This window comes from Hemiscyllium ocellatum, chromosome 30 (genome assembly GCF_020745735.1).
Source record: "Hemiscyllium ocellatum isolate sHemOce1 chromosome 30, sHemOce1.pat.X.cur, whole genome shotgun sequence".
NCBI classification, from domain to species: domain Eukaryota; kingdom Metazoa; phylum Chordata; class Chondrichthyes; order Orectolobiformes; family Hemiscylliidae; genus Hemiscyllium; species Hemiscyllium ocellatum.
Genome location: NC_083430.1, coordinates 20,787,863 through 20,859,951, shown reverse-complemented (window position 1 = coordinate 20,859,951; position 72,089 = coordinate 20,787,863). Strand labels below are relative to the sequence as shown.

Sequence of the window (72,089 nt, the reverse complement as noted above, 5' to 3'; positions counted from 1 at the left end):
ATCAGACTCAGAACATTGTGAAGGGAATGAAACCATGAGCAGTGTGAGGGGATTGAGATCCAGAGCAGTGTGAGAGGAATGAGACCCCGAGCAGTGTGAGGGGAATGGGATACGGATTAGTGTGAGGTGAATGAGACCCCGAGCAGTGTGAGGGGAATGGTATACGGAGTAGTATGAGGGGAATGAGACCCAGAGCAGTGTGAGGGGAATGAGACCCGTAGCTGTGTGAGGGGAATGAGACCCTGAGCAGTGTGAGGGTAATGAAACCTGGAGCAGTGTGAGGGGAATGAGACCTGAATCAGTTTCAGGGGAATGAGAGTTGGAACAGTGTGAGGGGAATGAGACTCAGAGCAGTGTGAGGGGAATGAGACCCTGAGCAGTGTGAGAGGAATGAGACCCAGAGCACTGTGAGGGGAATGAGTCTCCGAGCAGTGTGAGGGGAATGAGAGTTGGAACAGTGTGAGGGGAACACGACCCGGGGCAGTGTGAGGGGAATGAGACCCCGAGCAGTGTGAGGGGAATGAAACCTGGAGCAGTGTGAGGGGAATGAGAGTTGGAACAGTGTGAGGGGAATGAGAGTTGGAACAGTGTGAGGGGAATGCGACCCAGAGCAGTGTGAGGGGAATGAGACCCGGTGCAGTGTGAGGGGAATGGGATACGGAGCAGTGTGACAGAACTGAGACCCTGAGCAGTGTGAGGGGAATGAGACCCCAGCAGTGTGAGGGGAATGGTATACGGAGTAGTGTGAGAGGAATGAGACCCAGAGCAGTGTGAGGGGAATGAAACATGGAGCAGTGTGAGGGGAATGAGACCTGGTGCAGTGTGGCGGGAATGAAACCCAGAGCAGTGTGAGGGGAATGAGACTCCGAGCAGTGTGAGGGGAATGAGAGTTGGAACAGTGTGAGAAGAACGCGACCCGGGGCAGTGTGAGGGGAATGAGACCCCGAGCAGTGTGAGGGGAATGAAACCTGGAGCAGTGTGAGGGGAATGAGATTTGGAACAGTGTGAGGGGAATGAGTGTTGGAACAGTATGAGGGGAATGAGACCCAGAGAAGTCTGAGGGGAATGAGACCCCGAGCAGTGTGAGGGGAATGAGAGTTGGAACAGTGTGAGGGGAATGCGACCCAGAGCAGTGTGAGGGGAATGAGACCCCAGCAGTGTGAGGGGAATGGTATACGGAGTAGTGTGAGAGGAATGAGACCCAGAGCAGTGTGAGGGGAATGAAACATGGAGCAGTGTGAGGGGAATGAGACCTGGTGCAGTGTGGCGGGAATGAAACCCAGAGCAGTGTGAGGGGAATGAGACCCCGAGCAGTGTGAGGGGAATGAAACCTGGAGCAGTGTGAGGGGAATGAGATTTGGAACAGTGTGAGGGGAATGAGAGTTGGAACAGTGTGAGGGGAATGCGACCCAGAGCAGTGTGAGGGGAATGAGACCCGGTGCAGTTTGAGGGGAATGGGATACGGAGCAGTGTGACAGAACTGAGACCCTGAGCAGTGTGAGGGGAATGGTATACGGAGTAGTGTGAGAGGAATGAGACCCAGAGCAGTGTGAGGGGACTGAGACCCGGAGCAGTGTGAAGGGAATGAAACCAGGACCAGTGTGAGGGGAATGAAACCTGGAGCAGTGTGAGGGGAATGAGACCTGGAGCAGTGTGAGGGAAATGAGACCCCGAGCTTTGTGAGGGCAATGAAACCCGGAGCAGTATGAGGGGAATGAGACCCGAAGCAGATTCAGGGGAATGATTGTTGGAACAGTGTGAGGGGAATGAGACCCAGAGCAGTGTGAGGAGAATGAGAGTTGGAACAGTGTGAGGGGAATGAGACCCAGAGCAGTGTGAGGGGAATGAGACCCGGTGCAGTGTGAAAGGAATGAGAGTTGGAACGGTGTGAGGGGAATAAGACACAGTGCAGTGTGGCGGGAATGAGACGCAAAGCAGTGTGAGGGGAATGAGACCCGGAGCAGTGTGAGGGGAATGAGACCCGGAGCAGTGTGAGGGGAAAGAGACCGAGAGCAGTGTGAGGGTAAAGAGACCCGGTGCAGTGTGGGGAGAATGAGACCCGGTGCAGTGTGAGGGAAATGGTATACGGAGTAGTGTGAGGGGAATGAGACCCAGAGCAGAGTGAGGGGAAGGAGATCCCGAGCAGTGCGAGGGGAATGGAATACGGAGTAGTGTGAGGGAAATGAGATGCCGAGTAGTGAGAGGGGAATGAGACCCGGAGCAGTGTGAGGGGAATGAGACCCGGAGCAGGGTGAGGGGAATGAGACCCCGGGCAGTGTGAGGGGAATGAGAGTTGGAATAGTGTGAGGAGAATGAGACCCGGTGCAGTGTGAGGAGAATGCGACCCGGAGCAGTGTGAGGGGAATCAGACACAGAGCAGTGTGAGCAGAATGACACCCGAAGCAGTGTGAGGGGAATCAGACCCAGAGCAGTAGTGAGGGGAATGAGACCCCGAGCAGTGTGAGGGGAATGAGACCCGGAGCATGTGAGGGGAAAGAGACCGAGAGCAGTGTGAGGGTAAAGAGACCCGGTGCAGTGTGAGGAGAATGAGACCCGGTGCAGTGTGAGGGAAATGGTATACGGAGTAGTGTGAGGGGAATGAGACCCAGAGCAGAGTGAGGGGAAGGAGATCCCGAGCAGTGCGAGGGGAATGGGATACGGAGTAGTGTGAGGGAAATGAGATGCCGAGCATTGAGAGGGGAATGAGACCCGGAGCAGTGTGAGGGGAATGAGACCCCGAGCAGTGTGAGGGGAATGAGACCCAGAACATTGTGAAGGGAATGAAACCAGGAGCAGTGTGAGGGGAATGAGACCCAGAGCAGTGTGAGGGGAATGAGGCCCAGAGCAGTGTGAGGGGAAAGAGACCCAGGGAAGTGTGAGGGGAATGAGACCCGGTGCAGTGTGAGGAGAATGCGACCCGGAGCGATGTGAGGGGAATCAGACACAGAGCAGTAGTGAGGGGAATGAGACCCCGAGCAGTGTGAGGGGAATGAGACCCGAGCAGTGTGAGGGGAAAGAGACCCGAGCAGTGTGAGGGGAAAGAGACCGAGAGCAGTGTGAGGGTAAAGAGACCCGGTGCGGTGTGAGGAGAATGAGACCTGGTGCAGTGTGAGGGAAATGCGACCCAGAGCAGTGTGAGGGGAATCAGACACAGAACATTGTGAAGGGAATGAAACCATGAGCAGTGTGAGGGGAATGAGATCCAGAGCAGTGTGAGGGGAATGAGACCCCGAGCAGTGTGAGGGGAATGGTATACGGAGTAGTGTGAGGGGAATGAGACCCAGAGCAGTGTGAGGGCAATGAAACCCGGAGCAGTATGAGGGGAATGAGACCCGAAGCAGTTTCAGGGGAATGATAGTTGGAACAGTGTGAGGGGAATGAGACTCGGAGCAGTGTGAGGGGAATGAGACCCTGAGCACTGTGAGGGGAATGAGACCCCGAGCAGTGTGAGGGGAATGAGGGTTGGAACAGTGTGAGGGGAATGCGACCCAGAGCATTGTGAAGGGAATGAAACCAGGACCAGTGTGAGGGGAATGAGACCTGGAGCCGTGTGAGGGGAATGAGACCCGGGGCAGTGTGAGGGGAATGAAACCTGGAGCAGTGTGAGGGGAATGAGACCCCGAGCTTTGTGAGGGCAATGAAACCTGGAGCAGTATGAGGGGAATGAGACCCGAAGCAGATTCAGGGGAATGATTGTTGGAACAGTGTGAGGGGAATGAGACCCAGAGCAGTGTGAGGGGAATGAGAGTTGGAACAGTGTGAGGGGAATGAGACCCAGAGCAGTGTGATGGGGAATGAGACCCGGTGCAGTGTGAAAGGAATGAGAGTTGGAACAGTGTGAGGGGAATGAGACACAGTGCAGTGTGAGGGGAATGAGACGCAAAGCAGTGTGAGGGGAATCAGACCCGGAGCAGTGTGAGGGGAAGGACACCCCGAGCAGTGTGGGAGGAATGGGATACGGAGTAGTGTGAGGGAAATGAGATGCCGAGCAGTGAGAAGGGAATGAGACCCGGAGCAGTGTGAGGGGAATGAGAGTTGGAACAGTGTGAGGAGAATGAGACTCGGTGCAGTGTGAGGGAAATGCGACCCAGAGCAGTGTGAAGGGAATGAGACCCAGAGCAGTGTGAGGGGAATGAGAGTTGGAACAGTGTGAAGGGAATGAGACCCAGAGCAGTGTGAAGGGAATGAGACGCAAAGCAGTGTGAGGGGAATCAGACCCGGAGCAGTGTGAGGGGAAGGACACCCCGAGCAGTGTAGGAGGAATGGGATACGGAGTAGTGTGAGGGAAATGAGATGCCGAGCAGTGAGAAGGGAATGAGACCCGGAGCAGTGTGAGGGGAATGATACCCCGGGCAGTGTGAGGGGAATGAGAGTTGGAACAGTGTGAGGAGAATGAGACTCGGTGCAGTGTGAGGGAAATGCGACCCAGAGCAGTGTGAAGGGAATGAGACCCAGAGCATTGTGAAGGGAATGAAACCAGGAGCAGTGTGAGGGGAATGAGACCCAGAGCAGTGTGAGGGGAATGAAACTGGAACAGTGTGAAGGGAATGAGACCCCAAGCAGTGTGAGGGGAATAAGACCCCGAGCAGTGTGAGGGGAAAGCGACCCAGAGCAGTGTGAGGGGAAAGAGACCCGGTGCAGTGTGAGGAGAATGCGACCCGGAGCAGTGTGAGTGGAATGAGACCCCGAGCAGTAGTGAGGGGAATGAGACCCCGAGCAGTGTGAGGGGAATGGGATATGGAGTAGTGTGAGGGGAATGAGACCCCGAGCAGTGTGAGGGGAATGAGACCCGTAGCTGTGTGAGGGGAATGAGACCCTGAGCAGTGTGAGGGTAATGAAACCTGGAGCAGTGTGAGGGGAATGAGACCCGAAGCAGTGTGAGGGGAATGATAGTTGGAACAGTGTGACGGGAATGAGACCCTGAGCAGTGTGAGAGGAATGAGACCCAGAGCACTGTGAGGGGAATGAGACCCCGAGCAGTGTGAGGGGAATGAGAGTTGGAACAGTGTGAGGGGAATGCGACCCAGAGCAGTGTGAGGGGAATGAGACCCGGTGCAGTGTGAGGGGAATGAGACCCCGAGCAGTGTGAGGGGAATGGTATACGGAGTAGTGTGAGAGGAATGAGACCCAGAGCAGTGTGAGGGGAATGAGACTCCGAGCAGTGTGAGGGGAATGAGAGTTGGAACAGTGTGGCGGGAATGAAACCCAGAGCAGTGTGAGGGGAATGAGACTCCGAGCAGTGTGAGGGGAATGAGAGTTGGAACAGTGTGTGGAGAACGCGACCCGGGGTAGTGTGAGGGGAATGAGACCCAGAGCAGTGTGAGGGGACTGAGACCCAGGGCAGTGTGAGGGGAATCAGACCCAGAGCAGTGTGAGGGGAATGAAACCCGGAGCAGTGTGAGGGGAATGAGAGTTGGAACAGTGTGAGGGGAATGCGACCCAGAGCATTGTGAAGGGAATGAAACCAGGACCAGTGTGAGGGGAATGAGACCTGGAGCCGTGTGAGGGGAATGAAACCTGGAGCAGTGTGAGGGGAATGAGACCAAGAGCAGTGTGAGGGGAATGAAACTGGAACAGTGTGAAGGGAAAGAGACCCAAGCAGTGTGAGGGGAATAAGACCCCGAGCAGTGTGAGGGGAAAGCGACCCAGAGCAGTGTGAGGGGAAAGAGACCCGGTGCAGTGTGAGGAGAATGCGACCCGGAGCAGTGTGAGGGGAATCAGACACAGAGCAGTGTGAGCAGAATGAGACCCGGAGCAGTGTGAGGGGAATCAGACCCAGAGCAGTAGTGAGGGGAATGAGACCCCGAGCAGTGTGAGGGGAATGAGACCCGGAGCAGTGTGAGGGGAAAGAGACCGAGAGCAGTGTGAGGGTAAAGAGACCGAGAGCAGTGTGAGGGGAATGAGACCCAGAGCAGTGTGAGGGGAATGAGACCCAGAGCAGTGTGAGGGGAATGAGACTCCGAGCAGTGTGAGGGGACTGAGACCCGAGGCAGTGTGAGGGAATGAGAGTTGGAACAGTGTGTGGAGAATGCGACCCGGGGTAGTGTGGGGGGAATGAGACCCAGAGCAGTGTGAGGGGACTGAGACCCGAGGCAGTGTGAGGGGAATGAGAGTTGGAACAGTGTGAGGGGAATCAGACCCGGAGCAGTGTGAGGGGAATCAGACCCGGAGCAGTGTGAGGGGAATGAGACCTGGAGCCGTGTGAGGGGAATGAGACCCGGGGCAGTGTGAGGGGAATGAGACCGGGAGCTTTGTGAGGGCAATGAAACCCGGAGTAGTATGAGAGGAATGAGACCCGAAGCAGATTCAGGGGAATGATTGTTGGAACAGTGTGAGGGGAATGAGACCCGGTGCAGTGTGATGGGGAATGAGAGTTGGAACAGTGCGAGGGGAATGAGACGCAAAGCAGTGTGAGGGGAATGAGACGCAAAGCAGTGTGAGGGGAATCAGACCCGGAGCAGTGTGAGGGGAAGGACACCCCGAGCAGTGTAGGGGGAATGGGATACGGAGTAGTGTGAGGGAAATGAGATGCCGAGCAGTGAGAAGGGAATGAGACCCGGAGCAGTGTGAGGGGAATGAGACCCGGAGCAGTGTGAGGGGAATGAGAGTTGGAACAGTGTGAGGAGAATGAGACTCGGTGCAGTGTGAGGGAAATGCGACCCAGAGCAGTGTGAAGGGAATGAGACCCAGAGCATTGTGAAGGGAATGAAACCAGGAGCAGTGTGAGGGGAATGAGACCCAGAGCAGTGTGAGGGGAATGAAACTGGAACAGTGTGAAGGGAATGAGACCCCAAGCAGTGTGAGGGGAATAAGACCCCGAGCAGTGTGAGGGGAAAGCGACCCAGAGCAGTGTGAGGGGAAAGAGACCCAGTGCAGTGTGAGGAGAATGCGACCCGGAGCAGTGTGAGGGGAATGAGACCCAGAGCAGTGTGAGGGGAATGAGAGTTGGAACAGTGTGAGGGGAATGAGACCCAGAGCAGTGTGAGGGGACTGAGACCTGGTGCAATGTGAAAGGAATGAGAGTTGGAACAGTGTGAGGGGAATGAGACACAAAGCAGTGTGAGGGGAATGAGACGCAAAGCAGTGTGAGGGGAATCAGACCCGGAGCAGTGTGAGGGGAAGGACACCCCGAGCAGTGTAGGGGGAATGGGATACGGAGTAGTGTGAGGGAAATGAGATGCCGAGCAGTGAGAAGGGAATGAGACCCGGAGCAGTGTGAGGGGAATGAGACCCGGAGCAGTGTGAGGGGAATGAGACCCCGGGCAGTGTGAGGGGAATGAGAGTTGGAACAGTGTGAGGAGAATGAGACTCGGTGCAGTGTGAGGGAAATGCGACCCAGAGCAGTGTGAAGGGAATGAGACCCAGAGCAATGTGAAGGGAATGAAACCAGGAGCAGTGTGAGGGGAATGAGACCCAGAGCAGTGTGAGGGGAATGAAACTGGAACAGTGTGAAGGGAATGAGACCCCAAGCAGTGTGAGGGGAATAAGACCCCGAGCAGTGTGAGGGGAAAGCGACCCAGAGCAGTGTGAGGGGAAAGAGACCCGGTGCAGTGTGAGGAGAATGCGACCCGGAGCAGTGTGAGGGGAATCAGACACGGAGCAGTGTGAGCAGAATGAGACCCGGAGCAGTGTGAGGGGAATCAGACCCAGAGCAGTAGTGAGGGGAATGAGACCCCGAGCAGTGTGAGGGGAAAGAGACCGAGAGCAGTGTGAGGGTAAAGAGACCCGGTGCAGTGTGAGGAGAATGAGACCCGGTGCAGTGTGAGGGAAATGTGACCTAGAGCAGTGTGAGGGGAATCAGACTCAGAACATTGTGAAGGGAATGAAACCATGAGCAGTGTGAGGGGATTGAGATCCAGAGCAGTGTGAGAGGAATGAGACCCCGAGCAGTGTGAGGGGAATGGGATACGGATTAGTGTGAGGGGAATGAGACCCCGAGCAGTGTGAGGGGAATGGTATACGGAGTAGTATGAGGGGAATGAGACCCAGAGCAGTGTGAGGGGAATGAGACCCGTAGCTGTGTGAGGGGAATGAGACCCTGAGCAGTGTGAGGGTAATGAAACCTGGAGCAGTGTGAGGGGAATGAGACCTGAATCAGTTTCAGGGGAATGAGAGTTGGAACAGTGTGAGGTGAATGAGACTCAGAGCAGTGTGAGGGGAATGAGACCCTGAGCAGTGTGAGAGGAATGAGACCCAGAGCACTGTGAGGGGAATGAGTCTCCGAGCAGTGTGAGGGGAATGAGAGTTGGAACAGTGTGAGGGGAACGCGACCCGGGGCAGTGTGAGGGGAATGAGACCCCGAGCAGTGTGAGGGGAATGAAACCTGGAGCAGTGTGAGGGGAATGAGAGTTGGAACAGTGTGAGGGGAATGAGAGTTGGAACAGTGTGAGGGGAATGCGACCCAGAGCAGTGTGAGGGGAATGAGACCCGGTGCAGTGTGAGGGGAATGGGATACGGAGCAGTGTGACAGAACTGAGACCCTGAGCAGTGTGAGGGGAATGAGACCCCAGCAGTGTGAGGGGAATGGTATACGGAGTAGTGTGAGAGGAATGAGACCCAGAGCAGTGTGAGGGGAATGAAACATGGAGCAGTGTGAGGGGAATGAGACCTGGTGCAGTGTGGCGGGAATGAAACCCAGAGCAGTGTGAGGGGAATGAGACTCCGAGCAGTGTGAGGGGAATGAGAGTTGGAACAGTGTGAGAAAAACGCGACCCGGGGCAGTGTGAGGGGAATGAGACCCCGAGCAGTGTGAGGGGAATGAAACCTGGAGCAGTGTGAGGGGAATGAGATTTGGAACAGTGTGAGGGGAATGAGAGTTGGAACAGTATGAGGGGAATGAGACCCAGAGAAGTCTGAGGGGAATGAGACCCCGAGCAGTGTGAGGGGAATGAGAGTTGGAACAGTGTGAGGGGAATGCGACCCAGAGCAGTGTGAGGGGAATGAGACCCGGTGCAGTTTGAGGGGAATGGGATACGGAGCAGTGTGACAGAACTGAGACCCTGAGCAGCGTGAGGGGAATGGTATACGGAGTAGTGTGAGAGGAATGAGACCCAGAGCAGTGTGAGGGGACTGAGACCCGGGGCAGTGTGAGGGGAATCAGACCAGGACCAGTGTGAGGGGAATGAAACCTGGAGCAGTGTGAGGGGAATGAGACCTGGTCAGTGTGAGGGAAATGAGACCCGGATCTTTGTGAGGGCAATGAAACCCGGAGCAGTATGAGGGGAATGAGACCCGAAGCAGATTCAGGGGAATGATTGTTGGAACAGTGTGAGGGGAATGAGACCCAGAGCAGTGTGAGGAGAATGAGAGTTGGAACAGTGTGAGGGGAATGAGACGCAAAGCAGTGTGAGGGGAATGAGACTCAGAGCAGTGTGAGGGGAATGAGACCCTGAGCAGTGTGAGAGGAATGAGACCCAGAGCACTGTGAGGGGAATGAGACCCCGAGCAGTGTGAAGGGAATGAGAGTTGGAACAGTGTGAGAAGAACGCGACCCGGGGCAGTGTGAGGGGAATGAGACCCCGAGCAGTGTGAGGGGAATGAAACCTGGAGCAGTGTGAGGGGAATGAGAGTTGGAACAGTGTGAGGGGAATGAGAGTTGGAACAGTGTGAGGGGAATGCGACCCAGAGCAGTGTGAGGGGAATGAGACCCGGTGCAGTGTGAGGGGAATGGGATACGGAGCAGTGTGACAGAACTGAGACCCTGAGCAGTGTGAGGGGAATGAGACCCCAGCAGTGTGAGGGGAATGGTATACGGAGTAGTGTGAGAGGAATGAGACCCAGAGCAGTGTGAGGGGAATGAAACATGGAGCAGTGTGAGGGGAATGAGACCTGGTGCAGTGTGGCGGGAATGAAACCCAGAGCAGTGTGAGGGGAATGAGACTCCGAGCAGTGTGAGGGGAATGAGAGTTGGAACAGTGTGAGAAGAACGCGACCCGGGGCAGTGTGAGGGGAATGAGACCCCGAGCAGTGTGAGGGGAATGAAACCTGGAGCAGTGTGAGGGGAATGAGATTTGGAACAGTGTGAGGGGAATGAGTGTTGGAACAGTATGAGGGGAATGAGACCCAGAGAAGTCTGAGGGGAATGAGACGCCGAGCAGTGTGAGGGGAATGTGAGTTGGAACAGTGTGAGGGGAATGCGACCCAGAGCAGTGTGAGGGGAATGAGACCCGGTGCAGTTTGAGGGGAATGGGATACGGAGCAGTGTGACAGAACTGAGACCCTGAGCAGCGTGAGGGGAATGGTATACGGAGTAGTGTGAGAGGAATGAGACCCAGAGCAGTGTGAGGGGACTGAGACCCGGGGCAGTGTGAGGGGAATCAGACCAGGACCAGTGTGAGGGGAATGAAACCTGGAGCAGTGTGAGGGAAATGAGACCCCGAGCTTTGTGAGGGCAATGAAACGCGGAGCAGTATGAGGGGAATGAGACCCGAAGCAGATTCAGGGGAATGATTGTTGGAACAGTGTGAGGGGAATGAGACCCAGAGCAGTGTGAGGAGAATGAGAGTTGGAACAGTGTGAGGGGAATGAGACCCAGAGCAGTGTGATGGGGAATGAGACCCAGTGCAGTGTGAAAGGAATGAGAGTTGGAACAGTGTGAGGGGAATGAGACACAGTGCAGTGTGGCGGGAATGAGACGCAAAGCAGTGTGAGGGGAATGAGACCCGGAGCAGTGTGAGGGGAATGAGACCCGGAGCAGTGTGAGGGGAAAGAGACCGAGAGCAGTGTGAGGGTAAAGAGACCCGGTGCGGTGTGAGGGGAATGGGATACGGAGTAGTGTGAGGGAAATGCGACCCAGAGCAGTGTGAGGGGAATCAGACACAGAACATTGTGAAGGGAATGAAACCATGAGCAGTGTGAGGGGAATGAGATCCAGAGCAGTGTGAGGGGAATGAGACCCCGAGCAGTGTGAGGGGAATGGTATACGGAGTAGTGTGAGGGGAATGAGACCCAGAGCAGTGTGAGGGCAATGAAACCCGGAGCAGTATGAGGGGAATGAGACCCGAAGCAGTTTCAGGGGAATGATAGTTGGAACAGTGTGAGGGGAATGAGACTCGGAGCAGTGTGAGGGGAATGAGACCCTGAGCAGTGTGAGGGGAATGAGACCCAGAGCACTGTGAGGGGAATGAGACCCCGAGCAGTGTGAGGGGAATGAGGGTTGGAACAGTGTGAGGGGAATGAGACCCAGAGCAGTCTGAGGGGAATGAGACCCCGAGCACTGTGAGGGGAATGAGATGTGGAACAGTGTGAGGGGAATGAGACCCAGAGCAGTGTGAGGGGAATGCGACCCAGAGCAGTGTGAGGGGAATGAGACCCGGTGCAGTGTGAGGAGAATGCGACCCAGAGCAGTGTGGCGGGAATGAGACCTGGTGCAGTGTGAGGGGAATGAGACCCGGTGCAGTGTGGCGGGAATGAGACCCAGAGCCGTGTGAGGGGAATCAGACCCGGAGCAGTGTGAGGGGAGGGAGACCCCGAGCAGTGCGAGAGGAATGGGATACGGAGTAGTGTAAGGGCAATGAGATGCCGAGCATTGAGAGGGTCATGAGACCCGGAGCAGTGTGAGGGGAATGAGACCCCAAGCAGTGTGAGGGAAATGAGACCCAGAACATTGTGAAGGGAATGAAACCAGGAGCAGTGTGAGGGGAATGAGACCCAGAGCAGTGTGAGGGGAATGAGGCCCAGAGCAGTGTGAGGGGAAAGAGGCCCAGAACAGTGTGAGGGGAATGAGACCCAGAACAGTGTGAGGAGAACGAGACCCGGTGCAGTGTGAGGGAAATGCGACCCAGAGCAGTGTGAGGGGAATGAGAGTTGGAACAGTGTGAGGAGAATGAGACCCGGAGCAGTGTGAGGGGAATGAGACCCGGAGAAGTGTGAGGAGAATGAGACCCAGAGCAGTGTGAGGGGAATCACACCCGGAGCAGTGTGAGGGGAGGGAGACCCCGAGCAGTGCGAGGGGAATGGGATACGGAGTAGTGTAAGGGCAATGAGATGCCGAGCATTGAGAGGGTCATGAGACCCGGAGCAGTGTGAGGGGAATGAGACCCCAAGCAGTGTGAGGGAAATGAGACCCAGAACATTGTGAAGGGAATGAAACCAGGAGCAGTGTGAGGGGAATGAGACCCAGAGCAGTGTGAGGGGAATGAGGCCCAGAGCAGTGTGAGGGGAAAGAGACCCAGAACAGTGTGAGGAGAACGAGACCCTGTGCAGTGTGAGGGAAATGCGACCCAGAGCAGTGTGAGGGGAATGAGAGTTGGAACAGTGTGAGGAGAATGAGACCCGGAGCAGTGTGAGGGGAATGAGACCCGGAGAAGTGTGAGGAGAATGAGACCCAGAGCAGTGTGAGGGGAATCACACCCGGAGCAGTGTGAGGGGAGGGAGACACCGAGCAGTGCGAGGGGAAAGGGATACGGAGTAGTGTGACGGAAATGAGATGCTGAGCATTGAGAGGGGAATGAGACCCGGAGCAGTGTGAGGGGAATGAGACCCCAAGCAGTGTGAGGGGAATGAGACCCGGAGCAGTGTGAGGGGAATGAGACCCCAAGCAGTGTGAGGGAAATGAGACCCAGAACATTGTGAAGGGAATGAAACCAGGAGCAGTGTGAGGGGAATGAGACCCAGAGCAGTGTGAGGGGAATGAGACCCAAAGCAGTGTGAGGGGAATGAGGCCCAGAGCAGTGTGAGGGGAAAGAGACCCAGAGCAGTGTGAGGGGAATGAAACCCAGAGCAGTGTGAGGGGAATGAGACCCAGAGCACTGTGAGGGGAATGAGAGTTGGAACAGTGTGAGGGGAATGAGACCCAGAGCAGTGTGAGGAAAATGCGACCCAGAGCCGTGTGGCGGGAATGAGACCCGGTGCAGTGTGAGGGGAATGAGACCCGGTGCAGTGTGGCGGGAATGAGACCCAGAGCAGTGTGAGGGGAATCAGACCCGGAGCAGTGTGAGGAGAGGGAGACCCCGAGCAGTGCGAGGGGAATGGGATACGGAGTAGTGTGAGGGAAATGAGATGCCGAGCATTGAGAGGGGAATGAGACCCGGAGCAGTGTGAGGGGAATGAGACCCCAAGCAGTGTGAGGGAAATGAGACCCAGAACATTGTGAAGGGAATGAAACCAGGAGCAGTGTGAGGGGAATGAGGCCCAGAGCAGTGTGAGGGGAATGAGACCCAGAGCAGTGTGAGGGGAATGAGACCCAGAGCAGTGTGAGGGGAATGAGACCCAGAGCAGTGTGAGGGGAATGAGACCCAGAGCATTGTGAGGGGAATGAGAGTTGGAACAGTGTGAGGAGAACGAGACCCGGTGCAGTGTGAGGGAAATGCGACCCAGAGCAGTGTGAGGGGAATGAGAGTTGGAACAGTGTGAGGAGAATGAGACCCGGAGCAGTGTGAGGGGAATCACACCCGGAGCAGTGTGAGGGGAGGGAGACCCCGAGCAGTGCGAGGGGAATGGGATACGGAGTAGTGTGAGGGAAATGAGATGCCGAGCATTGAGAGGGTCATGAGACCCGGAGCAGTGTGAGGGGAATGAGACCCCGAGCAGTGTGAGGGAAATGAGACCCGGAACATTGTGAAGGGAATGAAACCAGGAGCAGTGTGAGGGGAATGAGACCCAGAGCAGTGTGAGGGGAAAGAGACCCAGAGCAGTGTGAGGGGAAAGAGGCCCAGAGCAGTGTGAGGGGAAAGAGACCCAGAGCAGTGTGAGGGGAAAGAGACCCAGAGCAGTGTGAGGGGAATGAAACCCAGAGCAGTGTGAGGGGAATGAGACCCAGAGCAGTGTGAGGGGAATGAGAGTTGGAACAGTGTGAGGAGAATGAGACCCGGTGCAGTGTGAGGGAAATGCGACCCAGAGCAGTGTGAGGGGAAAGAGACCCAGAACATTGTGAAGGGAATGAAACCATGAGCAGTGTGAGGGGAATGAGACCCAGAGCAGTGTGAGGGGAATGGGATACGGAGTAGTGTGACGGAACTGAGACCCTGAGCAGTGTGAGGGGAATGAGACCCGGAGCAGTGTGAGGGGAATGAGACCCCGAGCAGTGTGAGGGGAATGGGATACGGAGTAGTGTGAGGGGAATGAGACCCCGAGCAGTGTGAGGCGAATGGGATACGGAGTAGTGTGAGGGGAATGAGACCCGGAGCAGTGTGAGGGGAAAGAGACCCAGAGCAGTGTGAGGGGAATGAGACCCAGAGCAGTGTGAGGGGAATGAGACCCAGAGCATTGTGAGGGGAATGAGAGTTGGAACAGTGTGAGGAGAACGAGACCCGGTGCAGTGTGAGGGAAATGCGACCCAGAGCAGTGTAAGGGAAATGAGAGTTGGAACAGTGTGAGGAGAATGAGACCCGGAGCAGTGTGAGGGGAATCACACCCGGAGCAGTGTGAGGAGAATGAGACCCAGAGCAGTGTGAGGGGAATCACACCCGGAGCAGTGTGAGGGGAGGGAGACGCCGAGCAGTGCGAGGGGAATGGGATACGGAGTAGTGTGAGGGAAATGAGATGCCGAGCATTGAGAGGGTCATGAGACCCGGAGCAGTGTGAGGGGAATGAGACCCCGAGCAGTGTGAGGGAAATGAGACCCAGAACATTGTGAAGGGAATGAAACCAGGAGCAGTGTGAGGGGAATGAGACCCAGAGCAGTGTGAGGGGAATGAGACCCAGAGCAGTGTGAGGGGAATGAGGCCCAGAGCAGTGTGAGGGGAATGAAACCCAGAGCAGTGTGAGGGGAATGAGACCCAGAGCAGTGTGAGGGGAATGAGAGTTGGAACAGTGTGAGGAGAATGAGACCCGGTGCAGTGTGAGGGAAATGCGACCCAGAGCAGAGTGAGGGGAATGGGATACGGAGTAGTGTGAGGGGAATGAGAGTTGGAACAGTATGAGGAGAACGCAACTCTGGGCAGTGTGAGGGGAATGAGACCCGGAGCAGTGTGAGGGGAAGGAGACCTGGAGCAGTGTGAGGGGAATGAGACCCCGAGCAGTGTGAGGGGAATCACACCCGGAGCAGTGTGAGGGGAGGGAGACCCCGAGCAGTGCGAGGGGAATGGGATACGGAGTAGTGTGAGGGAAATGAGATGCCGAGCATTGAGAGGGTCATGAGACCCGGAGCAGTGTGAGGGGAATGAGACCCCGAGCAGTGTGAGGGAAATGAGACCCAGAACATTGTGAAGGGAATGAAACCAGGAGCAGTGTGAGGGGAATGAGACGCAGAGCAGTGTGAGGGGAATGAGACCCAGAGCAGTGTGAGGGGAATGAGGCCCAGAGCAGTGTGAGGGGAAAGAGACCCAGAGCAGTGTGAGGGGAATGAAACCCAGAGCAGTGTGAGGGGAATGAGGCCCAGAGCAGTGTGAGGGGAAAGAGACCCAGAGCAGTGTGAGGGGAATGAAACCCAGAGCAGTGTGAGGGGAATGAGACCCAGAGCAGTCTGAGGGGAATGGGATACGGAGTAGTGTGAGGGGAATGAGACCCGGAGCAGTGTGAGGGGAAAGAGACCCAGAGCAGTGTGAGGGGAATGAGACACAGAGCAGTGTGAAGGGAATGAAACCAGGAGCAGTGTGAGGGGAATGAGACCCAGAGCAGTGTGAGGGGAATGAGACCCGGAGCAGTGTGAGGGGAATGAGACCCGGAGCAGTGTGAGGGGAATGAGACCCGGAGCAGTGTGAGGGGAATGAGACCCCGAGCAGTGTGAGGGGAATGGGATACGGAGTAGTGTGAGGGGAATGAGACCCGGAGCAGTGTGAGGGGAAAGAGACCCAGAGCAGTGTGAGGGGAATGAGACCCGGAGCAGTGTGAGGGGAATGAGACCCGGAGCAGTGTGAGGGGAATGAGAGTTGGAGCAGTGTGAGGGGAATGAGACCCCGAGCAGTGTGAGGGGAATGAGACCCCGAGCAGTGTGAGGGGAATGGGATACGGAGTAGTGTGAGGGGAATGAGACCCCGAGCAGTGTGAGGGGAATGGGATACGGAGTAGTGTGAGGGGAATGAGACCCTGAGCAGTGTGAGGGGAATGAGACACAGAGCAGTGTGAAGGGAATGAAACCAGGAGCAGTGTGAGGGGAATGAGACTCGGAGCAGTGTGAGGGGAATGAGACCCAGAGCAGTGTGAGGGGAATGGGATACGGAGTAGTGTGAGGGGAATGAGACCCGGAGCAGTGTGAGGGGAAAGAGACCCAGAGCAGTGTGAGGGGAATGAGACCCGGAGCAGTGTGAGGGGAATGAGAGTTGGAGCAGTGTGAGGGAATTGAGACCCAGAGCAGTGTGAGGAGAATGAGACCCGGAGCAGTGTGAGGGTGATGAGACCTGGAGCAGTGTGAGGGGAATGAGACCCCGAGCAGTGTGAGGGAAATGAGACCCCGAGCAGTGTGAGGGGAATGAGAGTTGGAACAGTGTGAGGAGAACGCGACTCGGGGCAGTGTGAGGGGAAAGAGACCCAGAGCAGTGTGAGGGGAAAGGGACCCGGAGCAGTGTGAGGGGAATGAGACCCAGAGCAGTGTGAGGGGAAAGGGACCCGGAGCAGTGTGAGGGGAATGAGACCCGGTGCAGTGTGTGTGGAATGAGACCCCGAGCAGTGTGAGGGGAATGGGATACGGAGTAGTGTGAGGGGAATGAGACCCGAAGCAGTGTGAGGGGAATGGGATACGGAGTAGTGTGAGGGGAATGAGAGTTGGAACAGTATGAGGAGAACGCAACTCTGGGCAGTGTGAGGGGAATGAGACCCAGAGCAGTGTGAGGGGAAGGAGACCTGGAGCAGTGTGAGGTGAATGAGACTCAGAGCAATGTGAGGGGAATCACACCCGGAGCAGTGTGAGGGGAGGGAGACCCCGAGCAGTGCGAGGGGAATGGGATACAGAGTAGTGTGAGGGAAATGAGATGCCGAGCATTGAGAGGGTCATGAGACCCGGAGCAGTGTGAGGGGAATGAGACCCCGAGCAGTGTGAGGGAAATGAGACCCAGAACATTGTGAAGGGAATGAAACCAGGAGCAGTGTGAGGGGAATGAGACCCAGAGCAGTGTGAGGGGAATGAGACCCAGAGCAGTCTGAGAGGAATGAGAGTTGGAACAGTGTGAGGAGAATGAGACCCGGTGCAGTGTGAGGGAAATGCGACCCAGAGCAGTGTGAGGGGAAAGAGACCCAGAACATTGTGAAGGGAATGAAACCATGAGCAGTGTGAGGGGAATGAGAACCAGAGCAGTGTGAGGGGAATGGGATACGGAGTAGTGTGACGGAACTGAGACCCTGAGCAGTGAGAGGGGAATGAGACCCGGAGCAGTGTGAGAGGAATGAGAGTTGGAACAGTGTGAGGAGAATGAGACCCGGTGCAGTGTGAGGGAAATGCGACCCAGAGCAGTGTGAGGGGAAAGAGACCCAGAACATTGTGAAGGGAATGAAACCATGAGCAGTGTGAGGGGAATGAGAACCAGAGCAGTGTGAGGGGAATGAGACCCAGAGCATTGTGAGGGGAATGAGAGTTGGAACAGTGTGAGGAGAACGAGACCCGGTGCAGTGTGAGGGAAATGCGACCCAGAGCAGTGTAAGGGAAATGAGAGTTGGAACAGTGTGAGGAGAATGAGACCCGGAGCAGTGTGAGGGGAATCACACCCGGAGCAGTGTGAGGAGAATGAGACCCAGAGCAGTGTGAGGGGAATCACACCCGGAGCAGTGTGAGGGGAGGGAGACCCCGAGCAGTGCGAGGGGAATGGGATACGGAGTAGTGTGAGGGAAATGAGATGCCGAGCATTGAGAGGGTCATGAGACCCGGAGCAGTGTGAGGGGAATGAGACCCCGAGCAGTGTGAGGGAAATGAGACCCAGAACATTGTGAAGGGAATGAAACCAGGAGCAGTGTGAGGGGAATGAGACCCAGAGCAGTGTGAGGGGAATGAGACCCAGAGCAGTGTGAGGGGAATGAGGCCCAGAGCAGTGTGAGGGGAATGAAACCCAGAGCAGTGTGAGGGGAATGAGACCCAGAGCAGTGTGAGGGGAATGAGAGTTGGAACAGTGTGAGGAGAATGAGACCCGGTGCAGTGTGAGGGAAATGCGACCCAGAGCAGAGTGAGGGGAATGGGATACGGAGTAGTGTGAGGGGAATGAGAGTTGGAACAGTATGAGGAGAACGCAACTCTGGGCAGTGTGAGGGGAATGAGACCCGGAGCAGTGTGAGGGGAAGGAGACCTGGAGCAGTGTGAGGGGAATGAGACCCCGAGCAGTGTGAGGGGAATCACACCCGGAGCAGTGTGAGGGGAGGGAGACCCCGAGCAGTGCGAGGGGAATGGGATACGGAGTAGTGTGAGGGAAATGAGATGCCGAGCATTGAGAGGGTCATGAGACCCGGAGCAGTGTGAGGGGAATGAGACCCCGAGCAGTGTGAGGGAAATGAGACCCAGAACATTGTGAAGGGAATGAAACCAGGAGCAGTGTGAGGGGAATGAGACGCAGAGCAGTGTGAGGGGAATGAGACCCAGAGCAGTGTGAGGGGAATGAGGCCCAGAGCAGTGTGAGGGGAAAGAGACCCAGAGCAGTGTGAGGGGAATGAAACCCAGAGCAGTGTGAGGGGAATGAGGCCCAGAGCAGTGTGAGGGGAAAGAGACCCAGAGCAGTGTGAGGGGAATGAAACCCAGAGCAGTGTGAGGGGAATGAGACCCAGAGCAGTCTGAGGGGAATGGGATACGGAGTAGTGTGAGGGGAATGAGACCCGGAGCAGTGTGAGGGGAAAGAGACCCAGAGCAGTGTGAGGGGAATGAGACACAGAGCAGTGTGAGGGGAATGAAACCAGGAGCAGTGTGAGGGGAATGAGACCCAGAGCAGTGTGAGGGGAATGAGACCCGGAGCAGTGTGAGGGGAATGAGACCCGGAGCAGTGTGAGGGGAATGAGACCCGGAGCAGTGTGAGGGGAATGAGACCCCGAGCAGTGTGAGGGGAATGGGATACGGAGTAGTGTGAGGGGAATGAGACCCGGAGCAGTGTGAGGGGAAAGAGACCCAGAGCAGTGTGAGGGGAATGAGACCCGGAGCAGTGTGAGGGGAATGAGACCCGGAGCAGTGTGAGGGGAATGAGAGTTGGAGCAGTGTGAGGGGAATGAGACCCCGAGCAGTGTGAGGGGAATGAGACCCCGAGCAGTGTGAGGGGAATGGGATACGGAGTAGTGTGAGGGGAATGAGACCCCGAGCAGTGTGAGGGGAATGGGATACGGAGTAGTGTGAGGGGAATGAGACCCTGAGCAGTGTGAGGGGAATGAGACACAGAGCAGTGTGAAGGGAATGAAACCAGGAGCAGTGTGAGGGGAATGAGACTCGGAGCAGTGTGAGGGGAATGAGACCCAGAGCAGTGTGAGGGGAATGGGATACGGAGTAGTGTGAGGGGAATGAGACCCGGAGCAGTGTGAGGGGAAAGAGACCCAGAGCAGTGTGAGGGGAATGAGACCCGGAGCAGTGTGAGGGGAATGAGAGTTGGAGCAGTGTGAGGGAATTGAGACCCAGAGCAGTGTGAGGAGAATGAGACCCGGAGCAGTGTGAGGGTGATGAGACCTGGAGCAGTGTGAGGGGAATGAGACCCCGAGCAGTGTGAGGGAAATGAGACCCCGAGCAGTGTGAGGGGAATGAGAGTTGGAACAGTGTGAGGAGAACGCGACTCGGGGCAGTGTGAGGGGAAAGAGACCCAGAGCAGTGTGAGGGGAAAGGGACCCGGAGCAGTGTGAGGGGAATGAGACCCAGAGCAGTGTGAGGGGAAAGGGACCCGGAGCAGTGTGAGGGGAATGAGACCCGGTGCAGTGTGTGTGGAATGAGACCCCGAGCAGTGTGAGGGGAATGGGATACGGAGTAGTGTGAGGGGAATGAGACCCGAAGCAGTGTGAGGGGAATGGGATACGGAGTAGTGTGAGGGGAATGAGAGTTGGAACAGTATGAGGAGAACGCAACTCTGGGCAGTGTGAGGGGAATGAGACCCAGAGCAGTGTGAGGGGAAGGAGACCTGGAGCAGTGTGAGGTGAATGAGACTCAGAGCAATGTGAGGGGAATCACACCCGGAGCAGTGTGAGGGGAGGGAGACCCCGAGCAGTGCGAGGGGAATGGGATACAGAGTAGTGTGAGGGAAATGAGATGCCGAGCATTGAGAGGGTCATGAGACCCGGAGCAGTGTGAGGGGAATGAGACCCCGAGCAGTGTGAGGGAAATGAGACCCAGAACATTGTGAAGGGAATGAAACCAGGAGCAGTGTGAGGGGAATGAGACCCAGAGCAGTGTGAGGGGAATGAGACCCAGAGCAGTCTGAGAGGAATGAGAGTTGGAACAGTGTGAGGAGAATGAGACCCGGTGCAGTGTGAGGGAAATGCGACCCAGAGCAGTGTGAGGGGAAAGAGACCCAGAACATTGTGAAGGGAATGAAACCATGAGCAGTGTGAGGGGAATGAGAACCAGAGCAGTGTGAGGGGAATGGGATACGGAGTAGTGTGACGGAACTGAGACCCTGAGCAGTGAGAGGGGAATGAGACCCGGAGCAGTGTGAGGGGAATGAGACCCCGAGCAGTGTGAGGGGAATGGGATACGGAGTAGTGTGAGGGGAATGAGACCCCGAGCAGTGTGTGGGGAATGGGATACGGAGTAGTGTGAGGGGAATGAGACCCGGAGCAGTGTGAGGGGAAAGAGACCCAGAGCAGTGTGAGGGGAATGAGACCCAGAGCATTGTGAGGGGAATGAGAGTTGGAACAGTGTGAGGAGAACGAGACCCGGTGCAGTGTGAGGGAAATGCGACCCAGAGCAGTGTGAGGGGAATGAGAGTTGGAACAGTGTGAGGAGAATGGGATACGGAGTAGTGTGAGGGGAATGGGATACGGAGTAGTGTGAGGGAAATGAGATGCCGAGCATTGAGAGGGTCATGAGACCCGGAGCAGTGTGAGGGGAATGAGACCCCGAGCAGTGTGAGGGAAATGAGACCCAGAGCTGTCTGAGGGGAATGAGAGTTGGAACAGTGTGAGGAGAATGAGACCCGGTGCAGTGTGAGGGAAATGCGACCCAGAGCAGTGTGAGGGGAATGGGATACGGAGTAGTGTGAGGGGAATGAGACCCGGAGCAGTGTGAGGGGAATGAGACCCGGAGCAGTGTGAGGGGAAAGAGACCCAGAGCAGTGTGAGGGGAATGAGACCCGGAGCAGTGTGAGGGGAATGAGACCCGGAGCAGTGTGAGGGGAATGAGAGTTGGAGCAGTGTGAGGGGAATGGGATACGGAGTAGTGTGAGGGGAATGAGACCCCGAGCAGTGTGAGGGGAATGGGATACGGAGTAGTGTGAGGGGAATGAGACCCCGAGCAGTGTGAGGGGAATGGGATACGGAGTAGTGTGAGGGGAATGAGACCCTGAGCAGTGAGAGGGGAATGAGACACAGAGCAGTGTGAAGGGAATGAGAGTTGGAACAGTGTGAGGAGAACGCGACTCGGGGCAGTGTGAGGGGAAAGGGACCCGGAGCAGTGTGAGGGGAATGAGACCCGGTGCAGTGTGTGTGGAATGAGACCCCGAGCAGTGTGAGGGGAATGGGATACGGAGTAGTGTGAGGGGAATGAGACCCGAAGCAGTGTGAGGGGAATGGGATACGGAGTAGTGTGAGGGGAATGAGAGTTGGAACAGTATGAGGAGAACGCAACTCTGGGCAGTGTGAGGGGAATGAGACCCAGAGCAGTGTGAAGGGAATGAAACCCAGAGCAGTGTGAGGGGAAGGAGACCTGGAGCAGTGTGAGGTGAATGAGACTCAGAGCAGTGTGAGGGGAATGAGACTTGGAGCAGTGTGAGGAGAATGAGAGTTGGAACAGTGTGAGGGGATTGATAGTTGGAACAGTGTGAGGGAAGCATGTCCCAATGCAGGGCAATAAACCTTGTTGCAGCTGAGTGCCAGTGCAGAGGGGACTGGAGGCTGGAGTGGAGTGGGACTATTGTTGGAGTGGGTCCTGCATGGGCAGTCAGACCATGTACTGAGCTGCACCTATTTGAAATTGTTTACTGGCCTGGAATGTCAATCCTTTAGCTATGTTCTAACTATCTTATTTCTAACTAATATTTTGGCACTGTAAGTAACGCTACTACTTTTCCTTTTATATCCAAGGTTTGTACCTGGGTACTTGTACCTAAGACTGTGCCATTAGAGGCAGCCATTGTAAAAAGTTTAGACTGTACTTCTGTACTGGACTACACGTGACAATAAAAGATATACCATTCTGTTAGTTGTTTAGCCTACTCATGATTTTGAAAACCTCAATCAGACTTTCTCTCAGCACTCTACTCTCAAGGGAGAACAGTGCCATCTTCTCCAAGTTACCCTCACAGCTGAAAGTTTTCATACATGGAGCCTCCATAACAAATTGGTTCTGCACTCTCTTCAATTCATTCACATCTTTCTTATAATGTGGCAGTCGTAACTCAATACTCCTGTTGTGGTCTAACAAATATCCTGCTCTCGTTCAAGATCACCTCCTTGCTGTTAGACTCTATGTGCCTATTAGTAAAGCCACAAATTCTGTAAGCTTTATTGACTGCTCTCTCCAATATCCTGTCAATCTCAATGATCTGCACACATGTACACTCAGTTCCCTCTCTTCCTGCACTTTCTTAAGAATTGAACTCCTATTTAAATTGTCTTTCAATGTTCTTCAGACCGAAGCTTATCACCTCAGACTTCTTTGTGTTGAACCTCATCTGCCGCCTACTTCACTAACTTATCAATAGCCTTTTGAAGCTTAGATCATAAAAGATCATAGAACCCTTACAGTGTGGAAACAGGCCCTTCAGCCCAACAAGTCCACTCTGACTCTCCGAAGAGTAACCCACCCAGACCCATTCCAACATTTAACTCCTGACTATTGCACCCAACCTACACATCCCTGAACACTATGGACAATTTAGCATGGCCAATTCACCTAAAATGTCCATCTTTGGATTATGGGAGGAAACCAGAGCACCCGGAGGAAACCCACGCAGACATGGGGAGAATGTGCAAACTCCACACAGAAAGTCACCCGAGTTGGAATCGAACCTGGGTCTCTGGTGCACTGTGAGGCAGCAGCATTAACCACTGAGCCACCCTAAGCTTGACTATCCTCATCACAATTCATGTACAATTCTTACAAATTTATTGTCAACTGTAAACTTGGACATTATTCCCTGAAAACAAAGATCCAGGTAATTAATAAATATCAGAAAGATTTGTAACACTCTTGTTTGCAAATGCACCTCTCACTTGTACCATCTTTTCTTCACAGACTTGTACATCACTGCTGCTATCACTGTTACATCACTGTATACAGCACCAATGCTTTATCATATTCTCATTAAAGCTGAGAAAAAACAGAAGTCTTTCATTGGGACAGGTAAAACCACTGTCCTGGTGAATCATACTGCTGGTGATTGGAGTACACACATTACTGAGAGGGAAACATCATTTTTAAAAATTCTTCATGGGATATGAGCATTGCTAGCTTGTCAGCATTTATTGCCCATCCCCAAATACTCCTGAGAAGGCAGTGGTGAGCTGCCTGTTCGAACCATTGAAATCCCTATCCTACAGGTAAATTCATGATGTCATTAAGGAAAAATAAGCTGGTTTTCTTCAGGTTAAAATGGGCTTTGACTGCAGAGAACAGAGAGACAGCTTCTGAGCTGGTGGAGATTTGATCACTCCTCTAAATTGCATTTCCAGCCCAAGAATGTTCAGTTACCAGAGAACCAATCAAATGGTTGTTGGCAGGCAAAGCATTTTTGTCATCGATACCTGGTCACTAGTCGATAGACTGATCAACTACTTGTTGCCAACCAGAACACCATCTGAAACAGAACTCTTCAGCTCCAGTCCATCAGCAACGCAATCTTCAATTATTGCTTGGGGTTCAAATGGCTATTTAAATAATGTGTGCCATGAGTGTCAGATTACTTGCTTTTCAAAAACTGCAATAATCTTTGGTTTTGAAATTTCTTCTTCTCACTTCAGCCCACAAAGCACAGAAATAAAAAGACACATCCTTTACAATAAGTCTCAGTTGAAGCATTAAATGCAGTGCAGATCACTATATTATAGAAAGGATGTGTTTGCACTATTGAGGGTGTAGACTAGATTTATCAGAATGCTGCCTGGACTGGTGGGTCTGAGCTATGAGGAACATTTGGAGAGGCCAATGTTGCATTCCTTGGAGAGTGAAGGTTGAAAGAATACTGGTAGAGGTGTATGTGATTATGAGCAGCATGGATAGGGTAGATAGGAAGGCACTTTTTCCATTGTGGAGGGACCAATAACTGAGCATTTAAGGTAAGAGGTAGAAGACTAAGAGGAGAGTTAATGAGAGAATTTTTCACTTAGGGTGGTGGATGTCTAAAACTCATTGATGAACAAGTGATTAAGTCAGATATCCTCATAACACTTAAGTAGTATCTAGATATTTACTTATGTTGCCTTGGCTCTGGGGATACAGGTTGAAAGCTGGAAAATGCTTTTAGCATGTTTAAGATCTTTGTTTTCTGGTTTGAGTACAATAGACAGGAATGACCTCCTTTTGTACTCAATGTTCCCGTGAGTTTACAAGAGTTTAAAGGATGTATTGGCGGTGGGACAGGGGATTCTTTCAGGCTTACAAGAACTGATGGAAGTTGGGGTGGACCATGTTGGCAGGACTGGCAAAATGGAGTATAGAGTTTATTGATGGATGCGAGAATTGCCAGTGGAGCATCAAGTCCAGGGGCAGTCATGTGGCCCAGGCCACTTCTGATGTTAGTGCATGACAGCCCTGAGCTGTCCTGTTAACCCACAGGCTGATTGTAATAACATGCAGCTTCCACGGCTGAACAATAATGCAGGAATCTGGGAGAAAGTGTGTCCCAGGAAAACCTGACCCAGAACATTGCACGAAAGACCAAGTTATGTGGCAGTTCTGGAAAATCCAGGGTGGTAGATCACCCTGGTTCATAACAAAGCAAATTCCATTTTGTTGACAGGGACCTACCTGGTAGCTTCTTAAAACCCATTAAGGTATTCTTGCTCCATGATCTATTTGTTGATCTGTGTCACATACTGACCATCCTTTTGCATTTCTCTTTTACTTCATTTTTATTTTGCTTAATTTGTAAATTTTGAATGAAGTAAAAAAATCATACTGAAATTCAATTTGTCCAAGCCTTTTAAATTTTCTAACTTTTCTAACATATCTCCTATCTGTCTTCTCTTTTACAACAAGAATGGTATTTCAAGTCACTTATAGCTGATTTGGTCTTCAACTTCAATTACTGTCATTTCTCCAAATCTCATAGCCTTTTCTAAAAATATTCCTCGCTTTACCTAATTTAAAACAAAGTTCAATTACAATGTTACAGAAGTGATTTTAAATTAAGTTTCTGACAAAGTGGAAAACATAATCTCAACACAAGCTTTTTCATCTTTTTGAAAGAAATTCTGAAAGTAGTTTCTAAGGTTGTGAATGGCATGGATACAGTGGAAAGTTTGAGGTATTTTCCCAGGGTGGAGGAGTCAATTGAAAGGGAACACAGATTCAAGGTGCAGGAGGGGAGGAGGTTTAAAAATGATGAGCGAGAAGTGTTTTTCAAACAAAAGGTGGTGAGTGTCTGGAACGTGCTGCCTGAGGAGGTGGTGGAAACAGACCCAATAGCCGCATTCAGGAAGCACCTGGGTGAACCACATGAATAGAAAGGGAATACGAGTAGAGAGATACAGATGCTATAAGGGAAGACTGTTTTAGAACAGAAAAGCAAAAAAGGCTTGAGGGGCAACAGGCCTGTTCCTGTGCTGTATTGTTCTTTGTTCTTTGTAAATCCACTAATTTGTTTTTGGAATTCACCTTTCCACTTCTGTTCTGGTTAAAACCAATTAGAACAGCAACCGGTGTTTACATAGAGTTTTCAATGTAAGTAAATAATGCAGGGAATTGCAGGAACATTTTTTGCATTTTGCACTGTGGTTCAGTGCTTATAATTGCCATTGGTTAATTGTCTGGGAATGGGCCTTTTCAGAGTCTAGTGTTGAATTTAAAAGGAGAAAAGTAATATTTCTTCAAGGACTTTTTCTCAATGCTGATAATGCCTACATTTGATGTTAAAAATCACAAAAAAAAACACACCAGGTATTGCCCAATTCAAGCTTTTGGAGCAATGCTCATTCATTAGGTAGCAGGATCATAGGACACAGAATTTACAGTAAAAGATCAAAGTGTATTACAACTGATTTGATGTACTGAGCAAACCCAGATTGCTGTTAAGTCTTTGATCGCTTTGAATAGGTTGCAGGTTTGATTAATTAATATGTAAATCCCAGAACATCTTTCAAGTCACATTCCTGAGATAACTTAATGTTTTATAAAAAATGGTGACATCGCAGCTCAGACAATGTATTAAAGGTGTGAGGTCAGAGTATGTCTGTATCCTAACCTTGAGTGAGAGTGGTTCTACTTCCAAAGTAGGAATTTATAAAATGTCACATGGACTGACTGCCTACAGATTGTGTGTTTTTTGAACAAAATGGAATGTATCTGTAAATACAAATCTGCAGATGCAAACTCACCCCATAGACTTATGTTTGTGTGTGCATGCATGTGAGAGATAGAGAGTGAGAGAGTGTGCGTGTATGTGTGTGCGTGTATGTGTGCGTGTATGTGTGTGTGTGTGTGTGTCAGACAGAGTATATGCCTGTGAGAGGGTGTGCCTGTGAGTTGGGGGGGGGGAGCTGTGTTTGTCTGAGAGAGAGTGTGTTTATGAGAGAATGTCTGTGTGAGTGTGGGAGTATGTAAGAGTGTGTGTGTTTGTGTACTTGTGTGTGAGCATGTGAGTATATAGTGTAGTGTGACATGAACCCAAGATCCCAGTTAAGGCTATCCTCATGAGTATTGAACTTGGCTATCAGCCTCTGCTCGGCCAGTATGTTCACCTGAAGATCCAAGGCCAAATGTCCCAGTGAAGTGGTTCCTGATAGGGAGGGAACTTTCCTGTCTGGAGAATGTTGCATGGTGTCCATTCATCTGTTGTCATAGCTTCTGCCAACATACTATGCCTTGGGGCATTCCTGTCTGCAGTGTATGTGATAGACAACGTTGGCCGAGTTGCATGAGTACCTGATGCACACATGGTGGGTTGAGTCCCCATATGTAATGGCAGTATCCATGTCAACATTCTTTTATGTCTTGCAGCAGTTGCCATGACAGGATCGTATGGTGCAGTGGTTGATGTTGTCCTCAAGGTTAAGCAGTTTGCTGCGAACAATGGTCTGTTTAAGGTTTGGTGGTTGTTTAAAGATGAAAAGTGGAGGTGTAAGGAGATCTTGGCAACTAGGTATGGTAGGTATGGCAACTATACCATTCAAAATTGGAGATGGTTACAGGGAGTGGTGAACTTGGCTCGGACAATCACAGAGGCCAACTTCCCATCTGTAGAATCCATCTACCAAGCCCGCTGTCAAGGAAAGGCCGCCAGCATTCTCAACGATCTACCCCACACTGGCAATGTTTTTCTACAACCTCTACCACTTGGGAGATGGTGCAGAAGCCTGAACACACACCAGCCGGTTTTGTAACAGTTTCCATCCTATTATTGTTAGAATACTGAATGAACTCATAAGTTCTTAACATTTGCCTGTACCTGTGTTTTTGTTTTTGCAGCTATTTATCTATTATTTACTATCTATGCTACTTAACTCTGTGATCTGCCTGTATTGCTTTCAGAACAAAACTTTTCACTGTGCCTCGGTACACATGACAATAAATTCAATTCAATTCAATTCAGGTGCTCATCCTCATCGATAATGTGTTGCAGGTTGTGAAGAACATGGTGTAGTTTCTCCACTCCCGGGAAGTACTGGACAATGAGGGTACTTTATCGGTTGCATCCCGTGTCTGTCTCCTGAGGATGCCATTATGGATTCTTGCAGTGGCACGTTGGAACTGGCGATTGATGAGTTGAGCATCATACTCTGTTCTTATGATGGTGTCCTTCAGCACCTTCAGATGTCTGTCACGTTCCCCCTCACCTCAACAGATCAAGTGTATGGGTCGAACTTGTCTGTAGGGGATGGTTATTTTAATATGTTTAGGGTGGAGTTGGGGAACTGCAGCATCACGAGGTTATCCGTTGGTTTGCAGTAGAATGAGATGCTGAGGTGCCAATTTTTGATGGAGTTGTGTGTGTCCAAGAATATGGATGATTCTAAAGAGTAGTCCGTGAAAAGTCTGACGGTGGGATGAAACTTGTTGGTATCATTGTGTCGTTTCAGTGACTCCTTGCCAAGGGTTCAGAGGAATAAGATGTCGTAATTAACTCTGGTGCATCGTGTTGATTGGAAGTCCTATGCAGCAAAGAAGTCTTGTCCAATATTGTGCATGAAAATGTTGGTGTATTGGGGTGCAAATTTGATCCCTCTGGCTGTTCCATGTGTCTGGATGAAGAACTGGTTGTCAAAGGTCGAGGATGAAGTGGATGAATTGTAGAATGGTGCCTGGAGACTGGTAGTTGTTGATATTGAGTATTGAGGCTGTTGCAGTGATGCTATTGTTGTGGGGGTGCTGGGAAACAATGCAAGAATGTCCATTGTGATGAGGAATGTTCCTGGTTCGACTAGTCCATGGGTGTTGAATTTCTGTAAGAAATCTGTAGTGTCACAACTGAAACTGGGGCTCCCCTTTACAATGGGGTTTCAAGATGCCCTTGACATAGCCAGAGAAGTTCTCACACAGGATCCCAATGCCTGATACTATAGGATGTCTAGGTGTGTTGGCTTTTGTGTATCTTTTGGAGGCAGTAGAAGTCTCCTCTGGGAGAAGTACATTGGATGAAAGTGTGTAAGGTACTCTGAAGGACTGGATCAATCTGTTTAGTTCACAGGTATGTCCTTTGGTCGGATTGGATGGTAGTTGCCTGTAGCGTTCCTGATTGTTCAGTTGTCGGTACACTTCCTTGTAGTAGCCCGTTCTATTCTAAATGATGATGGTTCTGCCTTTATGTGCTGATTTGATGACAATGTTGTGATTGGTTTTGAGAGCATTGATGGCGTTGCATTGTGATCGGGTGGCGTTTTGCTCTACTTTGTGAGTGCAACTGATGAATCTGAGATTTCCTGACAGTCAAACCCAGGGCAGTGGCCCTTTGCTCCACTGTGGATCTCTCTGACGACTGTTCTGGCTCATCCGTTGTCTCACTGGGCTCACTGCTGACATTTTGGAAGAATTCCCAGAGTCTCATTCATCTGATGAATTCTTCCACGTCTGTCACAAGACCATTTTGGTGCTGGGGCAGAAATTGAGCCCTTGGCTGAGAACGTCAATCTCTTCCGATTTAAGGGTGTGGACCAATAAGTTGATGAATGATTTCCCCATGGTGGTACCGTTTTCAACTGTGGTGCCAATGGAGGCTTGGCGACTGCTGGTGGTGATGCCAAGTTTCTCCAGTTTCTTGTTCTTGGTGTGCATATAGGTGATGTAGCTCCATTGTCTCGAATGCTTGGCACTGTCTTGTAACTGTACTGCTGTATCTTGGGTGCAAGCTCAGAATATGGACTGTCTCTTGATTTCACATTTATAACGTCTGCTGTAGAATTGGTGCAAGAAATGATTGAAGAGTTTGTGAGAGGTAGGTCAACTTCCTCAAATCTTCGGGTGACCATCCTTCATGGCGGACCTCGGGATATGCAACAATGCAGAGTTGCTGAACAGAGGCTGATAGCCAAGTGCGATACCCATGAGGATGGCCTCAACCAGGATCTTGGGTTTACACTACAGGTGACCCCACTACACTAACACACTTAGATTAGATTAGATTACTTACAGTGTGGAAACAGGCCCTTCGGCCCAACAATCCACACTGACCGGCAGAAGCGCAGCCCACCCAGACCCCTTCACCTATATTTACCCCTTCACCTACGAGCAATTTAGCAAGACCAATTCACCTAACCTGCACATTTCTTTGGACTGTGGGAGGAAACTGGAGCACCCGGAGGAAACCCACGCAGGCATGGGAAGAATATGCAAACTCCACACAGTCAGTCGCCTGAGGTGGGAATTGAACCGGGGTTTCTGACGCTGTGAGGCAGCAGTGTTAACCGCTGTGCCACTGTGCTGCCCACTACACCTTTACACACACACACTCCCACAGATATTTACGTCTATGTGGTGAATTTGTATTTGCAGATTTGCATTTGCAGATACTTTATATTTTGTTTGAAAAGCACATGGGCAGTCAATCAATGTGGCATTTTATAATTTCCTACTTTGAAAATAAAACTAGTCTGACTCAAGGTTGAAATACAGACACTCTAACCTCACACCTTTAATGCATTGTCTGAACTGAGATGTCACTTTTTTTTAACAAATCCTTAAGTTATCTCGGGACTGTGACTTGAAAGAAGTTCTCAGAATTACATGTAAATAGATCAAAACCTGCAACCCATTCTAAGTGATCAAAAATTTAACAGTAATCTTGGTTTGTTCAGTATGTCGCATCAGTTGTATGACACTTTGATCTTTTACTATCAATTCTGTGTCCTATGATCCTGCCCCACTAGCAAAGTTCCAAAAGTTTGTACTTCCAAATAAACCTGTTGGACTATAATCTGGTGTTTTTGTGATTTTAAACTTTGTCTTCCCCAGTCCAACACCGGCACCTCCACATCATAAGTTTGATATGATATGCATCTCACATCCATGATTAATGAGGCCGAGTAATTCTGCTACTGTGATTGTAACAAATGTGTTCTGCTAGAATAAAGGACAAAGAGTTGATTAAAGTATTCCAGATGCAACTCAGTAACGGAATCGGTTCAAGTTCTTCACTTCTGTTTGATGTTGAATCATTCATTATAATCAATGCACGAATAGTTAAATAGAATAAAAATAAATCTGATATGCAAGATTTTAGAAGCTCATAGGTCAGGTGAATTGGCCATGCTAAATTGCCCAGTGTTGGGTGCATTGGTCAGAGAGAAATGGGCTGAAAATGTGTTGCTGGTTAAAGCACAGCAGGTCAGGCAGCATCCAAGGAACAGGAAATTCGACGTTTCGGGCCGGAGCCCTTCATCAGGAAGGGCTCCGGCCCGAAACGTCGAATTTCCTGTTCCTTGGATGCTGCCTGACCTGCTGTGCTTTAACCAGCAACACATTTTCAGCTCTGATCTCCAGCATCTGCAGACCTCACTTTTTACTCAGAGAGAAATGGGTCTGGGTGGGTTAATCTTTGAAGGGTCAGTGTGGACTTGTTGGGCCGAAGGGCCTGTTTCCACACTGTAGGGCATCTAACCTAATCTAACCACATGGCCCTTTGATGTTCTAAGTGGGATTCATAGGTTATAAAGCAATATGCTAATAAGGTTATGTAATCATCATCATTAGAAGTGATGTAATGCCATGTGATCTTGCTCCTTTTCATGTTTGTGGGAGGATGAAGCAGCAGTAAGATGTTTTTTAAATAAAGTTAGGTTTTGTCTATCTCATCCGGCTCTATAAATATTCTTTAGCAGCACAAAGAAATTAATGAAAATAAGGTTCTGGACGGCAGAATCTTAACCAATCCTGTCACTTCACAGCACCCTATCAACTAATGCCGGATGTACTTTGTTCTTATTCACTGAGTCACTACAGTGCAGAAAGAGGCTTTTCAACCCATCAAGTCTGTACTGACTCTCGGAAGAGCAACCCATCCAGACACAATGCTCCACTCTGTCTCCATAGCCCCACATTTACCATGACCAATCCACCTAGTCTGCATCATCCTGAGACACCATGGATAATTTAGCATAGCCAATCCACCTAATCTACTACTGAGCACCAAGGGGAAACCTGAGCACCATGCAGACATAGGGAGAACATGCAAACTCCACACAGACTGTCACCTAAGGCTGGAATCATACCCAGGTCCCTGGCACTGTGAGGTGGCAGTGATGACCGTGCCATCCTCAGTGCAAACTGTTTGCAAGTTTCTTCTCTTTCTAGGCTAAACATTTTCCACTGTTGAAGTATTTCCATATGAGATGTTGTTTCATTACCAGCTTACTGAGCCGATTATTACTCATGTAGGCTGTAATTGCAGTGAATACAATTAAATCCCCATATCCCAGTCTGATAGTGTCTTCATCCAAGTTCTAACTGTTTAAAATTATTTGCTGGATGTACTAACATCAATCAGAAAAGGGAACTTTGGCAAAGATACCTTCTTCATCCATTCCACAGGTGCTGAGATATTTATTTACAGGATGCGAGTTTTGTTGAACAGGCCAGCATTTATTGCACGTCCTTCATTGCCCAGAGACTTGTTTAAGAGTCAACCACATTGCTGCTGGTCTGGAGTCACATATAGGTCAGACTCAGTAAAGCTGGCAGTTTCCTTCTCTAAAGAACATGATGGGTTTTTTAAAATAATCAACATTGGTTCATGGTCGTCACTGGTTTCTATATTATAGACTTTTTAAAAAATTGAATTCAAATTCTACCGAGCAGGATTTGAACCCAGGTCATTAGCTAGACTCATAGCTTAGTGATAATACCACATGCCATTGTCTCTCCTATTTGTGGGGAATTGCAACCAGACCGCCACTGAAATAATTATTTCTATTATAGAAGTGAATTTGAGTCACATTTGTATCTTCAATAATAGCATAGGGGAAGTTAAAGTCTCAGATGTAACAATGCTTTCTTTGTCAACATGCACTAACATGGTAATAAACCAGACATTTTAATTAGCAATAAAAATAATGCTAATAGTCTTTTTTGTGTGAAAGTTAAAGTGAGTGCCTCTGTTCATTGTATTTTCCTGATTGGGAAGGGTATGTTAGTTACACCATAAAATATACTTGGCGATTTAAAATAACACCAACGGACCAACATGCATAAAGCAAAATGTGAAAAATATATCTAGTCAATACTATCCAAGGTAGTGCAGGCCTGTCATCAAGCAGCTTGTTTTAGAATGCATTTATGAAGATACAAGAGCGGGATTAAGAGCAGTCTTGATTTTTCTTAAATGAATCAAAGAACTGCGAATGTTGGAGATCTTAAAAAGAAAGAGAAATCGCTCTCAGAATTCAACAGGGATGAAAATAACATTAATGTTTTGAGTCCAGTGACTCTTCAACATCAAAATGTTAACTTTTCCTTTTCTCGTTAGATGTTGCCAATCCTGCTGAGTTTCACCAGCAACTTCTGTTTTTGTCTCAATTTGTTCTTGCAATTCAATCAAGAGGAAAGACTTCGGAAAATTCTTCTTAGGAAGTGTCACTCGACCCAAAATGTTAATTCTGATTTGTCTCCACAGATGCTGCCTGATCTGTTGAGCTTTTCCAACAATTCCTATTTTTGTTTCTGATTTACAGCTCCTACAGTTCTTTCAGTTTTCATCAGGAGGTTGCTTCTGGATCACCTCTGATTTACATAAAGAAAAGATCACTCCCTGATTAAGTAGCGAAGGCTGCGTGACTAATTTATGTGCTGTTGAATCAGGTGAGGATGCTAGCAAGCTCCCAAAACAAAAATCCCATTGTAAGTATTGGGATGTCCGGATACAAATTAACATTCCATTGATGTAAAGTCAATCCTCTCAAAACTGAATTAGACAAGTACATACAGAGTTCAGAGACTTGAGTTGCTGCAGAACTTCTCACATCAGATATTAAGCCAAGGTTCTGTCTTTTGTCTCAAGTGAACATAAAATATTTGAAAGAAAAACAGCATCTTCTTTTATTCTCACCAATATTTACCACACAAATGCCATTACATCAAAGGATTGCCTGCTCATTATTGTATATCATTTAGGGACCTAATTGTGTAGAGTTACATCTGGCATGGCGGCTCAGTGATTAGCAATGCTGTCTCACAGTGCCAGGGGCCTGGGTTTGATTCCACCCTTGTGTGTGGAGTTTGCACATTCTCCTCATGTCTGTGTGAGGTCGCTCTGATTTCCTCCCGCAGTCCAAGAATATGCAGGTTAGGTGGTTTGGCCATGCTAAACTGTCCATAGTGACCAGGGATGTCTGAGCTAGGTGGATTAGACATGGGAAATGCAGGGATAGGGTATAGAGGTGGGTCTGAGTGGGATGTTCTTTGGAGGGTCAGTGTAGACTCGGTGGGCCAAATGGCCTGTTTTTACACAGTAGGGATTCAATGATTCATTAGTAAACAGACTTCAAAAGTGCTTCATTGGTTGTAGATTGTGAACGACGATATGGAAGTCTTTTGTTTTTTATTCACTTTTGCGTGTGCATTTGGATGTATGCCCAGAACTGCATTTCATGTGTGGCTGAATGAAGCTAGGAGAGTGGGAGTCGATACTAACATTAAAAAGATTAATGCGTGCTAGGAAGGCCAATAGACCACTGGATAGTATTTCTTCATCAGCCTGGAATTTGCAGCCTCTGGTGCAAACCCAATCCGGGGCACGATGATTGCTTTAGTTTACTCAGAGTTTAGCTTGGAACTCAAATCATAAGTCACATTTTTACTCATTCATTTGTGTATATGTCAGCTACTATTTTACACTAGTTTGAAGGAGCTAGGTATCACTGCATATAATCTGGACTTGCCAGATCAATTATATGGAGTTATAAATCTGAGATCGATAGATTTTCGTAAAACAAAGGTATTAAGGGGTACAGTCAGTTCTTCTGTAACATGATGGTTGTGTTCTTGTGCAACCTCGCATTATAGGAAAATTGCTGTTTAGAAACAGCGCTTAAAGTGTTGGCACTGTAATCGCATTATAGCCAACACTCATTTTAAATTTACGTGCTTTAGAAACAATGTCCCCAATTTGTCAATCGCGTTACAGTGAATCCGATGAAATACATGTTATAGCAGAACACCCTGTAATGGCAGATTTATGGAGTTAGGCCACAGGTCAGCCATGGTCTCATTGAATGGAAGTTTCAGCTCAATGGACTGAATGATTTACTCTTGTTCTTCTGTTCCTAACAGTTGTATGTGGAGGTTACTGATACAGCTTTTAAAATGTTCCTATCTGTAAAGTCAATTTCCCCAATACCTGAAAGTGTGGTTTGCTGCATAGGTTATGCGATTAACTTCACAGAGCTCATGTCCCTCTGGTCATTATGTCTTCGTTCATTTAGCTAACAATGTGTCATGTGACCCAACAATTATGGATGCAGAGCTGTTACTTGCTACCTTTTGTATCTCTGCTCATTATTTTACTCTTTGCAAATTGCACAAACAATACCTGTTGTGCATTAGATTAGGTTAGATTCCTTATAGCATGGAAACAAGCCCTTCAACTCAACAAGTGCCCACCAACCAGCTGAAGAGTAATCCACCCAGACCCATTCCCCGGACTAATTTACCTAATGTTATGGGCAACTTAACATAGCCAATTCACCTGACCTGCACATCTTTGGACTGTGGGAGGAAACTGGAGCACCCAGAGGAAACCCACACAGACAGGGAGAACGTGCAAACTCCACACAGAGTTGCCCAAGGTTGGAATCGAACCCAGGTCCCTGACACTGTGAGGCAGCAGTGCTAACTATTGAGCCACCGTGACACCGTTGTATCTGTTTAACAAGTGGCTAAGCATGATGAAAGCCTGATCAAGGTTTGGATTATTGCTATATGAAATACTGAGTTTGTACAACTTTCTTTGCATCAAATAGGGGATAGAGGAACTTAGGAGACTTCTGACAAACGTACAGGTGCACTGGCTTTGTTTTATAGTTAACTGCAATGAATTGAGAAAATTGGCCATGAATAATGGATAAGGTAATCTGATTACAATCCAATTGGACCAGTTCAACCTGATGTGTGGTGCACTGAAAGATGTTATTGCTTCATTTGCCAATGACTGCATTGTTTTCATCATAGAGGACATGCCCTGCACAATGTTAGTCTCATGACAGCCCTATCAGGAAAAAGTACAAATTAACGTTGCAGAGGGTGAAACAAAGGGTAAAATGCATAGTGGCAGTGATGAAATACAAAAGATGAAAGAATCAATAAATTGAGGAAATATAGGCATTGCAAATAGCATAAGGAGGATAGAATTACTCTGAGGTGATTCTTTCTGAGGCACAGCAAATTATCATTGATACTCTCATGTTACCAACCTTCCTGAGTGGGCTTGAGTCTTGAGACTAACCTCTATAATACAGATGGAAACAATTGAAGAATCAAATTCATAGTGACACCAAAAGGTTGCATTTCCTTGAGCTCTTGTATTCATTCAGTACTTTTAAAATTGTTGGAGGCAGTTTTGAAATAATGTATTGCCTGTTAGTAAAAAAAAATCATCCAATAGCAGGCTGACAATGCCTCAATAAGGTGGATCAATGGGGGAGTGGGGCAAACCATTTGGAGTTGGGAAGTTGTGTTTAGGTTGAATTTGGAAAGAATGTGATGAAACATTCGGGAATACATCCAGTCAGAGTTGGCAACCATACCAGACATCTCTTGCCATGTATTTGGGAACCTTCTTGAGAATTTTGGCAAAGGCCTGGTGATTCCTTGTTTCAACATTCAAAAGCTACTCTCAGTTACTCGCAAACTGAGCACTTCCATTTGTTGCAGTTAGCAGCAATTATTTTCAGCCAGTGAGGCCAGGGGTATCTATCTGATCCAATTCTGGTATTTTGGATCAACGGGAGATGTGCCGAGTATTTGTAATGAATCATGGCAAAAAAGGACATCATGTGCTCGTCAGGTCTTGGAGGCTTAGTTCATCCTTAGCAGATAATTGGCAAAACTACAGATGTTCCAGGAGCAGGAGTTCTTTAGTAACTATGAGCACAGTTGTGAACAGTTTGAAAAGAAACAAAGGTTATTTTATGTTTTAATTTCATTAATAGTCACCCGGCCTCTAGTCAAGTGGGGTTTTTGGTACATCAACAACTGTTTCAATGTTGCTTCATGCTCCTGCCAACACCTTGAAAAATGCATTCATTTTGCCTCCAATTTCCACTCCTCTATATGTTTTGCATCATCAATTTCCCACAATTTCAAATCACATAATCATCATTTCATTTCTTAAATGCCTCTTGATAAATAATTCTGGTTACTTACATTTCATGAGGGACATAGATAAGGTGAATAGCCAATGTATTTTCGCCACAGGAGTCCAAAACTAGAGGGCACAGATTTAAGGTGAGATGGGAAAGATTAAAAAGTAACCTGAGGGACAACCTTTTCACACCTAGTGGTGCGTAAATGGAAGGAGCTGCCAGAAGAAGTGGTAGAGATGGGTATAATTTTAACATTTTGCATTTGAGCAGGTATATGGATAGGAAAGGTTCAGAGAAATAGGGGCCAAACACAGACAAATGGGACTAGTTCAGTTTAGGATACCTGGTTGATATGGACAAGTTGGGCCTGTTTCCATCTGTATACCTTTATGATTCTATATGGGTAGCCTGGATTTATCTGGTGACCATAGCAGCCTTTTGATGTTCATGGTTGACTCTTGGAACAGTGAAGAAATGGTGACATATTTCAAGTCAGGAAGGTATATGGCTTGGATGGGTACCTACCCAGCTCTCACAGACTTGCAGAGGACCTCTACTGTTCTTCATCCACAGAAGAATCCATACACTAAACAAGCAGTTCTTCCTAGCCATATCGGAAATTAAAGACAGTAAGTACCAAAAACTTTCATGTACTTACCCTCACACTCTAGGTTCCTCAACTGTTCCAGAATCTTCCATCGGCTTCCGAAATCAGTCGGATGCCATTAACCACGTGGCCGCTACAGTGCCCGCAGCAACATCCGCCACCGCCAACCATGACATCACTTCCGCCCCCACCGACCTCGCAGCCTCTGCGATCGCCACCCAGACAACTGCCTCCACGATCGCCAGGAAGACTATCGCCGAAGGTATCACAACCTCCGCGGCTATCGGGAATAACATGGTTTCTTTCTTCGCCACAGCCACTTCCGCCCCTTGGGTTGCCGTCGCTGCAGCCACTTCCACCCCCAGTGATATCACTAACCTGCACGACCACAACGCTGCATGTATCTCCGCACCCACGCCGATCTCCGTCACCACACGTAAAACCCCGCCCCCACGCCAATATCCATCACCACGCCTAACCCCACCCCCACGCCGATCTCCGTCCCCCCAAGTGCCTAACCCCGCCCCCACGCCGATCTCCGTCCCCCCAAGTGCCTAACCCCGCCCCCACTCCCAGCTCCAGCCCCACAGCAGGTCCTAACTCCCAGCCCTGCCATGTTTTCACCATCCCTCCAGAACTACCCCTCTTGGAGGATGAAAGATCAGTCCTCAGCAGAGGCCTCACCTTCATTCCCCTACGGTCTCGGATTAACGAGTTCAACACACAGCGAGACATCGACCAATTCTTCTGCTGCCTTCGCCTCCGTGCCTACTTCTTCAACCAAAACTCTAGCCCACCCACTGACGACCCCTTCTCCCGCCTCCAACACAGCCCATCCACCTGGACGCCCCGTACTGGCCTCTTACCCGCCCTTGATCTCTTCATAGCCAACTGCCGCCGCGACATTAACCGCCTCAACCTCTCCACCCCTCTCACTCACTCCAACCTCTCGTCCTCGGAACGTTAAGCCCTCCTCTCCCTCTGCTCCAATCCCAACCTCAACATCAAACTGGCAGACAAGGGAGGCACGGTAGTAGTTTGGCGCACCGGCCTTTACACTGCTGAGGCTAAACGCCAGCTCGCGGACACATCCTCCTACAGCCCCCTTGACCATGACCCCACCTCCCACCACCAAACCATCATCTCCCAGACCATCCATAACCTCATCACCTCAGGGGATCTCCCATCCACCGCCTCCAACCTCATAGTCCCACAACCCCGCACCGCCCGTTTCTACCTCCTGCCCAAAATCCACAAATCTGACTGCCCCGGCTGACCCATTGTCTCAGCCTGCTCCTGCCCCATCGAACTCATCTCTGCATACCTCGACAGGGTCCTGTCTCCCTTAGTACAAGAACTCCCCACCTACTTTCGGGACACCACCCACACCCTCCACCTCCTCCATGATTTTCGCTTCCCTGGTCCCCAATGCCTTATCTTCACGATGGACATCCAGTCCCTTTACACCTCAATCTCCCATCACGAAGGACTCAAAGCCCTCCGCTTCTTCTTTCCCGCCGAACCAACCAGTACGCTTCCACTGACACCCTCCTTCGACTGACTGAACTGTCCTTGCCCTGAACAACCTCTCTTTCCAATCCTCCAACTTCCTCCAAACCAAAGGAGTTGCCATGGGCACCCGCATGGGCCCCAGCTATGCCTGCCTCTTCGTAGGATATGTGGAACAGTCCATCTTCCGCAACTACACTGGCACCATCCCTACCTTTTCCTCCGCTACATCAATGACTGTATCGGCCTCGTGCTCCCACGAGGAGGTTGAACAGTTCATCCGCTTTACCAACACCTTCCACCCCGACCTCAAATTCACCTGGACCATCTCAGACTCCTCCCTCCCCTTCCTAGACCTTTTCACTTCTATCTCGGGTGACCGAATCAACACGGATATTTACTATAAACCGACCAACTCCCACAGCTACCTAGATTACACCTCCTCCCACCCTGTCCCCTGTAAAAACGCCATCCCATATTCCCAATTCCTTCGTCTCCACTGCATCTGCTCCCAGGAGGACCAGTTCCAATACCGTACAGCTCAGATGGCCTCCTTCTTCAAGGGCCGCAGTTTCCCCCCAGACTTGATTGACGATGCCCTCCACTGCATCTCCTCCACTTCCTGCTCCTCCGCCCTTGAGCCCCGCCCCCTCCAACCGCCACCAGGACAGAACCCCACTTGTTCTCACCTACCACCCCACCAACCTCCATATACAGCATATCATCCACCGTCATTTCCGCCACCTCCAAACGGACCCCATCACCAGGGATATATTTCCCTCCCCTCCCCTATCAGCGTTCCGAAAAGACCACTCCCTCCGTGACTCCCTCATCAGGTCCACACCTCCCACCAACCCAACCTCCACTCCCGGCACCTTCCCCTGCAACCGCAAGAAATGCAAAACTTGCGCCCACATCTCCTCCCTTACTTCTCTCCAAGGCCCCAAGGGATCCTTCCATATCAGCCACAAATTCACCTGCACCTCCACACACATCATCTATTGCACCCGCTACACCCGATGTGGCCTCATCTATATTGGGGAGACAGGCCGCCTACTTGCGGAACATTTCAGAGAACACCTCTGGGACACCCAGACCAACCGCCCAACCACCCCATGGCTCAACACTTCAACTCCCCCTCCCACTCCACCAAGGACATGAAAGTCCTTGGACTCCTCCATCGCCAGACCATAACAACATGACGGTTGGAGGAAGAGCACCTCATCTTCCGCCTAGGAACCCTCCAACCACAAGGGATGAACTCAGATTTCTCCAGTTTCCTCATTTCCCCTCCCCCCACCTTGTCTTAGTCAAGTCCCTCGAACTCAGCACCGCCTTCCTAACCTGCAATCTTCTTCCTGACCTCTCCGCCGCCACCCCACTCCGGCCTATCACCCTCACCTTGACCTCCTTCCATCTATCGCATCTCCAACGCCCCTCCCCAAGTCCCTCCTCCCTACCTTTTATCTTAGCCTGCTGGACACACTTTCCTCATTCCTGAAGAAGGGCTTATGCCCGAAACGTCGAATCTCCTGTTCCTTGGATGCTGCCTGACCTGCTGCGCTTTTCCAGCAACACATTTTCAGCTTGGATGGGAACTCGCAAGTGATGGGGTACCTGAGTGTCTACAGCCCCTGACCATCTAGATGATAGAGGTCATGGATTTGGAAAGTGCTTTCAAAGGAGCCTTGGCGATTACCATGGTCTAACTTGTAGATGATGCACACTGACATTACTGTGTGTTGATGGTAAAGGGAGTGTAAAAAGGGAGTGGTCTTGCCAATTGACAGCAGTTGAATTTATATCTGTAGGCTTTTGTTTTGACTGTAGTAATCTTTTGTTAAAGTGGTACTTTGCTGTGCACTTGCAATCCGAAGGCATACAGAGCAATGGACCAAGTGTTGAAAAGTGGAATTAGAATAGTTAGGAACATAAAAACATTGAAAATAAGCATGAGAAGACCATTTGTCCCTTCAAGCCTTCTTCGCTTTTCCATATGGTAATGGCTAAATATCTAACTCAGTGCCCTGTCCCCACTCACATCATTTTATCCATTTAGTCCTAAGAACTATATCGTCATCTTTCTGGAAAATCTTCAATGCGTGCCCTCACCAGTTTCCTGTGGCACAGAATTGCATAGACTCTCTACTGTCTGGTTAAAAAAAATTGTCTTCATTCCTGTCTTAAAAGGCTTTCCCTTATCCATGGATAGTTGGATGTGGCTCTGAACTCCTAGAGAATATCCTTCCTGTATCCTTCTGTCCAGTCTTGAATTTTGTAGTTTTCTGTGAGATAGCTCCCTGCCAATTCTCCTAAACCCTAGTGAATATAGTCCTAACTAATCCAATGTCTCCCCACAAGTCAGTTTGACCACCTCAGGAATCAGTCTGGTAAACCTTTGCACTCCCTCACTAATGTAGCAACTTTCCTCACTTAGGGAGACCAAAACTGCACCTAATACTCCAGGTGTGGTTTCACCAACACCCTGTATAGTTGCAGCAAGACATCCCTGTTCAATACTCCTGTAGTTAGGTGCATGTTTTTGACTGGCACAGACTCAGTGGTTGAAGGATCTCTTTCTGTGGAGGAAACCTTTATGTCCCACATTCACATTGGGAATAACCTCCATTGTATTGTGTGCCACTACACTATGCTAAATGAGATAGACTTCGAACAGATCTAACAATTCAGGATTTGGTATCCATAAGGTGCTGTGGGCCATCAACAGCAGAATTGTACTCCAATTTGAAACCTAATGGCCCAGCCTGTCCCTCAATCAATCATTACCATCAAGCCCACGAATCAACCCTGGTTCAGTGGAGAGTGCAGGAGGGCATGCCAGGAACAGTATCTTCCATACCTGAAGATGAGATCCCAACCTGGTGGAGCGACCAAACAGGACTACTTGCATGCAAAACAGCATAAGCAGCAAGTGATAGAGCTAAGTGTTCCCACAACCAATCTATCACAGCTAAACCCTGCAGTCTTGCCAGATCCAGTTGTGAATGTTGGTTGACAATGAAACAGCTCACTGGAGAGAGAGAGGCTCCACAAATATTCTTATCCTCAATGATGGAAAAGCCCAGCACATCAGTGCAAAAGCTAAAGCCAAAACATTTGTAACAATCTTCAGCCAGAAGAGCCAAGTAGATGATCTATCTTGGCCTCCTCCAGTGGTCCCCAGCATTATAGGTATCAGTGTCTTCAGCCAATTTGATTCATTCCATGTGATATCAAGAAATGGTTGGAGGCATTGGATATTGCAATGGGTATGGGCCCTGACAACCTTCTTGCAATAGCATTATAGAATCGTTCTCCGAAATGTTCTGATCTCCTAGCCAAGCTCTTCCAGTGCAGTTACAACACAGACATGCATTCAAGAACATGGAAAATTGTCCAGTTATGTCCTGTACACAAAGGGCAACAAAACCAACCCAGCCAATTACCACCTCATCAGCCTACTCTTGATCATCAGTGAAGTGATGGAAGGTGTCATCAACAGTGCTATCAAGCAGCACCTGCTCAGCAAAAACCTGCTCAGTGATGCTCAGCTTAGGTTCCACCAGGATCACTCAGCTCCTGACCTCACTCCAGCTTTGTTTCAAACATTGATGTCAGATCTGAATTCCAGTGATGAGGTGACAGTGAAAGTGTTTGACATCAAGGCTGCATTCAACCTATTGTGACATCAAGGAGCCCTAAAAATACTGGAATCAATGGGTATCAGAGGCCAAACTCTTTGTTGGTTGGAGTCATATATGGCACATAGGAACGTGGATGTGGTTGTTAGAGGTCAGTCATCTCAGCTCCAGAACATCTCTGCAGGATCATTTTCTACCATGTTCAGCTGCTTCAGCAATGACCTTCCCCTGTTGCTGGGCCCAAATCCTGGAATTCCCTTCCTCAGGGCATTGTGGGTCAAGTCTACAGTGGTTCAAGAAAGCAGCTCACCACCACCTTCTCACGGGCAACTAGGAATGGGCTATAAATGCTGGAGCCAGCAGTGCCCACATCCCACACAAAAAAAAGGAGAAAAAATGGAACTGGACCAGGTAGTTCACAAATCATACCTCCTGCATTCTAAAATAGGCACAAACAATATTTTAGCAGAATCCATTTTAGTGATTTTGGCTGGAGGCAAATATTGGCCAGATACGAGGAGGGCTCCCCCATTCTTTGTTAATATCAAGTAATAACATTCCTTTTTCTCTGACAGCTCAGACAATGCCTCAAACCTATGTCCTACCAGGGAGTGTGGAATATAGGTAAAGTAGTGTTACTTCTGCAATTATAATTACTTAAACAAAGTAAATGAACTCACACCAGTGTGTAATTGTTTCAGCCAAGAGCTGAGTCAACAAGAATGGAAACTATGTGGAGGAAATGTATACTTTTTTTTGCATTAGCTAAAAGTGCACGCAAGAAAGAAATGGGACTGCAAAACAATGGTAGCAACACAGGCAACTAGATAAGAAGCTGTGAGGAGAGGCAGGTAAGCTAGATACGCCTGTACAATCATCTGTTTCCCACTTCCATCTAGAAGGACAAAAGCAGTGGATACATGGGAAAACCTTCAAGTTCCTCTCCAAGCCACTCACCATCCTGACCTGGAAATATATTACCAGTAGGTATAAACATCTGTTTCCCACTTTTACAGAAACACAGGAACAAACCCCAATTAAAAGGGTTTTAACGATCTGTGTGAGAGGAGAGGCACAGATGGAGGGAGTAGATAGTGGTAAGGAAAGAATATGCCTAACAATGACCCACAGCAGGATGAGGTCAAATGGCCTTGTGAGGCCAGAAAGAAGCATTTTGTCACAGAAAAAGCCAGATAAGGCAAGAGATTAAAAGGAGTAATGGGCACCGGTCTTAGGAAAGTGGAGGATGTAAACAGGGGAGGAGCAATGAAATAAAAAAAAATAGAAACCAAATTATATAAATATGAGTATTCGTTGAATTTGGTGTGTTTTGTCCCTGCCCTGTGGACAGTGGACATCACACCCACTTGCAAGTGTGAAATAAATGACACTACTGATTCAGATCTTGTCTTGGACTGACATTATTGAAGTGTGTGAGCTTAGTTTCTCACAGGAGGCAACACCTCGGGTGAGAAAATACTGACGCTGAATCATGTTGATCACTGTATTCAACTTTCAAGTGCAAAGCTGGACTTAGCAGAATTAATAATTATTTATTAACTCTTTCCACTCCCCCTACCCCTCCACCACCAGCACCACAACCACCACCACCACCCCACCATTAGAGTGAAACAAACTGCAAGATCCATCCCTCATTGGTCCACTTCAGGAAAGCTCTGTGATTATTGACATCTTGTGAGAAGACTAATCTAATCTGATATTGTAATTGCTGTTTTTGATGTAACGCTTATTGCATCTTTTTCATTGTTCTGTTGATTTAAAAAATGGAGAAAGTTTCCTGCTGGCATGGCTGGATTTGTCATGAGCACATTGGCCAAGAAATATTGGGCTGAATTTTACCAGAAGTGTCAATTTCGGGATGTTCCATGAAGGTTTCTTTCCTGTGAGGTTGAGTGAGTTATCCCTTGCAATTTTACACTGCTGGCTTCATTATGTATGCACCATGTGTCTGTGACACTGTGACATTTTTCAAATCAACAGAACAATGAGAAAGATATAATAGAAGTTTCGTCAAAGAACAACAATTGCAATATCTGATTGGATTAGTGTTCTCACAAAACACAATGCATCATAGAGGTTTCCTGAAGTAGACCACTGAAGATTCGATCTTGCAGTTTTTTTCACTCTGGTAGGGGAAAAAAATTGTTAATAAATAATTAATAATTCTGCCAAGTCCAGCTATTGAATATGGTGGTCGCCGTGATTCAGTGTCAGTATTTTCTCATCCAAGGTGTTGTCTTCATAATTGGACATAGGTTTGAGGCATTGTCCTACCTGTAAGAAAGACAGAAATCTTATTACTCTATATTGTCAAAGAATAGAGGAGCCCTCTTGGTATCTGGCCAATATATACCCATTATTTTGTACTGGCCGGGGGTAGAAGTAATCACTACCACTGGGATCTTCGGGGCTTTTAGATATTGTCATCATTTTTAAAACACATCTGTCCACCCTTCCATTCAATCATAAAAAAACAAGGGCAAGATTAAACCGGTGAGCCCTTTGAGCCTGCTCTGCTCTTTAATATAGTCATGGCTGATCATCCAACTCAGTCCCCAATAGTTGCCAGTCACCTGTTGCCAACTATTTACATGTAGAGGGAGGGAAATGAAAAGGAGAAACTTCTGATGGCATGTAGATGACATTGACGACATTGTATTGTGAATAGAAACTCACACTCACTTTACATCATCATTAGAGAGTCATTTGATTGATTCCAGAAGTGAAGGGTTTGTCTTATAAAGAGAGATTGAGCAGTTTAGGCCTGTGCTCGACAGAGTCTAGCAGAATGAGGGGGTGATCTAATTGTGTTTAGGAAGATGCTAAAGGGGATTGACAGTAGATGAAAGCAGTTGGAGAAAGGATGTGTCCTCTTTTGGGTAATCTCAAATGAGAGGTCATAGGTTTCAGATAAAGGATAGCAATTTGAAATAAAGTTGAGGAGAAATTACTTCTCTCAAAGAGTTGTGACTCTGTGAAATTTGGTTCCCTAGAGTGTGCTGGGACACTGAGTAAATTTAAGGAGGCAATAGACAGATTTTTAAATAATAATGGGTTGAAGAATTATGGGGAGCAGGCAGGAAAATGGAGTTGAGGTAAAGGTGAGATCAGCCATGATTGTATTGATTGGTGGAGGAGGCTTGAGGAGCTGAATGGCCTATTCCTGTTCCTGATTCTCATGTTCTTACCACCCATCTGTCTGATTGTCCCAGTTACAGCAGCTACAAGAGCCAAGACATACAGGCTTCATGTTCTTAGCACCATAATGTGTTGGAACTTCCTATGTCTGAGGGAGCACTACTCCTCCCCTAACACACAGCATAGCGCAACATATTAAAGTATTACCAATTCAAGTACATGGATGGCATTGCCTGGGCCCACACTTACTGCCCATCCTTAATTGCCCTTGAGATCTTGTCATTGCTCAGGCTAATATGTGTGATCAACTTGGAAAGTCAGTCCAAAATGGTGAGTGATTAGACTCCTGACTAATCTTGGTGCACTCCTGACTGATTTACCATGAATCCCCTGTCTAGCTGTGCTTGTCATGCAGGACTGACTGTGGCCCATTCCCCAGACTGTAATGAAATGAACACCCCAATCCTATCTGTCTCAAGTGCCCATTTAGCTGTTGGAACGATATCAGATAATGCTTTTCATTTATTGTGCAGATTTAACCTGAATTACAATTCCATTTGAGTTGCCTGAGGCTTATTCCCCTTAGATCTTGAGACATGGTCACTTGGTTGAAGTAGATTGCAGTGTGTTTGCCATTTAATTTTCTGGCTCAGGCTATCAGTGTGACATTGACACAGCACAGTGCTGCACAGCACATGTCCATGATTAATCACTGCTGACAGCCATGAAAGCTGCTGGGCTTTGTGTCTGCTCTAAGAAGCAGACCAAGATGGAAAGACTATGAGGCTATATGTTCTGAATGAAACAATAATGTGCGAAAAAAAAAGGGCAAAGCAAGTCAGAGTTGCTGCAAGTATCCAAATAGGAGAGAGTGAATGAATGCCATAAGTGAAAGCAGGGAGTCTTGAGATGGATCCTGCTCCCATCTCTCAGATGGATGCCTGTTCCTGTGCACAAAGTGGACTGGCAGCAACCTTTGCAAAGCAAGGTGTCAATTCCTTTCAAGGCACAGCATTGAAGTGGAAAACTGTATTCAAAGTGAGTCAAACTAATGCCTTGATGTGATGAGGCCTGGGCATCTCTGATGGTATCCTCCATTGATGGGGGTACAAGTGTTGCTGCCATTGAATATGCCCTGAGATGTAGGGCAGCATGGTGGCTCAGTGGTTAGTGCTGCTGCTTCACAGCACGAGAGACCTGGGCTTGATTCCACCCTCGAGTGATTGTTTATGTAGAGTTTGCACATTCTCCCTGCGCATGTGTGGGTTTCCTCCCACAGTTCAAAGATGTGCAGGTTAGGTGGATTGGCCATGGGAAATGCAGGGTTACAGGGATGGGGTGGGTTTGGGCGGGATATTCTTCAGAGGGTTAGTGTGGACTCAATGGGCCGAATAATCTGCTTCCACACTGTAGGGAATTCTATACCGGGGATTGCTGCTCAAGATGAAGAAGCAAATTGAGAGCTGGGACTGCTAGTCAACAGCTGACTTTGATATTGAAAATCGTCATTGTCTAGTTTTTCTCCATTGCTTGGGAGAATTACAAATGAGGCAAGAATAGATAATAATGAAAAACGAATATGGGCAAATTGATTTCTTGTTACTCCATGGTAGGATTCTGGTCATGCTGTTTGAACCTTGTATCCAAAATCAGACGTTATTTTTCCCAATGTCAAGGATCTTGATTTCCTAATGACTTGGAGACGCTGGTGTTTGGACTGGGGTGTTCAAAAATCACACAACACCAGGTTGGTGTCCAACAGGTTTATTTGGCAGCACTAGCTTTCGGAGCGCCGCTCCTTCATCTGATGTCATGTCATTTTTAGCTTTGATTTTCTAATCTCACCATATTTTCCCAACTGACTGACCATTGCCTCTATCCTTCAGCTGCCTTCTCATTCTTGGCCACTGATGTGCAAATCCAGAAAATCAGGAAAAGGACTGAATTATATTGATCTATGATAGGACTGTGCCGTGTAATTACTAGCAGTTGTCTCTTAGTGGAAAAAAAATCAATGATTAATTTCAAAATTTGTCCTTCAACTTGCCACTGGAATACAAACACCAGTAAACTGCAGTGCAGTGAATGGCTTTTTAAAGTTGTTACCTGTGCAATGACTTTGCGACACTAGCTTTTGTCTATGTGAACATAATTTACAAAACCCTGAAATACTGACCCCAGTTTACTCATAACTTTAATAGCAGCCCAGTTTCAAATACTGGCTGGCTCATTATATAGTTATAATGAGTAAGACATATATATATATATCTTGGTCTTTAATGCAGCATACACAAAATATTGCAACACAAAGCTTCGAAAAAGATTGGCATCTTTAATAAATTAAATCATTTTCGAGTACAGTAAACAAAGGAAGAATGCACCATTGAAAGGGATTTCTTTTAGCTCAGATTCAGTTCCTGTTACAAGTTGGAACAAGCTGTTTGCAGCCTTTCCCTGCAAGCCATCATATTTCAGTGAAATAAGCCTCTGTGAAATGAAAACTTTATCAATCATTATGCTCTTATTATTTTGCTCAGTTGACTACAGTAAGTTTGCATGCTAATTCCCCGAGAGAGTGCCCCTTTTAATGTGCAAAAATACCACTATTTTTGATTGATGCCATTCATATGGGGAAACAAATTGCCCAAAGAATATACGGCCAGTATTTGTTGTGGGCAATTGAAGAAGAATAGAGCATTCCTATTCACACTGCAATGACTTTGCTTCAGTAAAAAGTTAATCTTTTTTTTCTAAAGAACAAATCTCAGTAAAAGCTCAAAAATCAGGAAGTTGGCACCAGAATAATATTCAATGGAGTTGGTTTATTGTAACTTCGGAAGTCTTTGCCGTATTCTTCAGGCAATCCACTTCATACTGGAATATAAGACACTAGATTTGAGCTGATTTATTCCCCTCAATACAATGAATATCTGTGCTAAAAGGGACTACATTACTACCTTTGGTGCAAGTTATGCATACATTATAACATATGGATGTTAAAGGTACAAGATACAAATTTCCAATTTTTTGTGCCACGTAGTTAACCATTATGTGTCATCACAGTCAATAAAGCACTATTGAGAATCTGTAATCAAGGAATGTTTAATTGATTAAATATATTCAAAAGTTCTGACTGAGTTATGTGATATTGCATTCAATAAATGATGGAATAAAATGTAAAACCAAGTATTACTGATCCATACTATTTACAATGCGTTATTTCATCACTTGTATTAGTATTTGAAAGTAATGCTGAAGAATCCCAAGCATTTTGAATGCATAAATACAAATATAAAGCATTGAAGTAGTTAAAAAAAATTACAGCATGGAAACAAGTCCCTGTCAGCAATTACCCTCCACACAAGTAAGTCGTTCTATTTACTGAATGCGATATATTAGTTTGTTCACCCTGTTTCCGTATTTCTGAATTCTTTTTCCATCATCCACCTACTTAAGTTAATCTTTAATTTTGGCACGAACAAAAATCTTGGATATTAACTCACTACTTAAGAATTTCTCTGTTTTCTGTTCCAAACCACTTGAATTTTATCCTGTGTCTATGGTCGCATGTTCTTGAGCCCATAATTACCGCAAATAATCTGATTCTCTCTTTCTCCATGCATTCATGACACAAAGTATTGCTGTTTATAGCACCACACTGTTCTAAAGATTTGGTAAATAAATATGCCCAGCTGTCCAACTAGTGCTAAACATTCTGTTCAGTGCTGACTTGTTTAATCTTAATGGAAGGTGTTTACTGACAGAAGACAGAGCGAGATACAACAATTGACTTTAATTCAATGTTTCACTCCAAAGTCCTATGAAAAGGAGTGAGTAATTGCTCAGATGGTAAATCAGTTGCAAACCTAGATCAAGAAAAATACAACTGTTTTTGATTTATAAGTAGCATCACATGCTTTCAATTTGCAGTGTCAAATAACACCAAGAGCTGGAAACCATTTGGCACAGTAAAAGAATTCTAAAATTTGCCATTGGATTCAGATGGAAACAATAACACAACCAGCTGCTGAAGGGCTACCTCGCAAAGCTTTAGGAAGCTGGAATGGGGGGGGGGGGGGGGGTGCAGTCGGTGGAGTTAGTATTCAGTCCATGTTAATATATTAAAACATCAATGAAAGAACTTGTAGCAGTGAAATGTTCAGGGAGTGCTTCTAACAATCAGGAGTGCTGCGAAAAACTTGGGTAATCTCAGTTTTACAGAATTATGTTGTGAAAGCTGTGTTAACGATGCGGTTCTTGGTCTTGATATGCCATCTATGATTTTCCAAGGTGTGGCATTATGAAGAAGCACTGAAGAATTACTGTGTGACAAATTCTGAGTTTAATATCATGTCTGATATCACAATATGGAAAATGTTTATCGAGCCTGTGGATTTGGTGTTGTGCCTCTTCAACACCATTTGCTTTTTGAGATAGAAAATTTCCAAGATATGGGAAGTGAGGATAGATTTTCCTGCACATCCCCAACAATCTTATTTGAAGTTGTTGGATATGAGGAGTATTGGTAGTGGACTTTGGTCTTCCAGTAGTTTCATGCTATTGTAGAATTTGGCGAATACATAAACAAGCTGTTGAAGTTGTCCTTCAGGGTGAGAACTAACTTGAACATCACCAATTGCCAATGTGGTATCTCAGCTTTGACTTTAGTTATTAATGCCAAAGAGCTTACCATCAGTGCAACTCACTGTCAACAGATGTTGGGGAAGCCTATCAGACATGAGCTGTAGCATTACGGCATTAAAAATCATGAAAAGCATTGATGGCAAGTCCTTTTTGGTGCCTATTTTGACAGGAATAATTGCTCGTTAGTGGAGACATTGCACAGTACTGTTATAGCATGCTATCATGAAGGAGACAGATTGTGTTTGTGAACTCCAAGTGTCTGACCTGCTTGTGTAGCCATATCATTTATGTGACTGGTTCAGGCGAGTTTCTAGTCCATGCCGACTCCCCAAGGATGTTAGTGAAGAGATCAGAGGTGATTTTGGGTGCCATGGGCATGTTGGTTAGATTTTTAGATACTTCCTTGGTGGAGGTGGTCGTTGCTTTGTTTTTCTCTCTTAGTTTGATGATGTAATTGCTTCAATGGTCTCCACTGCTAACTCTGTCCTGTAAACTTTACACTTAATTGAAAAGATTTTGCATGATCTTCCGTCTTACTCTCCTTAACATTCTATAGTTTTATTTATGAATCTTTTTATTGGAATCCTTAACAGCTATCATGGATCGACTGATGAAACCAAAATAAGGCCAGATTGAATTTAATCTGACGTCAAGTAATATCACTGTACCTGCAAATTGGATATTGTGCTCAATGACACAGGAAGTCCTTGAACCAGAGACTGGATAATGTGAAGACCTTCTATAAGTGACTTAAAGCTTAATAGAGAAGCTTTATCATCATACAAAATGGGGCCAGCTCAAGGATTGCTTGTTGAGTCTAAGTATTCATTAGATGGAGAAAAATACTTTGCAAGAAGTTCTGCACATAATTAGTTCAGTACATTCAAATGGAAATAACTTTTGACTTGGAAATTTCAGGACTTCAAATGAATGACAACATTTGGACTTTGATTTCCAGCAAATGACTTATCTTCTGAACTGAAGTTTGCACTGGATGGCTTTTCAAATAAGGCAGTTGAGGCCCTTGTGGATTGACTTGTGCGCTTTCGACTGCCTGAGGAACAGCAACTGGACACAATTCTCTTACTTACAAGGTATGTAAACTCACAGACATTTATAAGAACGCACAAGGCTGCAGTAACAACCATAAAAATGGTGAAGATGGTCTTCTCAGTGGGTCTGGCTATGAAGCAATCCACAGTGTTCGGGCAAGGGGGTAGTTCGCATTTAACAAGGCGAGGCAATTCAAAATCTTTATAGATGGTGTAAAGAATGTACAGAAACCCACTATCAATCCCTGCTTTAAAGACAAGGCTGATAACGTAAGTCCACCACAGTCCTCCTATCTTTTTCCCTGTGTCACCGTAAAGAGTGTGACAAGTCTCCCCATTTTTCAGCTTGTTCTTCCTCTCCCTTTCTTCTCTGTAAGCGACATGCATGACCACCAGCAGGGATGGAGTGGAGACAAAGATGAGCTGCAGAGCCCACAGTCGGATGTGGGAGACGGGGAAGTAGTAATCGAAGCAGACATTTTCACAACCAGGTTGCTTGACGTTGCATTCAAAGTCTTTTTGGTCATCTCCCCAAACTCTTTCTGCCGCCACCACATAAACCAAGACTCGGAAGAGGAAGAGGACGGACAACCATATACGGCCAAATCCTGTGGAATATTTATTCACCCCACTGAGCAGGCCTTGAAGGAAAGCCCAATTCATTGTGTCAGAAAGTTCACAATTTTATACCTGAAAGGAAGCAAGGCATAATCAAATATTAATGGATACATACCAACTTTAAAACCATTGCAGATAGAAAGACAGCAAATTAGTTAATTTTAAAACTTGGTAATGCTTCAGCAAAGTTGCATTCTGTAGAAGACTAATCTATTTACTGTTTCCCATGGAGTGTGTTAATTCATGTATGTGAAGGGAAAGCAATTATAAGGCAGCTGGCTTCCCAGTGTTGCCCTGATAAGAATTTGATTGACAAATCTCTTAGAGCAGCATAGTAGTATTAACTTGAATTTTAAAAAGCTTTTCTTCACTCAGACTCTTTATCTCTCCTTTTGAAGGGGTACACATGAAAAGGTTCCTGTTTTTGTATGTCACTAATGTTTCCAATGGTTTGGTGCTTTTCAGAGGCAGCTATTACACTGGTGTTTTATTACAGCAAGAGACTCCTAATTTCTGACATTAATTGGGAGACAGATTCAATCAAAATCAAATTGAAGTTTGTAATTAGGTGAAGATGTACAAAGGAACTCTCAGAAGACTGGCAGAGTGACTGGCCACCCATTAAACATCTGGGAGAAAGTGAGGACTGCAGATGCTGGAGATCAGAGTCAAAAAATGTGGTGTTGGAAAAGCACAGTCAGTAAGGCAGCATCAGACGAGCGGGAGAGTCGACATTTCAAGCATAAGCATCAGGAAGATGTTAAACAGATTGTTAGATATGCTGAAAACGTCGACTCTCCTGCTCCTCAGATGCTGCCTGACTGGCTGTATTTTTCCAGCACCACACTTTTTGACACCCATTAAACACACCACCCTGGTTTTGACATGTCAAAGAAAAAAAATCTATCTGAAGGGCTGAGGAGTGATCTTATAGGAGGTTTATAAAATCATGAGGGACATGGATAGGATGACTAGACAAAGTCTTTTCCCTGAGGTGCAGCAGTCCAGAACTAGAGGGCATAGGTTTAGGGTGAGAGGAAAGATATAAAAGAGACCTAAGGGGCAACTTTTTCATGCAGAGGTTGGTACGTGTATGGAATGAGCTGCCAGGGGAAGTGGTGGAGGCTGGTACAATTGCAACATTTAAGAGGCATTTGGATGTGTATATGAATAGGAAGGGTTTGGAGGGATATGGCCCAGGTGCTGGCAGGTGGGACTAGATTGGTTTGGGATATCTGGTCGGCCTGGACGAGTTGGACCGAAGGATCTGTTTCCATGCTGTACATCTCTAAGGCTATGACTGTAAGTGCCCAGAAATAGATGTTTAAAATCAACTTGTTTAGATGTATCATGACACACTTTTGGAGCTAGTGGGACATGAGCTCAGGGCTTCTGGCTCAAAAACAGGGATATTACCACTGCACCACAAGAGTCCCTAAGTGCCTATAAATATGCTGCCTTTAAATTCAGCTCAGAACTAGCCACAGAAGGGTGGGAACATTGCAAATAGAAGAAGTTTATGATATATTCACACACAAAAGCTTTGTGTCTTGATGGATAAACCATGACTAAAGATATTACAAGGCAGCTATAGAGCACAACATTTGGTTGTACTGGGATTTACAAGGTCTGTGATAACACAAAGACTCTTTTTTAAACTGATATTTCATTCCAATTGTAATGTGGGTTGGTAGTGGTTAGCACTACTGCCTCACAAAGCCATGGACCCAGATTTGATTCCAGCCTTGGTTCTGTGTGGAGTTTGCACATTCTCCCTGTGTCTGCATGGGTTTCCTCCCACATTTTGGAGGATTGGCTGTGCTAAGTTGTCCAAGGTTTAGTTGTAGGTTAGTTGGATTAGCCATGGAAAATGCAGGGTATGGGGTTGGATTTAGATGGGATGCTCTTTGGAAGGTTGGTGTTAATGTGCTGGGTCAAATGGCCTGTTTCCAAACTGTAAGGAATCTATGATTATTGCCTAGGTGGGATCTGGAAGAAAATTTTCAAAGTTATGTCTCTACCTATATTTGTGAAATGAATAATGAACAGATCCAAAGATTAAATAGAATCATACATTTTAGAGACATGTGGAGGAGCAGGTAAATAGACCAAAGTACTATTGTTAATGTTATTTACACACAGCGTCGTAAAGACTGAATTAGTCTTTTTGAGGGATGAGTTTGGTAAACAAATTGCAGCTATATTGTTTAGACTTTCACAAGTTTAAGATCATATACTACAGAATACATTATTTTCCATGAAGAAATGCAAAGGAATGAGTGATGATTTAACAATGCAGAATTACTAAAGTGAAAAAGCAATTTTGGAGCAGGAATATTTTGTGGAATTGTCGATGTGTAACCAATGATTTCCTCTCCATTAAGGTTCAATACACAAAAAATTATTGCCTGCTTTCCTGACATTTCCCAAAGTGGATTTCCTGGGACCGCTGCTCCCTGTTGGGAGCATTTGATTACAGAATCCGGTCTTAAATGCCACAAAGTACTTTGGTCGAATTGGATATGATTTCCAGGAACTAAATGACGAATGAAGTGGCACTATCATTAGTATTGTAGCATCTCCATCAATAGCTGTAGCCGGATTTTGACTTCTAATAATGTAAAACAAGCAATGGTAAATCGGTAACCCAAGTTCCATCTCTTCTGATTTTGAATTCCATTAGCTTCGGAGCCCAGGCTTACCTTAATGAGTAAGTCATATATCTCGATTTGCACATGGGGTAACAGTATAGTCACAATAAATGCTGAAAGGCATTTCACTGAACACCAACAAAAGACTTTGAACTTATCTTGGACTGAGATAGTATGGTCTACCTCATTAATCTGCTGGAATTGTTTAAGGAATAATTACATTTTTAGGGAGTCTGTCCAGTAATAGGAATACTTGGAATTTCAGGAATTACTTAAAATTCTAAATGCAATTATTGAAAAGAAAATTAATTCCGAGGAGTTATGGCATTTTATTTCTTTTCAAAATTGACTTTACCATAGGAAGCAGAAAGCCCTGTTCAAAAAAAATGTAAAAATATCTGGCTGAAAGCACCGATTAATGGAGTTTATGAGGAGATTGTGCTGAGTTGGATAAAGAACAAAGCACTTGGAAAATATTACTTAAGAGGAAATGTAATCATCAGAATGACTTGTAATTTGCTTCTGGTGTGGCCTTGATTCCTACATTAATATTGATTTTTTAAATCAAAATGTAAGCAATAGTTAACAGTATCAATAAGGACTGACGTGCTGTTAGACTTGCCCCACATTGCCTATGAACCTTGGGGTGGAATCTTGTTGAAGTATGAGGGTGGGGTGGGGTCTAGGCAGAGAACCAGTAAGAGACTCAGGCTACCTCTTTTTAGCAAGGCCTGGGGAACTACATGACAATTGGGTAGTGAAGAGGTCACTTCCAGGCTTTACCTGGAATCAAGACCCTGGGGGCAAAGGTCTTGCCTTCCAATTGAAGCCTATTGTTGACTGGCAATATTGCTGCTGGAAAGATAGGCACTAGACTAAGATTGCAGAATTATCTAGGCCACAGCTAAAAAACGCGATGGTAGAGGTGAGGTTTGGGGAGATGGGATGGTGGGGAGGCTGTGTGGGTCACAGGAAAAAGGGATGGATGGGATTCAACAGCATAACAGTGGCTTTCAAGGTTCCTCTCAATTCAGAGCCAAGTATCTCAGCTGAGATTCCCTCCCGCAGACTCTCATTACCACCAGCACTGGGAGTGACAAATTGGTGCCAGTTTTAACAAGAATACACACATCAGGTGAATACTAGAGCTGAGGAATGGGGCCCTTCATCAATTCAGTATCTGGCCACTTAAATGGCTCAATTGGTAGTAGGATAGGAATTTAACCAATGGTGCAATGAGGTGGAGGAGCCAATGTTGGACTGGGGTGGACAAAGATAAAAATCACACAACACCAAGTTATAGCCCAAAAGGTTTATTTGGGAGCACTAGCTTTCAGAGCACTGCTCCTTCATCAGGTGTTTGTGGACTAGAAGATTATAAGACACAGAATTTATAGCAAAAGATTACAGTGTCATACAGTGATATTTCAACAAAAGTGAATTGTTAAGGCATTTAGAATGCAGGTTTTGGTTCATTAATATGTAAATCCCAGAACTTCTTTTTAGTCACCTTCCTGAGATAAATTAAGGTTTTATAACAAAAGGTGACATCTCAGCTCAGACAATACATTAAAGGTGTGAGGTCAGACACTGTCTGTATCCCAATCTTGAGTCAGACTGGTTCTATTTCTAAAGTGGAATTTACAAAGTATTACATGTATTGACTAGCATCAATGACAGTGTGCAGATGGTGCACTTTTGACCAAAATAGAATGTATCTGCAAATACAAATTCACCCAATAGACTCGCAAGTGTGTGTGCATGCAGGAGAGATGGTGCATGGCTGTTCCCCACTTGTGTTAAATTATTGGTGATGAGAAGTGGCATTGTGTGGATACCCCATCATCCTGTCTAATTACATGCCCTTTCCATCTCAAAGCTCACCGTCAGAGAGACCAAATGATTGTAATCTTTGTCTCAATCCATTTTACCCTCGGAGATTCAGGATTTCATTTTTAAAATCCTCCATTTAGCATTTTATTTTGTTTAGAAAAGAGAAGGCAATAGAGTCAGTTGTTTGGAATCTTTAGGATCATAAAGAAGTTTGATTATGCAGACATAGAGGAATCATTTTCTCTTTGGGGCATAAATTTAAGGTGAAAACAATGACTGCAGATGCTGGAAACCAGATTCTGGATCAGTGGTGCTGGAAGAGCACAGCAGTTCAGGCAGCATCCAACGAGCAGCAAAATCGACGTTTCGGGCAAAAGCCCTTCATCAGGAATAAATTTAAGATAATCACTAATAAATCCAATCAGCAATTTCAAAGCAATAAATTTATTAATCTAGATGCTTAGACTGTGGAACAGATTATAATACAATGTGGTTAAGGTGAACAGAATAGGTACATGTATGATACAGAGTGAGGCCATTTGGCCATTGTAGTTGAGCCACTTGAAAACCCCAGAATACAAGACCAAGGATATACTGCTGTAGCTGTATAAGGCTCTGGCCAGACCGCATTTTGAGTTTGTTGAACCAGTTTCTAAAGAAGGGGTCCAGAAGTGGTTGACCAGAATGATCCCAGGGCTGACAGGCTTTTCATATGAGGAGCAGTTGAGAATTCTGGGTCTGTACTCAATAGAGTTCAGAAAAATCAAGGGGGATCTCACTGAAACTTACAGAATATGAGAAGCCTGGATAGAGAAGATGTTTCCAAGAGAAGGAGAGACTAGGACCTGAGGGTATAGCCTCAAAGTGAAGGGGTGACGTTTTAGAAGTGAAATGAGGAAGAATTTCTTCAGCTAAAGATGGTTAATCATTGACTTGGCCTCCACAGCCTTCTGCAGCAATGTGTATACTTAGGAGAAAGGCAGATAGGTTGTGGATTGATAAGGGCATCAAGGGCTATGGGAAAAGGCAGAAGAATGGTGTTGAGAAGCACATTAGCTGTGATCAAATGACAAAGACTTGATTCAAGTGGCCTGATTCTGCTCCCTTATCTAATGGTCTTACGAAAATATAGTCAGTTCTGATATAACATCAGTTGTTGTGTGATCTCGTGTTATGAGAAAATTGCGCAATAGCTATGCCATTTAAACAAATGGGGCCAGAATCACGTTATAGCCAATAAAGGTAACGAAAGTTCACATTCTGTGAATAATAGTTTAAATTCTCTCATCGCATTAAAACCAATTTTATTGAAGAAACATATATTATAGCAAATCCGACTATTATCTAGCCTAATCACACTTTCCAGCTCCTAGTTGGTCCATAGTGAAACAACTCCACAAAGGCCGGAGTCCTGACACCAAGTCACTGTTTATTTACACATGGGAAGTCCTCAACACTGATCCAGCTTCCTCAGAGACAACTCAGAGTGTGTCTGACAACCTTGTTTATATCTGTCAGTGGGGGATCTCTGATGAGTTCCCAATCAGAGATTTCTATGAGGTCCACCTGGTGATGTCATTACAATCACTGCAATTTGATCTGTAGGTTAAGTATCAAGTTTTTTTAAACATATGACCAGTGTGCATTTGTGTTCAGGGATTCATTCAATTTGAAAATAAATCAGCATTGTCTCGGATGGTTAAATTGTTGTGATTGTTTGAAATTTGGCACACTTTGATTTGGCTTGAAGCGTCTGAAAAAGGGTCACCAGATTCATAGTATTAACTGCATTTTCTCTCCACAGATGATGCCAGACCTGCTGAGTTTCTGCAGCAATTTCTGTTCTTGTTTCAATTTTCCAGCCTATGCAGTTCTTTGTTTTGTTTAGTCCTGATATGCAACCTGGTCCAGTCCATGAGCTGAGTGCCTGTCTTGCATGCACATTGCAATGAAAAGTGTTGGTACACTCCAAAGTGCAACTATCTGTAGGTCCAAGATGTGTCATAAGAATAAGTTGAGGTTTGTACATATCCAATACTAATGTCTGTGGGCATGGCATAAATTTAAGGTCACTCCCCATGGAGCACCCCCTGAGATGTTGGCATCCAAGGAGATGGTCTGGAGGATCAAATAGCTGGAGTCACCAGGTACTCACACTGACTTTCATGTTTGGAACTCTTGGTGTCTAGTTTCTATCCAATATCTGGTAGAATAGCAACCTGCATGTTAATGAGGTGAACTTCAATGGTTGGAAAGGTGATAACGAGCAATAAGCCTTGTTCATAGCCCACAAGCGAGAAACTCATCCCACCATTGGGAAGTCTGTTGGAAAATGCAATTTCATCTTCCAGATGTTGGGAAAGGCTGGACATCTCTCACAGTTCGCCCAGATTTCTTGCCATAGTCCACATTGCTGAGGGATTGAGAAAATTCTGCCTCTGATGTTTCTACCCTTACATTTCTCCTCTCTATTACAAAAGAACAGAAGTAGGCCATTCAGCCTCGCAAGCCTGTTCCACCATTCAATAAATCATGACTGTCCCGCGACCTCCCTATGTCCACCCTTGACCAATATCCCTTTGCTGAACAAAAATGTAGTTATTAAAAACAAAAACAAAACACTGCAGATGCTGGAAATATGAAAAAAAATTGAGATTGCTGGAGAAACTCAGCAGGTCTGACAGCATCTGTGGAGACAGAAGCAAAGTGAACATTTGGGATCCAGTTACCCTTCTGCAGATCTGAAGAATGGTCACAGGGCCAAAAATGTTGATTCTACCAAGTCGCTTAACATCAGTGCATCCTAACATCTCTTCCAAACAAACAGTTTGGTCCTAATTCTCAGACTATGCCCACTGGTTTTAAATCCCTAGCCAGAGGAAATAATTTATCCTTATCTACCTGGTCTCTACCTGTTAATATGTTGAATAACTTAATCAGATCACCTCTTAACTTTTTACATTCTAGAGAAAACAGGCCTAATTTGTATAATCTTTCCTAATAACTTAATCCCTGACGTCCAGGTGTCATTCTTTGAACATATGTTGCGCTTCCTCTCAGGTCAAATATCCTTCCTAAAGTGTGGAGCCCAGACCTGCTCATAAATTCCAAGGGTTTTGTATAACTGCAGCATCACTTCTGCATCCTTATACTCCAATCCTTCTAAATACAAAGGCTAACATTCATTTACTTTCACAATTATTTTCTGTGCCTATTTGTGACATTTTACAGATCTATGCATGTGAAACACCAAGTCTCTTTGGACATCCACTCTATTTAAATTCTTACCATCTAGAAAGCACCATGATCTACCTTTTATCAGTCCAAAATGTGTAACCTCTCACTTGCTTGCATTGAAGTCCATAGTTTGCCCATTTCACTTAGTCTATCAATATCCTTTTGTAATTTTATGTTATCATTGCCTACACTGTCACCTATTTTTGTGTCATCACAAATGACCATTTAATGCACATTTTTAATCCTAGTTCTTTTTCAGAGTAGATGCTCTTGTATTGTATCGTATTTGCCACATATCTGACCATTTCCTGAGGTCATGCATGCCTTCTGACAGACAGTCTCCCCAGTTCTGCCTCACAGTTTGCTGTACCCTCTGCAAACTGCAAAGCAAGATTCACTTGAAGTACATTTTTTAAAAAACACATCTGACGGCCTTCGGCAAAATCTAACCAAAATCAGTTCCTGTTGTGCCTGTAGAAAAAATTAGTCAGAGCTGCAGGCAGAATAAAAGGAAAGACCATAAATGTGTTGGCACATGATGACACCAGGGTTACTCAGCTGAGAAATCTCCTCAACCAGTCATTGTTGATATCCGAATACGGATCAATTATTAAGATAGAACAAAACTTTTATACAATTTCAAGGGTAACGCATTTAACAGGATGCCAGGTTCAATCAGAAGAATTGTATTATTGTCAATCAATTAGTTTTATAAATGAGAGGTGGTCTCCATATATGCAAACCACATTCATTTTCTAATGGGGCTAATGATTTAAATTCTCTAGTTCTTATTGCACAAGCATCATATACAGCCAAATATGCATTAGCTTTTCTTACTTACATATATGACCTTTCAAATGCATTTGATATGATTATTTGGAAAGGAACAAATACAGAAGCAAACCCTGCTGTTATGACATGCTCTGTTCACAGACTACATTTTTTGAATTTAAATGCTGAGTGCTGAATCAACATATCACTCATGTACCCTCATTTAAACAAATAATTAAATTTAGATAGACTGTACTATTTTTGATTAAGAACAGTATAACCACAAACTGCTTCAGCTTTTTAGCAAAAAGACTAATCCACAAATCCGAGTTGTGAAATCTCATATTTCAGCATTTGCTTTGTGGACTCTTGTATAGTTAGTTTGAAACATTTAAAATGTAATTTGACATTGAGGAAAAACATACCTGCAAGAAGTAGCACACGTCGTGCTCCAACAGTTCAACTTTGAGAGTCTGTCAAACTTCGATTTTATGTGGCTGTGTGTAATACCTCCTTCTGAGGAGGGATCAGTTTAGTTTGCGTTGTCCTGACTCAGTTCTGGGTGGGGCAACCTTTGAGCATGACAGCACAGCCATGTGGAAATAAAAAGCAGAGAGAAAGTTAGAATTCCATGACTATAACTGCAGTTGAAACTGAAGAGGAAATACTTTAATTAAATCACAGCCGTTCCCCTTTCCAGAGAAGATACTACTCAGCTGCTATCCAATATTAGCCAATCTCCTCGTTGTTTTGGGCTAGCAAAAGGTGAGAGATAATTTAAAAGAGGTCAAAAGTAAAAACATTTCTTTTGGCCACATGATATATATTAGACCGGAATCTTGTGGATAATTGGTGCTCATCAGGTAGGAAACATCAAGCACAAGTCAGTTTCTGTACTATTGAAAGCAAGTAATTGTAACAGATGTATTTAGCCAGCCAGGTGGGCAGCTTTGTACCTAGAGATTAGGTTCCCTACAATGAGGAAACAGGCTCTTCGGCCCAACAAGTTTACACCGACCTTCCGAAGAATAACCCACTCAGTCCCATTTCCCTCTAACTGATGCACCTAACATTATGGGCAATTTAGCATGGCCAATTCACCTAACCTGCACATCTTTAGACTGTGGGAGGACACTGGAGCACCCAGAGGAAACTCACGCAGACAAAGGTAGAATGTGCAAACTCCATACAGACAGTCGTCCAAGGCTGAAATTGAACCTGGAACCCTGGTGCTGTGAGGCAGCAGTGCTAACCACTGAGCCACCACACCAGAAACTGTCCCTTGTTGGGGAAACTGGCAGGAAACCACTGACTTTTGCATTTAACCCAAACATGTTTGTGAGGAAAACAGTGTCACAAAAGAGCCTGAGTTAACTTTGGGTGCAAAGACTGTCCAGATGAGAAAAGGGGACAGTGAGGATTGCTGGCAGGCAAGTGAGCTTTTAATACCAGCTAGATCAGCTGTTCCCTGGCAATAAATGTAAGGCTTTGTTTACAGGGTGTGTTTTGAAAGTGTACCTTTGCTGCATTGGAAGTGATTTTGAATATCTTGGAACTCATTTCTATTCCTGTGATTTTTTTTTAACTTTGAAGTGCATTTTCCAGCTTCCAGCATTACAGCAGGATGCCAGCTATATACACAGCTCCATTCCAAGGAAATTCCAAGGAACCAGCACCAGCAGAATCAGTACCTCCTGAATCATCTGCACTCTATAGGAACAGTCACAGTGCTCCAGCTCACAGGAGGTGATACACCCTACAAGGGATTTACTGGCACAGGATTAACATCCTGGACGTGACTGATCACAGTGCTTCAACAGGCTCAGACTTTCATGACTAGTTTTTGCAGCCTTCCAGAAAACAAAGATTTTTTTTCCAAGCGGCCCATGTGGGCTTTCAAAAGACAATGGCAATTAAGTTCTTCACTTCAGATTCCTTGCAAGGATCTGATGGGGAGATAGAATCTCTCAGGCTTTGCTTCATATAGGTATCTGCCAGTTGACAAATGCCATCTATGCAGTGGCTGGTACTCACATGGTCTTCATGCAGACGAAAATGAAGGTTTCCTCACATTTCGTCCACTGGTTGAATTCCCATGATTCAGGGAGATATGATCGCATGTTTGGCAATCAGACCACATTCAAACCACTCAGGAGTATTCATCATACCTCAGAGTACAACGAGATCTTGATCAGAAGGGCCAATGGGCTGAGGAGTGCCAGATGGAATTTAATTTAGATAAATGTGAGGTGCTGCATTTTGGCAAGGCAAATCAGGGCAGGGCTTACTCACTTAGTGGTCTTGGAGACTGTCGTCAAGCAAAGAGACCTTGGAGTGCAGGTTCATAGTTCCTTGAAGGTGGAGTTGCAGCTAGATAGGATAGTGAAGAAGACATCTGTTACACCTACCTTTATTGGTCAGTGCATTGAATATAGGAGTTGGGAGGTCATGTTGCAGCTGTACAGGTCATTGATTAGTCCACTTTTGGAATACTGCATTCAATTCTGGTCTCCCTACTATAGGAAAGATGTTGTGCAATTTGAAAGACTTCAGAAAAGATTTACAAGGATGTTGCTGGGGTTGCAGGGTTTAAGCTATTGGAAGAGGCGGGAATAGGCTGGGGCTGTTCTCCTTGGACAGTTGGAGACTAAGGAGTGACTTACAGAGGTTTATAAAATCATGAGGGGCATGGATAGGGTGAAAAGCCAGGGTAGGGAAGTCCAAAACTAGAGTGCACAGGTTAAGGTGAGAGCAAAAAGATTTAAGTAGAACCTCAGGGGCAAGGTTTTTACCCAGAGGGTGGTGCGTGTATGGAATGAGCTGCCATAAGAGGTGGTGGAGGTTGGTACAATTACAACATTTTAAAAATATTTGGATGGGTGTATGAATAGGAAGGGTTTAGGGGGATACAGGCCGAGTGCTGGCAAATGGGAAGAGATCAGTTAGGATATTTGGTCTAACTCGTCCATGCCAACCAAGGAGTCTGTTTCTGTGCTGTACGCCTCTATGACTCTATCAACTGAAACAGATTCCATTTCATTAAGGTTTGATTGGTACATGACCACTAAAAGATCTTTATACAACTGTATACGTTGCTCTACCCTGACCTTTTGAAGTGAATGAATAGGAACCAGCATCAGTACGAACAATAGCAACCTCCTCTTGAATCACCAGCCACTCTATTGGAAGTGTGTCTCTGCAGTACTGCAATTCCCAATTGAAACAAAATGCGTAAATTGAACAGATGACAGCCTTTGCTTTTTAAAATTTATTCTCAGGATATGACTACTGCTAGCAAAGCTGGTGTCTCTTACTGCCCTCATGTGATGCAACTGAACAAGCTTCTTGGCCACTTCAAACCATAGCCAAGAATCATTCTGATTGGTGTGGAAGTGGAGTCACAGATAGGGCAGATTGGAGAAGAATGACAGGTTACCTTTCAATGGATAATTTCCAAATGTAACCAGGGCATTGTTAAATTGTTTTCTCATATTAAAATTTTGAAGGTGTGGATGGAATGATATAGAAATATAGAAGCAAATGTAGGCCATTCGATGCTTTGAGCCTGCTCCACCATTCAATATGATCATGAGTAATCGTCAAGCTCAATACTCTAACTCTGATAATGAATTCCATAGGCATGGTTCTGATGTTCTAAAAGCATACAGTCAGGTCTTCTGTAACGCAATGGTTGTGTTCTTGTGCATCCCTGTCTTATAGAAAAATCACACTTTACAAACAGCACTTAAAGTGTTGGTGATGTAATTACGTTACAGACAACACATAGCTTAAAAGTTTGCACTTTAGAAACAGCGTTCCCAATTCGTCAATTACATTGTAGCGAATTTGTGTTAATGAAACACGCTTTGTAGCAGAAAGACCTGGACCCACTAATTAGAATGAACTGAAAAATCAGGCTGTGTAGTGGCAACACCCAAATGCACCATCCATACTGTTACATCCTAGTTTCCCATCCAAATCCTTGAAAATGTGGACCACGTTAGGAGATTCCACTTGACTATGGCAGATATACACAAAGTTCATCTTCACATGTTTCAAACAGTTTTTAATTGACTGATGAAAATAGTTTTTGAGAGCCAGGATCTTAAACTGAAGAGGTAAGACTTGATGGTGGTATGTACATAAATGCTTCAGAGATGTGGTCAACCTATAACTCAAAGTGCTGGAGATGTACCACCAGTGCCTTCACAAGATCCTCCAAACTCAATAGCAGAAGACTCTGTCAAATGGCAGCATCCATCAGTCAAAACCTGCTACTCTGGGCAGGACATGCTATTTATATTCCTGAAACCAGATCCCTGCAGCAACTGCTCTAAACAGAAAATGGCTACAGTAGAGATTCCCAGAAGTGGAAATGCTTGGGATTAATGCGAAGAAAATGCAAACAAATTGGCGACATATGAGACCCTGGATTGTGGTTATTGAAAATGGAAAAGATTCATTTGGACAGGCACTGGACACATCAAGAGACTTCATCAGGAATAGACAGAGTACACAAATCAACCCTAACCCTAAAAATATTACTTTCCACACGTGTAGCAGAGTCTATGGTTCACACATTGGATTGGTCAGTCAGAGCAGAGCCTATTAACCTGGAGTAGAAATATATCACCCTCAATCCTAAAAGACTAAATGAAAGGGAAAAAATCCAGATACTGTACTGTGAGCACAAAATGTATTCATTAATTTCAGGATCAGGATAAGGATTTAGCACAGACTGAACAAACAAGTTTACACCTATGGGACCTTTCACAATCTCTGCATGTATCAAGTGTAGGCACAGTTTTCATGCAGGAAGCTCAGCAGACAAACTATATACAACTCAGTGGTGACAGAGTGACTACCCCATGAAGTTTGAAATGATCACATTTGAACTTCCTGTTCGCCATAAACCAAGTGAAAACTAAGCAGGAGACTTGCGAAATGCACACCTCCTTTCCTGATAATAATTGTTGACATTAATGTTAAATTACATGCACTAGAGATAACCAATCAAAGCAGGTGGAGCCTGGTTTTAAATTCTTACTTGTCTCCCTTTGTTGTGGACCACAAAGGGGTGTGGCATGTCATTGGATGTTTCAATTGGCTGAAATCCAGTATGTTGTGACGTCTGTCTATCTGGAGACCTCTGGGCCATAACGTAGTTTTGCAGGACTTATTTTCTAGTTTTCATGAAATTGAACTATTATTGACAATAAAAATTATGCTCAATTCTGTCTCATGATCTTTCAGCAGACCTGAAGAATACTGATCAATCTGAAACATTTGACCTGTTTCTCTGTCCACAGATGCTCTCTGACCTGCTGAGCATTTCCAGCATTCTCAAGATTTGCTTTTCCACTAAATTCGCATTCTAAGTTCTTGTGTTGAAGAATTTAGGTTGCAATAAAATAAGCAAGTGTGAAGTTATCCACTTTAGACTGATGAAGGGTACTTTCTAGATGATGTGAAGTGAAATACAAGAGACACAGTCAAAGACACTTGGAAATCCAGGTGCAGAGATCTTCAAAATGCCACAAACAGGTGCTGAAAATAATCAAGAAAGTTAACAGAATGCTGGTCTTTATATTTAGAGGACTGGTGTATGAGGATGCAGACGTTCTGCCTCAGTTAGACAAAACCTTACTTACACCTCCCTGGGAGTACTATGAGCAGATCTGGGCACTACACTTTAGGGAGGATGTAATGGCATTGGAGGGAATACAGCATAGGTTGACAAGAATGATACCTGGACTTCAGGTGTTAAGTTATGCAGAAAGATTATACAAATTAGGCCTGTTTTGTTGAGAATATAGAGGGTTAATGGGGTGATGTGATCGAAGTCTTCAAGGTGGCATACCTCACAGAACCATGGACCCATGTTTGATTCTATCGGGGTGACCGTGTGGAGTTTACACATTCTCCCTGTGTCTGCGTGGTGCTCTGGTTTCCTTTCACAGTCCACAGTCCAAAGATGTGCAAGTTTGATGGATTGGCTGTGCTAAATTGCCCATAGTGTCCAGGGATGTGCAGGCTAGGTGAATTAGTCATGGGAAATGCAGGGTGATAGGGTAGGGAGTGGGTCTGGATGGGTTGCTCTTTGAAGGAGTGGCATGTTTCCACACTGTAGGGATTCCATGTAGATATAGACAGGATATTAGATAAACTATTTCCACTGGTTGGGGATTCTAGAACTAGGGAGGTGAGTCTGAGAAATAAGACCAGATTGTTCAGGAGAGATGTTAGGAAGCACTTCTACACATAAGGGGTTATAGATGTTTGGAATTCCCTTCCATAAAAGGCTGTGGATGCTGGATCAGTTGTTAAATTTAAACCTTTGATTTCTTTTTATTAATTAAAATGTATTAAGGGAAATGGCCCAAATGCAGGGATTTGGAGTTAGGCCACAGATATGCTGACAGAGCATATTGTAGCACTGATGAAAGAACTTGAGGACCTTAGGCTCTTCCGAGAGAACGAGATATTTCTGGGCAAGACCTTCAGCGAGGTTATTACACCAATCGTACCAGAAAGAGCAGAAGAGAACAGAAAATGAGGAAGGCAGAAAGAAGACAGGTGCAAGAGACCCCGGGGAAAGTACCTGTCAGGAACAAGTTGAATCTTTTGGAAACAGTAGAGACAGATGACACTGCCAGTCTGCAAGGTGGCCAGGTCTGTCAATCAAAGGTTGGCGTGGAGACAGAGCGGAAGAGTTGGACATCGCACAGAGCCGTGGTAATAGGGGACTCCATAGTGAGAGGAACTGACCGGGGTTTTTGTGGCAGCAGGTGGGACTTAAGGATGGTGTGTTGCCTTCCTGGTGCCAGGATTAAAGACATCACAGACAGAGTGCAGGAAATCCTCAAGGACAAAGGTGAAGAGCCAGAGGTGGTGGTACATGTCGACATAAATGATGTCGGGAAGAAGAGGAGGAATGTACTACAGCGGAACTTCGGAGAACTAGGAAGAAGGCTGAAAAGCGGGATGTCCAAGGTGGTTATCTCCGGTTTGCTTCCCATTCCTCGGTCTGGTAAGGCCAGAAACAGGAAGATAATGGACTTGAACGTGTGGCTGGGGAATTGGTGCAGGAAGCAAGGATTTAAATTCTTGGATCACTGGGGTATGTTTTGTCATAAGCATAAATTCTACAAGAGAGACGGGTTTGCAACTGAATAGGTTAGGGACCAGCATTCTGGCAGGCAGGTTTTCTACTGCAACACAGCTACTTAGCCGGGGGGGGGGGGGGGGGGGGGGGGGGGGGGGTGTGCAGGGACACACTGGAGGTTTAAAAAGGAAATTGAAGGGAAAGTTAGAACAAGAGAAATCAAGAAAGACAACTGTAGCAATGAGGCAGAAAACTCAGCAAGGGATCATTCTGTAAGGTTGAGTGAAATAGGGGTTGATGGGAAGGGTGAGAGCAGTAACAAATTAAAAATACTGTATATGAACGCACAAAGCATTAGAAATAAGATGGATGAGCTTGAGGCTCTTTTGGAAATTGGCAGATACGATATCATGGGGATGACTGAGATGTGGCTTCAAGTGGACAGGGCCTGGGAAATGAATATTCAAGGCTACACGTGCTATCGTAAGGACAGACTGATGGGCAGAGGGGTGGGGTGGCTATGTTGGTAAGGGATGATATTCAGTCCCTTGCGCGGGGGGACCTAGAAATCAGGGGATGTAGAGAAAGTGTGGATAGAGCTGAAAAATACTAAGCGTAAAAAAACCCACTTGGGAGTTATCTACAAGCCCCCCAAACAGTAGTCTGGATGTCGGATGCAAGTTAAATCAGGAGCTGAAATTGGCCTGTCGCAAAGATGTTACTACAGTTGTTATGGAGGATTTCAACATGCAGGTAAACTGGGAGAATCAGGATGGACCTTAAGAAAGAGACTTTGTGGAGTGCCTCCGAGATGGATTCTTAGAACAGCTGGTGCTGGAGCCGACCAGGGAGAAGGCAATTCTGGATCTGGTATTGTGCAACGAACCAGAATTAGTCAGGGACCTTGAAGTGAAGGCGCCATTGGGAAGTAGTGATCATAATACAATAAGCTTCAATCTGCAATTTGAGAGGGAGAGGGTACAATTGAAAGTGACAATATTTCTGTTGAATAAAAAGGGAACTATGGAGCTATGAGGGAGGAGCTGGCCAAAGTTCAATGGTGCAATACCTTAACAGGGATGACAATGGAGGAACAATGGCAGATATTTCTGGGTATAATGCAGAAGTTGCAGGATCAGTTCATTCCAAAAAGGAAGAAAGATCCTAGGAGGAGGCATGGGTGGCCATGGTTGATGAGGGATGTTAAGAAACATATAAAGTTAAAAGAGAAAAAGTATAACATAGCAAAGATAAGTGGGAAAACGGAGGACTGGGAAGCTTTTAAAGAACAACAGAGGATTACGAAGAAGGAGATATGCAGAGAAAACAATGAGGTACAAAGGTAAACTGGCCAATAATACAAAGGAGGATAGTAAAAGGTTTTTTTAGGTATGTGAAAGGCAAAAAAGTGGTTAAGACTAAAATTGGGCCCTTGAAGACAGAAACATGGGAATATATTACAGGGAACAAAGAAATGGCAGAAGAATTGAATTGGTACTACAGATCTGTGTTCACTGGGGAAAGCACAAGCAATCTCCCTGAGGTAACAGTGGCTGAAGGACCTGAACTTAAGGGAATATTTATTTGCCAGGAATTGGTGTTGGAGAGACCATTAGGTCTGAAGGTTGATAAGTTCCCAGGGCCTGATGGTCTACATCCCAGGGTACTGAAGGAGGCGGCTCGAGAAATCATGGTGGCTTTGGTGATTATTTTCCAGAGTTCGACAGATTCGGGATCAGTTCCTGCGATTGGAGGGTGGCTAATGTTGTACCACTTTTTAAGAAAGGTGGGAGAGAGAAACAGGATACTATAGACCAGTTAGTCTGACCTCAGTGATGGGAAAGATGCTGGAGTCTATCATAAAGGATGAAATTACGACACATCTGGATAGTAGTAACAGGATAGGTCAGAGTCAGCATGGATTTATGAAGGGGAAATCATGCTTGACTAATCTTCTGGAATATTTTGAGGATGTAACTCTGAAGATGGATGAGGGAGATCCAGTAGATGTAGTGTACCTGGACTGTCAGAAAGCTTTTGATAAAGTCCCACACAGGAGGTTAGTGAGCAAAATTAGGATGCATGGTATTGGGGGCAATGTACTAACTTGGATTGAAAGTCGGTTGGCTGATAGGAAACAAAGTAGTCTAAAATGGCTCCATTTCGGAATGGCAGGCAGTGACTTGTGGGGTACCACAGGGATCAGTACTTGGACCACAGCTTTTTACAATATATGTTAATGATATAGAAGATGGTATTAGCAATAACATTAGCAAATTTGCTGATGATACTAAGCTGGGTGCCAGGATGAAATGTGATGAAGATGTTAGGAGATTACAGGGTGACCTGGACAAGTTAGGTAAGTGGTCAGATGCATGGCAGATACAGTTTAATGTGGGTAAATGTATGATTATCCACTTTGGTGGCAAGAACAGGAAGGCAGATTACTACCTAAATGGAATCAATTTAGGTAAAGGAGCAATACAGAGAGATCTGGGTGTTCTTGTACACCAGTCAAGGAAGATAAGCATGCAGGTACAGCAGGTAGTGAAGAATGCAAACAGCATGCTGGCCTTCATAACAAGAGGGATTGAGTATAGAAGCAAAGAGGTTCTTCTGCAGCTGTACAGGGCCCTGGTGAGACCACACCTGGAGCACTGTATGCAGTTCTGGTCTCCAAATTTGACGAAAGACATTCTGGCTATTGAGGGAGTGCAGCGTAGGTTCACGTGGTCAATTCCTGGAATGGCGGAATTACCTTACACTGAAAGACTGGAGAAACTGGGCTTGTGTACCCTTGAGTTTAGAAGACTGAGAGGGGATCTGATTGAGACATAAGATTATTAAAGGATTGGACACGCTGGAGGCAGGAAACATGCTTCCACTGATGGGTGAGTGCCGAACCAGAGGACAACAGCTTAAAAATACAGGGTAGACCATTTAGGACAGAGATGAGGCAGTGGAGGCCCAGTCTCTGGATTCATTTAAGAAAGAGTTGGATCGAGCTCTCAAGGATTGTGGAATCAAGGGTTATGGAGATAAGGCAGGAAGCGGATACTGATTAAGGATGATCAGCCATGATCATATTGAATGGTGGTGCAGGCTCAGAGGGCAGAATGGTCTACTCCTGCACCCATTGTCTATTGTCTATCCATGATCTCATGGAATGGTGGAACAGACTTGAGTGGTTGAATGGCCCACTCCTATTTTCTTATGTTTCTAAATAATAAAGGAGACAACAGCATAGTGGCAATGTCATTGGACCAGTAATCCAGAAGTACACGTGAATGCTCTGGACACATGGGTTCAAAACTATAATAATGGCTGGGGAATTTAAATCTGAAATTGATGGACAATCTGAGTAATGCTGCCTGCAAAACTATCACCGATTGTTGTAAAAACCCATATAAGGACCTTTACCTTACCTTGCCTGCAAGTGACCAGCCCTACTATAATATAGTACTTTTTACTGCCATCTGAAGTAGCCTATCAGACCATTCTGTTCAAGAATGATTACAGATGGATAACAAATGCTGGGATAGGATGACATTGATAGGATGTGGATATCAAAGAAAAGCAATGATGTTAGGATCGGTACAATGCAAAACTTCATCCTGATTTCTGTAAAGGGTTGTTAGGATAAAGACTAAATGCTTGGTCAAAAAATAGTTTTATTAATCATCTCAGAGGAGGTGAAATAGTTAGAAAACTATGCAAGTTCAGTGAGGAAGCTTCAGAATGTGGAGTCTCTGCAGCTGAGTGTAATATAAACATTACAGCCCTGTTACCGAGTTTAGTTTGCATCACGTCCCCTTCGCTGTAAGAATTCTGCATCTGGGTGTGTTTAATTACCTTTAAGTTATCAATTACTTGTCACAGAAGAATTGGGTGCTGGTGATTGTCTGCAGAGTATAATAACAAAAGCCAAACTTTGGAAAGCTATGCTGTAACTATGCGAAATTCAAGGCAGAGATTTGGGTGGGTCAAATAAGTAAACAGAAGTAATGGACTCATCTTCATGTCTGTACTTGTCCATACTGCACTTTTGTAAAACTTGTGTTTCAGGCATTGTGCCTTCAAAGATGTTTTATGAGGAGTCAGGAAATAGAAAAATACATCTTGTTGAATTTGAAGGTATTTTTGATGGGATAGGATAAACATATTGGATTTCCTAGAATCTATTATAAATTGCAATTTAAGTTATTTTAAAATCTAGACCTTGTTCCCTTTTGTTACCATGATAAAGTGCAAGGCATCATTCCTTATCAAGGTCCTGCATGTTTTTAATCTTTTTGGCATACAGTCTTTTTTTCATAAAGTATTAACCGAATGAGGCTA

The 72,089-nt window shown here is 46.3% G+C and overlaps 1 protein-coding gene across 1 annotated transcript; it reads right to left on the bottom strand.

Moving 5' to 3' along the window:
- Nucleotides 1-48,152: 48,152 nt before the first annotated feature.
- LOC132829801 (gap junction beta-4 protein-like) lies at nt 48,153-61,150 on the bottom strand. Its single transcript, XM_060847164.1, has 2 exons — nt 61,072-61,150; nt 48,153-52,226 (listed from the first exon to the last, which is right to left on the bottom strand). The coding sequence occupies exon 2, from the start codon at nt 52,197-52,199 to the stop codon at nt 51,399-51,401; it is 801 nt and encodes a 266-aa protein (XP_060703147.1). The 5' UTR covers nt 52,200-52,226; nt 61,072-61,150; the 3' UTR covers nt 48,153-51,398.
- Between the last annotated feature and the right edge of the window lie 10,939 nt (nt 61,151-72,089).

What these genes read in the sequence shown, in the direction of transcription:
- LOC132829801 (XM_060847164.1), bottom strand. Translation starts at nt 52,199, where the DNA reads ATGAATTGGGCTTTCCTTCAAGGCCTGCTCAGTGGGGTGAATAAATAT.